The sequence below is a fragment of the Oncorhynchus tshawytscha genome, linkage group LG06 (genome assembly GCF_018296145.1).
Source record: "Oncorhynchus tshawytscha isolate Ot180627B linkage group LG06, Otsh_v2.0, whole genome shotgun sequence".
Lineage (NCBI taxonomy): Eukaryota > Metazoa > Chordata > Actinopteri > Salmoniformes > Salmonidae > Oncorhynchus > Oncorhynchus tshawytscha.
The window spans coordinates 23,732,605-23,804,693 of NC_056434.1; the positions used below are offsets into that span (position 1 = coordinate 23,732,605).

General features: G+C 43.4%; 3 protein-coding genes across 5 annotated transcripts in view; 1 reads left to right on the plus strand and 2 right to left on the minus strand.

The window, feature by feature from the left end:
• Nucleotides 1–1,922, plus strand: part of LOC112252269 (anoctamin-10) — a 7,306-nt gene extending 5,384 nt beyond the window's left edge. For both annotated transcript variants that reach the window (XM_024423359.1, XM_024423360.1), the window contains exons 10-13: nucleotides 1–177; nucleotides 402–539; nucleotides 1,637–1,753; nucleotides 1,841–1,922. The exon at nucleotides 1–177 is cut by the window's left edge and continues 15 nt beyond it. In XM_024423359.1, coding sequence (XP_024279127.1) covers nucleotides 1–177; nucleotides 402–539; nucleotides 1,637–1,753; nucleotides 1,841–1,849 — 441 coding nt within the window. In that variant the 3' untranslated portion in view covers nucleotides 1,850–1,922. The remainder of the gene's footprint in view (nucleotides 178–401; nucleotides 540–1,636; nucleotides 1,754–1,840) is intronic.
• A 9,780-nt stretch (nucleotides 1,923–11,702) lies between these two features.
• On the minus strand, nucleotides 11,703–53,870 carry LOC112252270 (SNF-related serine/threonine-protein kinase). Of its 2 annotated transcripts, none has more exons than XM_024423362.2 (6): nucleotides 53,592–53,870; nucleotides 26,177–26,900; nucleotides 18,251–18,392; nucleotides 14,803–15,015; nucleotides 14,461–14,598; nucleotides 11,703–14,193 (listed from the first exon to the last, which is right to left on the minus strand). In XM_024423362.2, exons 2-6 carry the CDS (start codon nucleotides 26,763–26,765, stop codon nucleotides 12,966–12,968), a joined length of 2,310 nt encoding a protein of 769 aa, XP_024279130.1. In that variant the 5' UTR covers nucleotides 26,766–26,900; nucleotides 53,592–53,870; the 3' UTR covers nucleotides 11,703–12,965. The 2 variants fall into 2 exon arrangements, with proteins under 2 accessions (XP_024279130.1, XP_024279129.1); XM_024423361.2 differs by lacking the exon at nucleotides 53,592–53,870 and adding an exon at nucleotides 49,847–50,285.
• Nucleotides 53,871–62,178: 8,308 nt separating this feature from the next.
• Nucleotides 62,179–72,089, minus strand: part of LOC112252271 (E3 ubiquitin-protein ligase znrf1) — a 50,853-nt gene continuing 40,942 nt past the window's right edge. Inside the window, exons 3-5 of the mRNA XM_024423363.2 lie at nucleotides 64,976–65,081; nucleotides 64,555–64,645; nucleotides 62,179–64,269 (exon numbers count right to left, since the gene is read on the minus strand). Of these exons, the coding sequence (XP_024279131.1) occupies nucleotides 64,588–64,645; nucleotides 64,976–65,081 (164 nt within the window). The 3' untranslated portion in view covers nucleotides 62,179–64,269; nucleotides 64,555–64,587. The remainder of the gene's footprint in view (nucleotides 64,270–64,554; nucleotides 64,646–64,975; nucleotides 65,082–72,089) is intronic.

Here is a 72,089-nt window from a genome sequence, read left to right on the forward strand (position 1 = left end):
TACATTGAGTTGCTGGTGCAGTTTGGGTATTTGAGTCTGTTCTCCTGTGTGTACCCGCTCACCGCCGTCCTCCTGCTCCTCAACAACGTCACAGAGATCAGAGCAGATGCATACAAGATCTGTAAACTGTTCCGAAAACCCTTCTCAGCCCCTGTGTCCAACATAGGAGTGTGGCAGGTCAGGTGGTTTTTAAGAGAGGGAATGTGAAAATGTGAACAAACAGGGAGCGCATTTTACTGCAGATGGAAATGAGCTATGTAGCTAAATCTGGTGAATAAATAGATGTGGTTAATGTCATTTTCAAATTGGTGCCAATCCATGTTGCTGTACACGTGTCTGTCTTTGCTCCTGTCCTTCTATGTGCCTGTAACTATACTTATGTATGCCTTTGTATATTTCAGACAGCGTTTGAGGTTCTGGGGTTTGTTTCAGTTATGTCTAACTGCTGGCTGTTGCTACTGTCTCCTCGGGTCCGGGAGTTCTGTCTGGAGGGAGGGATTAGCGGCAGAAACATCATTCTCTTCGCCATTCTGGTCGAGGTACAGTATGATTATAGTACAGTTCAGTATGTTGCTCATAACAGTTGTCTTATTCATAGCATATTACTCTGTCATTATCTACCCAACTGTTCATATGTTGTATGTACACTGAGTATACCAAACATTAGGAACAGCTTCCTAATATTGAGTTTCTCTGAAGTATAGCCTCAATTGATCTGTGCATGGACTCCACAACGTGCTGAAAGTGTTCCACAGGGATGCTGGGCCCATGTTGACTCCAATGCTTCCCACAGTTGTGTCAAGTTGGCTGGATGTCCTTTGGGTGGTGGACCATTCTTGATACACACAGAAAACTGTTGAGTGTGAAAAACCCAGCAGTGTTGTAGTTTTTGACACAAACCGGTGCGCCTGCCACCTACTAACATACCCTGTTCAAAGGTACTTACATTTTTTGTCTTTCCCAGTCACCCTCTGAATGACACATACACAACCCATGTCTCAATTGTATGAAGGCTTAAAAATACTCTCATCCCCTTCATCTACATCTAAGTGGATTTAACAAGTGACGTCAATTAGGGACCATGGCATTCACCTCGATTCACCTGGTCAAATCAAATTAAATGTTATTTGTCACATGCGCCAAACACAACAGGTGTAGACCTTACAGTGAAATGCTCACTTACAAGTCCTTAACCAACAATGCAGAAAATACCTAAAAAAAGTAAGAGATAAGAAAAACAAATGATTAAATAGCAGCAGTAAATAACAATAGCGGGGCTATATACAGGGGGTACCAGTACAGAGTCAATGTGCTGGTGTACCTGTGTCGAGGTAATTGAGGTAATATGTACATGTAGATAGAGTTATTAAAGTGGCTATGCAAAGATAATAACAGAGGGGGGGGCAATGCAAATAGTCTGGGTAGCCACTTGATTAGCTGTTCAGTAGTCTCATGCCTTGGAGGTAAAAGCAGTTTAGGAGCCTCTTGGACCTCGACTTGGCACTATAAGGTACCGCTTTCCGTGCAGTAGCAGAGAGAACAGTCTGTGACTAGGGTTGTCAGTCATGGAAAGAGCAGGTGTTCTTCATGTATTGTATACTAATACTTAGTGTATATGTGTGTGTTTGTTTGTCAGCATGTCCTGATCCTGGTCAAGATGATTCTTGCTTTTATGATCCCAGACGAACCAGACTGGGTCAGAATCAAGAGGGAACAGATTGAGTTTCACTCCATGCAAGCTCTTGGGCAGCAGGTGAGAGGATTATCATTATAGAAAAGCCCTGACCTTACCATAACAATCAAGTGTCTGACAATCAAACATCTCCCTTTGACTTTACAGAAGCTCTAAAGGTTGTGGAACCCCCCAGTGGTGGAAAAGTACTCAATTGTCATACTTGAGTAAAAGTAAAGATACCTTAACAGAAAATGGCTCAAATAAAAGTGAAAGTTACCCAGTAAAGTACTACTTGAGTAAAAGTCTAAAAGTATCTGGTTTTAAATGTACTTAAGTACAGTAGTAGAAAAAGTACTACAAAGTAAAAGTAAATGCTGTACATAAAATTCCTTGTATTAAGCAAACTAGTTGACACTATTTTCGTGTTATTTTTAATTACGGACAGAAAGGGGCACACTTCAACACTCAGACATAATTTACAAACACAGTAGTTGTGTTTTGTGAGTCCGCCAGATCATAGGCAGTAGGGATGACAAAGTGTTATATTGATAGGTGCCATAATTCTGCTTGAGCATTCTAATTGTAACAAGTACTTTTGTGTGTTAGGGAAAATGTAAGGAGTAAAAAGTACATTATTTTATTTTGGAATGTTGTGGAATAAAAGTAAAAGTAGTCAAAAATATAAATAGTGAAGTACAGATACCCCAAAAAACTACTTAAGTAGTACTTAAAAGTTTGTTTACTTAAGTACTTTACACCACTGGGAACCCCGGAGGGGAAGTCCATAATCTGTCTCCTGTTGCCCTTCAAATGTTGGTCTGGACCTGGGGGCTCATTAGAATCAGCTGCCATGGAGGAGGGAGAGGAGGATCCAAAGAGATGTCTGTCTGACCTCTAAACCTAAATCCTGGAGCCTGCCAGAGTCTGCCCTGAGAAGCTCTGTCAGTCTCAGTATCTCCCCCTGGAGGACTGCTCAAGTCATAACTAGAGAAGTCTCATGTCATGGGAGATGGCATGGGTTTCAAACTAATTTTGGTCCGGGGGCCATTTGGTCTTCATCGAGGTCTGGAGAGCTGCACTGAAAATGTGCTATATTTCCTCACTGTCAAAAAGTGCAAAAAATACTTCTGTATTGTTTTTGAAAATGTTAGTCCTTGTCTGTCTAGCTTTCATTTCGGTGATTGTTAGGATGCTGGACACACTCAAGAAACTGTAAGAATATAGGTCCATTAGCATTTCTACACAGTTTCAATGTTGTTTTAGTCATTTTAAATTATAATGAGTTTGATTCCCCCTTAAAAATGTATAATAATAATTTAAAAAATAATATATATACAGTACCGGTCAAAAGTTTGGACAATAATACTTTAAAGAATAATATATATATATATATATACAGTACCAGTCAAAAGGACACACCTACTCATTCAAGGGTTTTTCTATATTTTTACTATTTTCTACATTGTAGAATAATAGTGAAGACATCAAAACTATGAAATAACACATATGGAATCATGTAGTAACCAAATAAGTGTTAAACAAATCAAAACATATTTTATATTTGAGATTCTTCAAAGTGGCCACCATTTGCCTTGATGACAGCTTTTTTCTACAATGTAGAAAATAGTCAAAATAAAGAAAAACCCTTGAATGAGTAGGTGTGTCCAAACTTTTGACCGGTACTGTATATATATATATATATATATATATATATATATATATATATATATATATATACATACATACATGTATGTATACAGTGCATTTGAACGTATTCAGACCCCCTTTTGTTACGTTACAGCCTTATTATAAAATGGATTACTTATTTTTTTCCTCATCAACCTACACACATTACCCCATAATGACAAAGCTAAAACAGGTGTGTAGAAATCTTAGCACATTTATAAAAAATGTAAAACTGTACTATCACATTTACATAAGTATCCAGACTCTTTACTCAGTACGTTGTTGAAGCATCTTTGGCAGCGATTACAGTCTCGAGTCTTCTTGGGTATGATGCTACAAGCTTGGCACACCTTTATTTGGGGAGTTTCTCCCATTCCACTCTGCAGATCCTCTCAAGCTCTGTCAAGTTGGATGGGGAGCGTCTGACACCAATCAAGTTCTAGAAACCTCTCACGAATGGATGATCAATGGAAACAGGATGCACCTGAGCTCAATTTCAAGTCTCATTTCATTTCTAAAAACCTGTTTTTGCTTTGTCATTATGGGGTATTATTACTGTAGATTGATGAGGAAAAACATGCAATTTAATACATTTTAGAATAAGGCTGTAACGTAACAAAATGTGGAAAAAGTCAAGGTGTCTAAATACTTTCCAAATGCACTGTATATGTCATACCCCCATCTATCTATCTATCTATCTATCTATCTATCTATCTATCTATCTATCTATCTATCTATCTATCTATCTATCTATCTATCTATCTATCTATCTATCTATCTATCTATCTATCTATCTATCTATCTATCTATCTATCTATCTATCTATCTATCTATCTATCTATCTATCTATCTATCTATCTATCTATCTATCTATCTATCTATCTATCTATCTATCTATCTATCTATCTATCTATCTATCTATCTATCTATCTATCTATCTATCTATCTATCTATCTATCTATCTATCTATCTATCTATCTATCTATCTATCTATCTATCTATCTATCTATCACTTAAACCACCCGCAGGCCGGATAGGAACCTTTCGCTGGCCGAATCCAGCCCGTGGGCCATATATTTGACATCCCTGTACTAGAGTAAGAGGCAAGGCACTGATGATGAAGGAAAACCAAAGAGCAAGAGCTAAGAGCTTTTTGCGTTGTGTTAATGCAGCTTCAGCATAAGTGTGTTTGAGACTTCTTGAAATATTGGGTAGCTTTGGACTTTATTGTGTGTGTGAAACATACTATGCAAGTATTTCATTTGCTGTATAATCACACAAGTGCAAATATGCATATCATTTTGTACATTTTTCCCGACAGTGTGTTCCATGTACACTTTTAGGAAGAAAGGTGCTATCTAGCCTAAAAGGGATCTTCGGCTGCCCCCATAGGAGAACCCTTTGAATAACTATTTTTGGTTCCAGGCAAAGGCCTTTTGGGTTCTACCTGGAACCAAAAAGGATTCTCCTAAGGGGACTTCCCGAAGAACCCTTTTTGAACTCTTTTTTTCTAAGCATGTACTTTCACATTATGAGTGTTATGTTATACGCTTCAGGCACATTGCAACACCACTGAAAGCACTTGATATCACATATCTGTGTACTTTTATTTGAAGATGACTATATTTAAACATATGGATTGATGATGAGCTTGATGTTGGAATATGTTATGTTATTACATGTGCATTATCTGTATCTTTTAAAAAGGAAGATTTTTAAAACAGATGCAGTGTTGGATGAATGTAAACAGCTGGGTTGATGGTTGTGTTTGACTAAATAAACTAAACATACCTAATCATCCAAAAAGGTACTGAAATTCCTTTTGATGCATTTGTATCATTTGACTGACTAAAAAAGAAAACCATGACTGCTTCAGAGGAATAATTATTGGTTGATCATCTCTACAGCACATACAGTTGAAGTCGGAAGTTTACATACACCTTAGCCAAATACATTTAAAATAGGTTTTTCACAATTCCTGACATGTAATCCTTGTAAAAATTCCTTGTATTTGGCTAAAGTCAGAAAAGTTTAAATAATAGTAGAGAGTGATTTATTTCAGCTTTTATTTCTTTCATCACATTCCCAGTGGGTCAGCAGTTTACATACACTCAATTAGTATTTGGTAGCATTGTCTTTAAATAGTTTAACTTGGGTCATGTTTTGGGTAGCCTTCTACAAGCTTCCCACAATATGTTGGGTGAATTTTGGCCCATTCCTCCTGACAGAGCTGGTGTAACTGAGTCAGGTTTGAAGGCCTACTTGCTCGCATACACTTTTTCGGTTCTGCCCACAAATTTTCTATAGGTTTGAGGTCAGGGCTTTGTGATGGCCACTCCAATACCTTGACTTTGTTGTCCTTAAGCCATTTTGCCACAACTTTGGAAGTATGCTTGGGGTCATTGTCCATTTAGAAGACCCATTTGCAACCAAGCTTTAACTTCCTGACTGATGTCTTGAGATGTTGCTTCAATATATCCACATAATTTTCCTACCTCATGATGCCATCTATTTTGTGAAGTGCACCAGTCCCTCCTGCAGAAAAGCACCCCCACAACATGATGCTGTCACCCCCATGCTTCACGGTTGACATGGTGTTCTTCGACTTGCAAGCGTTCCCCTTTTTCCTCCAAACATAACGATGGTCATTATGTCCAAACAGCTCTATTTTTGTTCCATCAGAGGACATTTCTCCAAAAAGTATGATCTTTATCCCCATTAGCAGTTGCAAACCGTAGTGTTTTTTAAAATGTCGATATAGGACTCATTTTTACTGTGGATATATACTTTGTACCTGTTTCCTCCAGCATCTTCACAAGGTCCTTTGCTGTTTTTCTGCGATTCATTTGCACTTTTCGCACCAAAGTACGTTCATCTCTAGGAGACAGAACGTGTCTCCTTCCTGAGTGGTATGCCGGCTGAGTGGTCCCATGGTGTTTATACTTGCGAACTATTGCTTGTACAGATGAATGTGGTACCTTCAGTCGTTTGGAAATTGCTCCCAAGGATGAACCAGACTTGTGGAGGTCTACAGTTTTTTTTCCTGAGGTCTTGGCTGATTTCTTTTGATTTTCCCATGATGTCAAGCAAAGAGGCACTGAGTTTGAAGGTAGGCCTTGAAATACATCCATAGGTACACCTCCAACTGACTCAAATTATGTCAATTATCCTAACAGAAGCTTCTTAAAGCCATGACATTATTTTCTGGAATTTTCCAAGCTGTTTAAAGGCACAGTCAATTTAGTGTATGTAAACTTCTGACCCACTGGAATTGTGATACAGTGAATTATAAGTGAAATAATCTGTCTGTAAACAATTGTTGGAAAAATGACTTGTGTCATGCACAAAGCAGATGTCCTTACCGACTTGCCAAAACTATAGTTTGTTAACAAGAGATTTGTGGAGTGGTTGACAAACGAGTTTTAATGACTCCAACCTAAGTGTATATAAACTTCCGACTTCAACTGTACCCCTTAAATCATCCACATCACAACACCGTGACTGGTTTAATCCACTTTAATAAATAAATACAAAAATAAATGAATCTCATCGAGACATAGTCATAGTTTAAATCAGGGTCAATGGGCCGACAGACAGATGGACACACCTCAGTCAGCTGATTTCAGGCCAGGTGTGGAGGTGGACCAGACAGCCGGTTGGTGGAATCTAAGGCCCACCCCCGTCCAATGACAGAAGAGGAAAGAAGACAGGGGAGGTGGAGTTGGCGTGTTCATATCATATATGTGCCAGCTAAGGTTAGTGCTCTGTGTCCATCACTACACTCTTCTCTTCCACAACGAGGGGGCTGAGACTACGCCATTCGTTCTGGTCGCATTCAGTAGCATGGGATTTCCGTGTACCACTGTTCCATGGTTCCTCTGGGCATTCCACTGATGGGAAAGAACACAGCTTTCTGAAGACACTCGTACTGTAACACTCTTCAATAACATTTGTTCCTTGCATAATAGCTAGTTCCCATCTAGACTAGAGTAGGATTTCTGATTTGATCAAGCTGTATCTCTTACAGTAGTAGCAGTATGTTCTCTCAGAAAACACTAGACTGACAAAATGTATACACAAATCACAAGGCAATTCCAACCACATTTTACAGGTATCCTCCCCCATTCGAAAAAATATATACATTTCAATATATTTAACGTAAAATATATTTCAAATACATGTAGATACATTTGCATCTTTACTAAAATGCATGTAATGCCTGACAATATTCCCGGAAACGCATGACTATGACATCTAGTCTAAAGGGTGTCAAAGTGGTTCCTAATTGGGAAAAACTTAGCCAAAACTTAGGCAATTATATAATTTAAATTGTGATGGTGAGTACAAAAAAACCCATTTGATTTCACCTAATTATTTCATTCTGTCATAAAGAGGACATGTTCAACTTCATAAAAAATATGTTTTCCCCATAAAAAAAAAAAAAAAAAAACAGACATTTAGTAAGTGCCTCTCTTCAGCTTAATTAAATAATAAAAACATTGGGCACTAGGCTGTTGTTATTATAATAAAATGTTTTATCAACGATACATAATACAATGCTCCACAATATGTCAAAGTGTAGGTCTAGGTCTTGTGCTTCCAATGAGTGGTGTTATAGAGGCTCTACAGAGGATGGTTAGTGGTGTTATAGCGGCTCTACAGAGGATGGTTAGTGGTGTTATAGCGGCTCTACAGAGGATGGTTAGTGGTGTTATAGCGGCTCTACAGAGGATGGTTAGTGGTGTTATAGTGGCTCTACAGAGGATGGTTAGTGGTGTTATAGCGGCTCTACAGAGGATGGTTAGTGGTGTTATAGCGGCTCTACAGAGGATGGTTAGTGGTGTTATAGTGGCTCTACAGAGGATGGTTAGTGGTGTTATAGCGGCTCTACAGAGGACGGTTAGTGGTGTTATAGCAGCTCTACAGAGGATGGTTAGTGGTGTTAAAGCAGCTCTACAGAGGACGGTTAGTGGTGTTATAGCAGCTCTACAGAGGATGGTTAGTGGTGTTATAGTGGCTCTACAGAGGATGGTTAGTGGTGTTATAGCGGCTCTACAGAGGATGGTTAGTGGTGTTATAGTGGCTCTACAGAGGATGGTTAGTGGTGTTATAGTGGCTCTACAGAGGATGGTTAGTGGTGTTATAGCGGCTCTACAGAGGACGGTTAGTGGTGTTATAGCAGCTCTACAGAGGATGGTTAGTGGTGTTAAAGCAGCTCTACAGAGGACGGTTAGTGGTGTTATAGCAGCTCTACAGAGGATGGTGAGTGGTATTATAGCGGCTCTACAGAGGACGGTTAGTGGTGTTATAGCAGCTCTACAGAGGATGGTTAGTGGTGTTATAGCGGCTCTACAGAGGATGGTTAGTGGCGTTATAGCAGCTCTACAGAGGATGGTCAGTGGTGTTATAGCGCTCTACAGAGGACAGTTAGTGGTGTTATAGCGCTCTACAGAGAATGGTTAGTGGTGTTATAGCAGCTCTACAGAGGATGGTTAGTGGTGTTATGGTGCGTTCGTAACCAATTGGGAATTTACCAAATCTGTGAAAAACACACTTGAATGGCCCTCCAACTGGTAACTACTAGTTAAATCAGCCATAAATCCCCTTGTGACAGGGGGATTGGAAGCTTTATTCATATTGAAAATCAGATTTATTGAATTATCCTTGTGGTCTATATCAAAGGGCACTTAATTTCATATAACAGGCTTTCAAAATTCAATAGTGGTGTATAATTTCTACTTAACATATAAAAGGGACGCAAAAAGGCACTATTTTTGTGGAACGACCCAGCACACGTTAAATTCTGCCCGTTGGACATTGGTTGCAATTGCTCTCATCAACTTTGTTTGTTTATTTGTCATATGCACATTCACTGACCGATAATGTATCATGTTTGTAGTTATTTTTGTAGTCATTTAAATGCATGTATTTTCATGTTAGTGCTTTTGGTATGTGTCAAGTACAATAAATGGATTTTGACAAGATAGATTGTGTAATAGTGGCAGCCTATTAGAAGACTTGGAGGTGTGGCTTGTTGGGGCGTGGCTAAGTCTTTTTAGCCTCTCATGTGACCAATTGACATGACACTTAATGTGTTATGTTGTGTTCTGTGCTTAAATGTTAAGCTTGTAGAATGACAGTTCTGCAGTCTTAATGAGACTCACATAACTGCATGTGATACCAAAGAGCCTACTAAAGCTTCATTGTTAAGACAGTCACCATTTTTGCTGCAATATGATTTGGCTTTTTTTTTTCATGTTTGCCATACATTTTAATAAAAAAATATATTTCTTACAAATACATTTAAATGCATGTTGGAATATATTTAACAAAACACTTCCAAATACATGTCAAAATATATTCTAAAATACATCTTTAATGTATTTCAGAGTGCATTTTAAAATACATTAAATACATTTTCTGATGACCTTAACATATATTGTGATATACATTTTATACACATTGATATAAACCTTTTAAATATATTCTGTAATTTATGTTGGAATGTATTTAAAGTGTATTCAATAAATAAAAATGCATTATTTGGCCATTTAAAAAAAAAAAATTCACATGTTTCCTAAATAATTTATCAAAACATATATTTGAAATGTATTTTTTTCCCCCGTATGGGCACTCATGAGACTCATGATCACTCCGGATGAACTCTGTCACACTTACAACTTACAACACAAAACAAATTGTTATAATCACACACCTCTCTTCTACAAAAAAAAAATGTTATGATAAGAGTTCAATAGCATTTATAAGAATAAAGTACATATACACAAACAATCTGGAAGACCTGCATTTACTTAGTTGATACCATATCATATATATACACTGCTCAAAAAATAAAGGGAACACTAAAATAACACATCCTAGATCTGAATGAATTAAATATTCTTATTAAAAACTTTTTTCTTTACATAGTTGAATGTGCTGACAACAAAATCACACAAAAAATATCAATGGAAATCAAATGTATCAACCCATGGAGGTCTGGATTTGGAGTCACACTCAGAATTAAATTAATTAAATTAAATTAAAGTGGAAAACCACACTACAGGCTGATCCAACTTTGATGTAATTTCCTTAAAACAAGTAAAAATGAGGCTCAGTAGTGTGTGTGGCCTCCACGTGCCTGTATGACCACCCTACAACGCCTGGGCATGCTCCTGATGAGGTGGCGGATGGTCTCCTGAGGGATCTCCTCCCAGACCTGGACTAAAGCATCTGCCAACTCCTGGACAGTCTGTGGTGCAACGTGGCATTGGTGGATGGAGCGAGACATGATGTCCCAGATGTGCTCAATTGGATACAGGTCTGGGGAACGGGCGGGCCAGGCCATAGCATCAATGCCTTCCTCTTGCAGGAACTGCTGACACACTCCAGCCACATGAGGTCTAGCATTGTCTTGCATTAGGAGGAACCCAGGGCCAACCGCACCAGCATATGGTCTCACAAGGGGTCTGAGGATCTCATCTCGGTACCTAATGGCAGTCAGGCTACCTCTGGCGAGCACATGGAGAGCTGTGCGGCCCGCCAAAGAAATGCCACCCAACACCATGACTGACCCACCGCCAAACCGGTCATGCTGGAGGATGTTGCAGGCAGCAGAACGTTCTCCACGGCGTCTCCAGACTCTGTTACGTCTGTCACGTGCTCAGTGTGAACCTGCTTTCATCTGTGAAGAGCACAGGGCGCCAGGGGCGAATTTGCCAATCTTGGTGTTCTCTGGCAAATGCCAAACGTCCTGCACGGTGTTGGGCTGTAAGCACAACCCCCACCTGTGGACGTCGGGCCCTCATACCACCCTCATGGAGTCTGTTTCTGACCGTTTGAGCAGACACATGCACATTTGTGGTCTGCTGGAGGTCATTTTGCAGGGCTCTGGCAGTGCTCCTCCTGCTCCTCCTTGCACAAAGGCGGAGGTAGCGGTCCTGCTGCTGGGTTGTTGCCCTCCTAAGGCCTCCTCCACGTCTCCTGATGTACTGGCCTGTCTCCTGGTAGCGCCTCCATGCTCTGGACACTACGCTGACAGACACAGCAAACCTTCTTGCCACAGCTCGCATTGATGTGCCATCCTGGATGAGCTGCACTACCTGAGCCACTTGTGTGGGTTGTAGAGTCTGTCTCATGCTACCACTAGAGTGAAAGCACCGCCAGCATTCAAAAGTGACCAAAACATCAGCCAGGAAGCATAGGAACTGAGAAGTGGTCTGTGATCATCACCTGCAGAACCACTCCTTTATTGGGGGTGTCTTGCTAATTGCCTATAATTTCCACCTGTTGTCTATTCCATTTGCACAACAGCATGTGACATTTATTGTCAATCAGTGTTGCTTCCTAAGTGGACAGTTTGATTTCACAGAAGTGTGATTGACTTGGAGTTACATTGTGTTTTTTAAGTGTTCCCTTTATTTTTTGAGCAGTGTATATTTTTAATTCTACATTATGAAACTCTGTCCAAAAATGTTTCTCTCCCTGGGTGTTGCTCTTACATTCAGTTTAGATCCCAAGCCTTGCTACTGTAACACACGTGATATGAACCATGGTCTCCCATGGGTCCCAACGCAGACCCTGATCACGTGACCATGAGCAACCAAGTCTGACAAGTCCACTATATTCACCCCCCTTTGACCTCCTCCCCCACGAGAGATCGCCTCACATTGGGCACCAATGTAACATATAGGATATCATTGCGGGTCTCCCTAGGGAGCAACCAGACCAGTAGACCAAGAGGAAATTCCCCCATGGTCCAAGGTCAGACACTGGTTTTGAAGTTCGCAAGCGGGGCTACTTCATCACGTGACCATGAGCAACGCTGCCCGACTCATCTCCTCTGCACTACTGTGTACCACTGAGATTCAACAATGCACCCACATTAGTGCACCAACAATGTCATTGACGTAAGTAACCCCCCGCATTAAATGATACCATGCTTCCAGCTACACTGTCTAGAGCATCATCACACCTTCCATCATGCTGCTAGCTGAGCTAACGAAGGATGGCGCCTGAGGCATGGAGTGTAGCTTTCACCTATACAGCATGCATCATCTTACACATTCCAATTATAGCACTGTACTAGCAGGCCTCAGAGTGACAACATACCATCTGCTAAAATGGGCTCAGTTCTAGATAAGCTAGTACAAAATGAAAAGCTATGATACAAGGGCAAATAAAATAGCAATCAATTCAAAGCTACAGTATATAGTGATAGTCTAAGAAGACCACACAAAAAGCATTTTCTATAGTCCAGTACATAGCAGCACAATGAGGTCCAGTTTTTGTCTCACAAAGAAAGCAGCAGTAGACGGTAAGTATAAAGAGGTCAGGGTGGGGGCTACACAGGTCTAACTACAATTGGCTGGAACGTGTCTGAGGTCACAGTATGATCATTCCGTTTAGGTTGGACGCAGACCGATAGTTCAGATAGGCTACATACTGTCTGCACCAGTGTTTTGTGTTTAAGTTGAAGTAGATGGAACAGTGACAGGGTCTGGGCCTGGTGTGAGGGTGTCTGGAGTGATGCCCATTCCTACCCCTTCGCTAGGGCACAGAGTGAGTAATGTGGGAGGTATAGGGTATCTACAGGTGGCCCTGCCTACAGTACATGGCAGCAGTTGTACTGGGCGAAGGGCAGGATTTTCTCCTTGGAGGTGGGCTGGATGTTGAAAGACAGGGCCTTCTCACAGAGAGGGAACTGCAGCAGGCGGTCTCTCAGGTTCACGTTCTTCCCCTTTCCAGGATCCAGTCTGAACGTAGGGTCGGTCCCCGTCTCCCTGGGCCCAAGGCCACCCTGTGGTGCATTGTGGGATCTCTCTAATTGAAGCTCCTCCGGAGTGTCCCCTTCAGACTCCCCACCAGGCCCTCTCACCTTGCGGGTCGTCTCCACCCCGTCGGGGCCCAGGTCCACACAGTGGTTATGGGGCAGAGAGCGGGGTGAGGCGCATGGGGTGGACCCCCCACTCTGCACCAGGAGCTTAGGCTTGGACTCTGTGGTGTTGTTGTTTTTAAGAATAGCATCTTCCCCTTCTATGATGTCTGGGCTGGGAGTTTCCTGTTGCCCACAACAACACTGCACCCCCCCGAGGCGAGGCAGGTATGGAGGGTGAGCTTTAGGGCTGATCGAACTACCATTGATTGGCTGGTCTGAAGTCAAATGACTACCTAGCCTCAGTTGGTCACATGACATGTCTCCTTCCTCCATGGGCTTCTCCCCTGACTCCATTGTACCCTGTTCTTCTTCCTGTATGGCTGCCAGCTGGTCAGGCTCCATCTCTCTGCTGTGGCTAGAAACCCTGGCCTGCAGCTCCCTGTCCCACTCCCCCCTCTCTGTCTCCAGTGCCTCCTCCACTGAGGTGGCCAACAGGCCTGTTTCCTCTCCCTGAGCTGGGACTACTCTGACTGGGCTCTGTGGAGCCTCTGGAGCTGTGAGCATGGGACTAGACTGTTCTGTAGACACAGATGTTGATGCCAAGCCTATTATATGAGGCAGTGTTTGAATATTATGAAGTCCAACATGTGGTTCGCCTGTCTCTTCCGCCTCATCTTCCTCCTCCTCCTCTTCCTCTTCACAGATGAGCTGCAGGGCTCCCAGGCTCTTGATCTGTGGAGGTTCGTCAGGGGGTGAAGGGCGCAGGGTGAGCCCCAGGCAGGGCTCTGTGCTGTACTCAGGGAAGGGGCTCTCTGTGCGACTTGGCTGTGGCTGAAGCAGCAGGGGCCTGTCGGTCAGGAAGTCCACAGCATCAGACACCCCTCGGCGGGGACAGCCAGCCAGCAGGCCATGGAGCCCCCTCTGCTCCAGATCCAGAGGCTCAGACCGCGGCCTCCTGCAGAAGAGAAAGATATATTAGAAATGAGTAGAGTTCATGATCAGCTAGTTGCATTTTTACTATGACTGACTGACTGCACTGTGTGCCTTTGTGAATCATTGTGACTGACTGACTGACTGCACGGTGTGCCTTTGTGAATCATTGTGACTGACTGACTGACTGCACTGTGTGCCTTTGTGAATCATTGTGACTGACTGACTGACTGCACTGTGTGCCTTTGTGAATCATTGTGACTGACTGTACTAAATGAATGCTGAGTCTTACTGGAGTTGTGATGGCTCGGCCCACGAACTGTCGACTTTCGGGATCTCGCTGGGCTGCTCCTGCTTGTCTCTCAGGATGCGCTCCCCCAGCAGGTAATACGTGGCTGTGATGTGGTTGTATTGATCCGCTTCTAGAGCCCTGGGTGTACCACAATGACACACAATTTTGTTTAAATTTAGAATAGAATATTTTAAAACAACCACATTTCAGAACTGCATCCACAAATGCATTTCACCAAGTTATCTTGCTTGAAAAGCTTTCAGATCTGAGGTAGAGTACAAAGGAAGAGGATTGAGAGAAGGAGAATATGGGGAGAAGAGGAAGACATAGGGAAGTCCTCACTGTTGGATGGCATTGCGGTCAGCGATGTTGCCGCTGGTCATGGCGTGGAGGATGATCTCGTGTTCCTCCTGGGACAGGCTGCGGTGGGAGGTGAGGGGGGCGGCACTGTGCCCTGTGGGGGAGGGGTTGACCCCCTGCAGCCAGGGGTGCTTCTCGATCTCCTCCAGGGAGGCACGACTAGACGGGTCCCTCTGCAGCATACGGGAGATCAAACTGGAAGAAAGAGAGAGAGAGCCAGATAGAAAGAGAGAGAGAGAGAGAGACACAGTTGAGAATTCACCTTCCATAGATCAGATACTATATATACCTCTGTGGCCTCTTGTTTGTAACACCGGGACACGAGTGAAGTTCTCATGCATACTGATTCAGTTATTGACAGTCAAAGCACATAACCCCATTTATCTGCGATACGAGAGTGAATGAGATCAAACTGTCAATCTATTTCATCATCAATATTCATGAGCGCCTGCAGACATCAGACAGTCTTTAGGTGCATCCATGCAGGGCAGGTAATTTGATGAAAGGCATGGCTGAGAGGCATGGCACAGCCTGACTCTGTGCATCATCATGCAGGCTCTGATGCAGGATGGGGACTTTGTATTCCTCTCTATATGTCTGTGTGTGTGTGTGTGTGTGCAGAGAGGTATGCAAAGTCTGTATCAGACTAATCTATTTGTTATTGTGACTGTTTTAATGCACTGCAGTGAGGCTGAGAGCTGGCTCTAGTCTGGTGTAGAGGAACAAGTTCCTGTGAATGACCACCAGGGGATGCCACTGCTCCCTCTGTCTCACTGGTAGGCGTGTGTGTGTATGTGAGTGTGTGTGTGTGTGTGTGTGTGTGTGTCATCTTGCTCTTTTATCCTTGTGGGGACCTAAAATCTCCAAAAGTCCCCACAGGGATAGTAAAACAAGGAAAAATCTCCCTCGTGGGGCCATGGAATATGTTATTTTGAGTTTAGGGGTTAGGTTTAGGGTTACAATTAGGGTTGGAATTAGGGTAAGGGGTTATGTTTAGGGTTAGGGTTAGGGGTTAGGGAAAATATCATTTTGAATGGAAATCAATTTTAGGTCCCCACGAGGATAGAAAAACAATTGTGTGTGTGTGTGTGTGTGTGTGTATGTTTGCACACGCCTTTAAGTGGTTTAACCATGCAAGGCCAGGATCACCATTCAGCCTAAAGGCTCTATCCTCCTTTAATAATGCCCTATTTTCCCTTATGTCCATTTACACTGTGCAAGTACCCATACTTCTCTGAACCTCCAATAATGCTCTTGTTGTTTGGTATATCCTATTCATACTACTGAAATATTAATACAAACGAATGATTTACACACTGTCTTCCTAACTGACCCATGCACATCTCACAACACTACTACGCAGTAAAGCAAAGCACTTAATACAAAGTAAGAGTAGGTAGGGAGAGAGAGAGAGAAAAAGAGCAACAGAGGGACAGCACGAGAGAAAGAGAGAGCGATAGCAGGAGAGAGAGATAGCAGGAGAAAGAGAGATAGCAGGAGAAAGAGAGCAACAGAGGGGAGAGAGATAGCAGGAGAAAGAGAGATAGCAGGAGAGAGGGAGAGAGAGATAGCAGGAGAAAGAGAGCAACAGAGGGGAGAGATAGCAGGAGAGAGGGAGAGAGAGAGAGGGTGAGAGAGAGAGCAACAGGGGAGAGAGAGAGAGCAACAGGGGGGAGAGAGAGATATCAGGAGAGAGAGGGAAAGAGAGAGGGGAGTGAGAGGGAGATAGTGAGAGAGAGATTGTAGGAGAGAGAGGTCTGCTTTCGCTCTGTTGATTGTGCCCACAGGACTGTTCTGTTTTGCAAGGAATCATCTTCCCATGAAAAGAGCTTTCGTCAGGGCCTTGGTCATATGACCCAGGTTTTATGTTTGAAACTGTTCCTGAGCCAGTCAGTTAGATGTCTGAGGCTCAATCATCTGACTCAGAACCACAAGGTCTGGGAGGTCTGGACTGCGGTTCAGTGGCCGCAGGGGTGTTCTTGAGTCTCAAACACAAATAGCATTGGTACCAAGGGGCTTAGCTAATTCATCCCCTTTTAACACAAAGACAGTTATGTTCAGATTGAACTTTAATAGATACCAGAGCTGGGGTGAGATCTGGGGTGAGATGTAGAATGGAGTGACTAGGTATCCAGGGATTGATCCTAACCACGCAATGAATTACAGACAAGTGGCAGTCCAATACAGCACGGATCTGAACCAACTCACTCAGCAACTCTCAGTTTCCTAGAACTCTCATCATTTTTGGAAATCCTGAGATAAACTTTCATTTCAGCCATCTCTTTATTCTACCCACTGGTTGGCTGGCCACCTCAAATCAACTTTCAATATTGTATTCCCTATTCAGTGATTGGCTTGCGCCCTCTGACAAAAACAGCCAAAGAGCACAGGGTAGACTGTGTCCAGAAGGCTGTTTGCACGAGGTTCTCAGTCAGGCGTGAGGTTCAGAGTTTGGGCGATAGGAGACATGGGTTTAATAAAATCTCACCCACCTCTTTGAAGTCATGTAGATCACATCAATAAGCTCCACAAATGTCTGCCTTGCCTAACATCCCTGTTAAGATTTGAAATGACAGATGATCAAGCCCGCTGGTGTCTAGAGAGTTAGGTAAATCAACCTTTCATTTTCTTGCACCTTACTTGTGGAATGATCAACAATTACAACTGGTGCCTCTAGGGCATTTCAGCCGTTTGTCAGGGGTCCTTTTTACTGACGAATGTGTCCGTTTTTTAGGATTGTTTTGCTTTTCATGTATTGTTGTGTATAATAATGTGTATTTTATTGTGCATATGAATGTGTAGTTTGATGTGTATTGTGGTGCTATACAGGGCTCATCTGGAAAACAGACCTTGGTCTCAGCACTGACTCCTTGTCAAAATAAAGGTTGGCTGGGGCTGACTGGGGTAGGGCAGGTTAGGGCCAGACATTCAGAAACACACAGAGAGCCGACAACTGGCATCGTTTTTATTATGTGTCTGTATGTATCACTGTTGCATAACCACAGTCTATTTCTAGTGCATCTGAGAGAATTATAAAAACCATATGACATATTTAAACTGCATTGTGTGACACCGTGTTGAGGTTACTGCATGGTGTGTGTGAGAGCTGGAGGCTGCCTTATTATTATTCGACCATGCTGGTCATTTATGAACATTTGAACATCTTGGCCATGTTCTGTTATAATCTCCACCCGGCACAGCCAGAAGAGGACTGGCCACCCCACATAGCCTGGTTCCTCTCTAGGTTTCTTCCTAGGTTTTGGCCTTTCTAGGGAGTTTTTCCTAGCCACCGTGCTTCTACACCTGCATTGCTTGCTGTTTGGGGTTTTAGGCTGGGTTTCTGTACAGCACTTTGCGATATCAGCTGATGTACGAAGGGCTATATAAATAAATGTGATTTGATTTGATTTGAGAGGGTGATGCTACTCACTCTTTACAGTCTGCGGAGACATGGGCGGGGACGGTGTAGCGACAGTCCATAATCATGGTGAGCGTCTCACTGTCATTGGTCTCCTGGAATGGCGGCTGTCCACACACCAGCATGAAGAGGATCACCCCCAGTGACCAAATATCTGTAACACAAAAACCATGCATACAGTCACCATAGATACATAAACACATTGTCAAACTTCGTAATGTGAGTATGCAGACACATACTATTTGATCACTAGGGCCCAGATATTTGTATGGTCAGGACTCCTTGCCCTAATAATCACTGAAACAAACCAACCAACAAACATCTACAGTATAACCGTCCCTCAGTAGTCTGGTTCCAGTGGCTGAAATGAATGTTGTTTACAGATCCAGGCCTTTGTCCCAGACAGCTGGTGAGTACATACAGTATGTAACTCTCCCTCCCCCAGTCAGTGTGTCATTGGCAGGGTCTGGAGCCTGGAGCAAACACACAGGCCTTGAGACACTCCGGTCAAACCTCTCACCCACACTGTGAGTGGCCCTATGAGACAGAGAGAGCCAACCTCTCACCCACACTGACACTCCGTGTTCCTATGGCCCTGCCCAGAGCCTTCTATATATCCGGCTCTGGCTGTGCTCTTACTGACTGACATTCTGTTTTAGCATGCTAGCAGATACCCATAGACTTCCAGTCATTGAGCTAGCGCTAGTTAGCAACGGCTCGCAGAACTACTTCTAACTTCTATCATACTGGATAGAGACATAACAATGCTATCCACTGACTCTGGGGAAAGTATCCCTTCAAGGTTCAGTTAATGATGTGGGGCGGCAGGTAGCCTAGTGGTTAGAGCGTTGGACTAGTAACCAAAAGGTTGAATTGAAAGATTGAATCCCCGAGCTGACAAGGTAAATATCTGTTGTTCTGCCCCTGAACAAGGCAGTTAACCCACTGTTCCTAGGCCGTCATTGTAAATAAGAATTTGTTCTTAACTGACTTGCCTAGTTAAATAAAAGTGAAATGTATGTGAGAAAGCCCTGTATGAGGATAGATTTTACCCATGTGGAATCCCAGTGATTATTCTCCTGTTCTGTCTCTGTGATCTCTCTCTATATACTGTATATACACTGAACAAAATATATAAACGCAACATGCGTTTTACTGAGTTACAGTTCCTATTATAAAATCAGTCAATTTAAATAAATAAATTAGGCCCAATGTAACGAGTGCCAATGTAACGAGTGCGCTGAGTCGGGAAGCAAGTTCAGGGAGTGAGTGTTTTAATAAATAAACGAAACAATAAACACGTAACACAAACAACGCACCAACATGAAAACAGTCAATAACGCCTGAGGAAAGAACCAAGGGGAGTGACAGATGTAGGGACGATAATCAAGGAGGTGATGGAGTGCAGGTGAGTGTCATGAGGCGCAGGTGCGCGAGACGATGGTGACAAGTGTGCGGGATAAACAGCAGCATGAGGTGAATGAATGGCATGACAATGGGCTTCAGGATCTCATCATGGTACCTCGTTGCATTCAAATTGCCATCAATAAAATGCAATTGTGTTTGTTGTCCATAGCTTATTCCTGCCCGTACCATAACCCCACCGCCACCATGGGGCACTCATGGTGGCAAACAAACTCACCCACACAATGCCATACTCGCTGTCTGCCATCTGCCCAGTACAGTTGAAACCGGGATTCATCCGTGAAGAGCACACTTCTCCAGCATACTAGTGGTCATCGAAGGTGAGAATTTGCCCAATGAAGTTGGTTACAATGCCGAAGTACAATCAGGTCAAGACCCTGTTGAGGATGATGAGCACACAGATGTGCTTCCCTGAGACGGTTTCTGACAGTTTATGCAGAAATTCTTCAGTTGCGCAAACCCACAGTTTCATCAGCTGTGACTGGTCTCAGATGATCCCGCAGGTGAAGAAGCTGGATGTGGAGGTCCTGGGCTGGCGTGGTTAAACGTGGTCTGTGAGGCCGGTTGGACGTATTGCCAAATTCTCTAAAATGACGTTGGAGGCGGCTTATGGTAAAGAAATAAACATTACATTATCTGGAAACAGCTCTGGTGGACATTCCTGCAGTCAGCACGCCAATTACACACTCCCTCAAAACTTGAGGGATCTGTGGCCTATTGTTTGAAATTTTAGTGGCCATTTATTGTCCCCAGCACAAGGTGCACCCGTGTAATGATGATTTCATGACGTCCCTAGGAGGGGTGCGTCACTTGAGAGGGTTGAGTCACTGATGTGATCTTCCTGTCTGGGTTGGCCCTCTCTCTACCTGTGCCCTCCACCTCTCTCTCTCTGTGCCCCCCCCTCTCTCTACCTGTGCCCTCCCCCCTCTCTCCCTCTCCCTGTGCCCTCTCTCTACCTGCGCCCTTCTCCCCTCTCTCTCTCCCCTCCCTCTCCCTGCGCCCTCTCTCTGCACCCCTCTCTCTCCCCCTTCTGTCCCTGCATCCTCTCCTTGTGCCCTATCTTACTCTCCCCCTTCTACTTCTCCCTGTTATCCCCCCTCCTCCTCTCCCTGCGCCTCCTCTCCGCCCTCTCTCTCTAAATATCCCAGCAGATGGTGTTTGTCTCCAGAGGAAATCCGCTCCCTCACTCAGAGGAAATACTTTGTTCTAGAGTACATACTGAGAGCTCTCCCTCCCTCTAAACCTCACCCCATCTGTTCACAACTCTTAGTACAAAACTCAAAACAGATCATCAAAAAGGCAGTGGTTTCAAAACTCTAAGCACATTTTCAATTGACAAAGTACAACACAAAATCATAGTCACCTTTTCACCAAACTTAGTGTTTCATCTAGAAATACATGTATACAAATACATCAAATGTACTTGCTCTTTTGTTCAAATATATGACTTAATCCTACTGCTCTTAATCGACGATCACTTAAACCTAGAGGTTTGACATGTCAACTGGTTTGTCTACAAGAGATTTAGAGAAATACTGTCACATGAATGACGCTGGAGAGACGAAGCAGGTACGGGGAGTAAAACATTTCATAAATAACGGACATGGAACGAGACAGGAACAGCATCAGCAAACAGGTAACACAAAAAAAGACAATTAATGCATCAGCAGCAAACAGAGCTGGGAACTGACAAATATAGGGGAGGTAATAAACAGATGATGAGTGAGTCCAGGTGAGTCCAATATCGCTGATGCGCGTGACGTGGGAAGGCAGGTGTGCGTAATAGATGATAGGAGTGAGTGATGCAGGGCAGCCTGGCGCTTGGGGGGGAAGAGCGGGAGCAGACGTGACAAATACATAATGAAAATGTCTGCCTGTGAAGTAGACTTGAATGTTAAGGCAGAACAGAGCTAGACAGACAAGTTCTAATGAAATAGCCCAGGACACAAGACAAGACAGAGGGCCTGAGATGGTATCTGACTATCTGTTCTTCCCCACTCTGCTTGGTTTGGCTTATGTAACGGTAACAGCCATGTGTTAGACACAAAAAACAGACTCCCTCTCCGATCGCCCTGGGTCTGGGACGTACCCTGTGTGACTCTGCGCACACAGGCCTCTGATTGTCTCTGTCTCATCATATAACCACTGTGTTCAGACAGTCACACTGCTCTCATAATAACTAGGAGACAGACACTCAGTTCAATGACCCTGGAGGTCCATTCATAGCCGTATGCAGTACCCACCTATACAATATTCCATACAATATACAGTACACACTGTACAAATAGTCAATACATGATTCTACATGTGTGTGGGTGCATGTGTTCGTGTATATGTGTGTGTATGTGTGTGTATGTGTGTGTCTCTACAGCTCTTCTTCACCTGGAAGTTTGCTGCAGGGCCACGTTCTGCCCATTCAGCAGATGAAAGTCCAATCTTCCAGGTGTCATTTACCTTCAGAGTGGTTGGAAATTCAATTCACTTTCTGAATTGCCTGAATTGAAATGGAGTTGACCTCAACCCTGTGCTGTGTTTTGTTATGCTTTGCACTGTTGCGTTATCATTAGCAGGGCTGTATGGCAGTGTAGAGGCAGCAGGCCTCAGTGAGCGAGCTGCCTCTCTCAGCCGTCACTCTGTCACCGAGGCCTAATGTGTGGATTAAACCAGCACCTGATCAGTGGACCAAAATAATAGCATGCTGAGCTAAAGAATATTCATTCAGAGTCAGTCATACTGTAACTGTACACCACCAGCCAGGGAACCTGTGGAAATACTACACCACTCTGACTCAGTCTCCATCCATGGAGTTTTCAGGCGTCATCTGAAGACTACTGAGTCACAGAGACTAGACCATATAATGACATATATAATCCTGTAGTAATAGGATTCCCCCCCCCCCACACCCACACTCGTCAGGCCTTGTCCCAGCTTGACTTCAACACAGCCTGTCAGATAACATCAGAGACAAGTTGACACTAGACAAAGGTATCTTCTGCCACATTGCTATGTGTGTGTTTCCCAGGTTCTGTTTAGACAGGGCGCTAATCCCTGGGTCATCATGACCGGGCTCAAACCAGGTTAATGCCAGAAACATGTCCCGTGTTGTGTGTTGGTTGGGGAATGGGACCTTTCTCTGGTCAGTTCACACAGTCTCACACACAACGCTAAGGCCACCCACGTGCAATAGGCCCAAAAATGTGGGATTTTATTTTATAGCAGTGCCACTGCCGTGCAAGCCAATAAACATGTTTTGATTTTTGTGTGTGTCTGTCGCAGATGTGTTTGTGGATTAGCTGGTACATCAAGCGGATATATTAACCAGAGGGAATGAAAGCATCCACTACAAATGTAGGTGAACACTGCCCAAACACACATTGACACACACAGGACTGATCAGAGAATATAGATCTAGGGATTCTGTCACAAATCTCCTGGGCTGGCTCATGTAGTCTTTATTTTGGGGGCATGTTTAAGGTGTGTAGGTGCTCACGCCAGGTCCTGATTCTGCAGGTGAATAAGGTGGTTGTGGTTTTGGTTTCAGTGCACGTGCCTAAACCCCCTGCGGTCCCTCTGCAGTGGGCGGCCCCCTTGGGTCTGGTCACCTCGTAGGCTGGTCTGGGTCTGTGTCTCAGAGGAATCTGACCCAGTTAGGGGCTTTCAATCTGGCACACTCCCAGCACAGCACCACATACAGCCCTGTACTGTAGTATTACCAGTCCTGCTTGGGTCACACTGTGCTGAAATATCGACATCAAACCGTCTCAACTAGATTTTCTAGAGTATGTACCCATAGGGGATATACTTTACTTAGTGTAGTGCTGATCTTCATTATTTCACATGGCCAATCCCATCAGCAGTTATGACTAAGGAATGTATAGAACCACACTGTGGACTAGTAGTGTGTCGTGCTGAGATGAGGTGTGAGTCTAATTAGATTCCCTCTAAGCTGTAATCCTGTCCTCCTGTATATGTGTCTGTCTGTGTCATTGAACACTCAGCTGTTCCCTGGCCGGTGGCCATTACCTAGCAGATATAATAGGTTTACTGGATTCCACACTGCTAGGAACAGAAGGAATTACTCTACCTTCACTCACCTCTTTTACTGTCTCTCAGTGTTCTGTTAGGGTGATAATGGCACAGCACCATAACACGTTCCACGTGTGTGTGAGGACGTCATGGCGTTTTCACAATAACAGTCCATTTTCTTAGCAACAAGGTCAGGTGAATACGGTGCAGCCAGGTGTTCATATATCTGGGGCAGGATAGAAGTGTGTACTTGGGGAATGTTAAGGTCAGGAATTACTGCAGGTCTGGAGACCTAGTACATATCTTCATAGTTCATTCATTCTCCCTGCACTACTCTCCATTTGATTTAATTCGATTTAAATTGAAGAAAAAGCCCATATTACAACCATGTCTGTCTGCGGTAAACAGACCAGATTAAAAACAACATCAGTGTGCGGACACACTGAACTGTAAGTGGCAACCCACAATTCTCCTATTCTGACACAGAGACAACTATCCCCCTGACTGTGGGCTTTAAGCCCAGCATCGGCACAGCTTCAACGTCCCTGGCCTAGATTAAAGCCGTGCGAGGATTGCTATGCCGCCTATCCATGCGCAAATTACATTTCCATTCCAGATTCTCTGCAGCCCAGAGACCATCTGTTCACGTTTGTGTGTTTGTATGTGTGTGTGTGTAGAAAGTCTACATCCCCTTGAATTTCTTTTCACATTTTGCTGCTTTAAAATCTAAATAGGGATTCAATGAATATACACTTGTGTTGGGTGAGCTAGAGTAATGATTGCATCATGGACAGACCGACAGACAGTACCACAGATAAACCCATGTTCATTTCTCCAGCTTTATCATGGTCTCAGAGGATTTGTGGAAATTCTGTGGAGCTCCCAGGGTGCACGTTTTGTTTTCTGCCCTAGCTCTACACAGCTGATTCAAATGACCAACTCATCACCAAGCTTTGATTATTTCAATCAGCTTTGTAGTGCTAGGGCAAAAAACAAAATGTGCACCCAGGGGGGACCGAGTTTGGAAAACCCTGGCGTAGAGGGACCAGAATGTGGTCTGGACAGAATACATTTAAAAATCTGTGAATCGTTTGTCTGTAAAATGGATCATACGCTGACTTTGTTTTCTATGGAGAATTATATAGAACTGTCTTTTCACATACAGTACCCCTTGACTTTTTCCACATTCTGTTACGTTACAGCTTACTTATTTTTGTTAGTTTTTAATACTACTACATTTGAAGCACCTTTGGCTGTGACTACAGCATAGAGTCTTCTTGGGTATGACATTACAAGCTTGGCACAGCTGCATATGGGGAGTTTCTCCCATTCTTCTCTGCAGATCCTCTCAAGCTCTGTCAGGTTGGATGGGGAGCACTGCTGCACAGCTATTTCCAGGTCTCCCCAGAGTTGTTTGATCAGGTTCAAGTCGGGGCTCTGGCTGGGACACTCAAGGACATTCAGAGACTTTTCCCGAATCCACTCCTGCATAGTCTTGGCTGTGTGCGTTGGGTCGCTGTCCTGTTGGAAGGTGAACCCTCGCCCCAGTCTGAGGTCCTGAGCGCTCTGGAGCAGGTTTTCATCAAGGATCTCTCTGTACTTTGCGCCGTTCATCTTTCCCTCGATCCTGACTAGTCTACCAGTCCCTGCCTCTGAAAAACATCCCCACAGCATGATGCTGCCACCACCATGCTTCACCATAGGGATGGTGCCAGGTTTCCTCCAGATGTGATGCTTGGCATTCAGGCCAAAAAATTCCATCTTGGTTTCGTCAGACCAGACAATCTTGTTTCTCATGGTCTGAGAGTCCCCGATTGTGCAATCTCCCCCGATTGCGCAGTTTGGCCTGGTGGGCCGCTCTAGGAAGAGTCTTGGTGGTTTCAAATTTCTTCCATTTAAGAATGATGGAGGCCACTGTGCTCTTGGGGACCTTCAATGCTGCAGAAATGTTTTGGTACCCATCCCCAGATCTGTGCCTCGACACAATCATGTCTCGGAGCTCTACTGACAATTCCTTTGACCTCATGGCTTGGTTTTTGCTCTGACATGCACTGCCAACTGTGGGATCTTATACAGACATGTGTGTGCCTTTCCAAATCATGTCCAATCAATTTAATTGGACTCCAATCAAGCTGAAGAAACATCTCAAGGATGATCAATGGAAACAGGATGCACCTGAGCACAATTTTGAGTCTCATAGCAAAGGGTCTGAATACTTATGTAAATAAGGTACTTCTGTAATTCAATTTTTAATAAATGTACAAACATTTTTAAAAAGTGTCTGAATATTTTCTGAAGACACTGTATATCTTTCTCTCATCTCTTGAGCCTTATGATAGAAAAATCCATCCAGCCAGCCAGCAAGTCATCCATCCATCCAGAAAGCCAGACAGACAGAGAGAAAGTTAACCAGCCAGACATCCAGATGGACAGACAGACCCCCTGCTCATCCAGACACCCACTGTCCAGGTCCCCCATGTGTCTTACCTACAGCCGGAGCGTCATACTCATCCCCCAGCAGGATCTCTGGGGCGGAGTAAGCCAGCGAACCACAGCTGGTCATCAGCATGGTCCCGGGCTTGAAGAGGTTGCTGAAGCCGAAGTCGGTCAGCTTGACTGTACCCTGCTGCCTGAAGAACACCACATTCTCTGGCTTGAGGTCTCGGTGCACCACATGGAGCCGGTGGCAGTAGGAGATGGACTGGACAATCTGGGCGAAGTGAACTTTAGCCGTGTCCTCGGCCACGCCACCCTCGTGGCGCAGGATATAGTCATACATGTCCCCTCCATCGCCCAGCTCCAGGATGAGGTAGAGCTTGGTGGCGGTGTCGATGACCTCATAGAGCCGCACCACGTTGGGGTGCTGCACCAGCTTCATACAGCGCACCTCCTGCAGCAGGTGGCCCGTTGCCATGGTGTCCAACTTGGTCTTGTCAATCACCTTGACCGCCACCAGCTGGCCTGTGAAGACGTGGCGGGCCAGCTTGACCACGGCGAAGTGGCCTTTCCCCAGCGTGCGATCCAGGTCGTAGAGGCCGGCGATCTTGCCCTCGTAGCCACCCTTAGAAGCAGCCATGTCTGGGTGGGGCGGGGCAAGGGCGGGGTGAGGGGAGTGGTGTGTTGGTGCTGGAGACAGTCTCAGTCTGGATGAGGGGTCTCGGTATGAAGAGAGGGAGGGTTGGGCTGGAGGCTCTCTCTACTGATGCATTACCTGGACAAATTAAGCAATGGGAAACACAGTCAATACTTCATATCAAACAAGATGGAGGAGGGTTTTTATTATCCAGATTGTTATGGGAGATGTGGTGTTTGAAATACTATAAAAAAAACACTTCGATCCTAACAACATTGAAATGCACTGCAATTTCTTCAGCCCTGCAGTCTTTTGCAGGCAGCTATGTTCCTTATTAGAGTTTGATTGCTCAGATTTTTTATTTTACCAGGCAAGTCAGTTAAGAACAAATCCTTATTTTCAATGACGGCCTACCCGAGACATTGCTGGGCCAATAGTGCACCACCCTATGGGACTCTCAATCACAGCCGGTTGTGATACAGTCTGGAATTGAACCAGGGTCTGTAGTAACACCTCTTGCACTGAGATGCAGTGCCTTAAACCACTGCGCCACTCAGGAGCCCCCAAGTGGTTCAGACAGAGTACTCAGTGGGTGGTCTGCCAAAAATAAAGGCTCCACGGACAGATTTACCATTACAGGGCTGCTATGGTGACAACACACATTACACAACACACATTACACAACTTTAATGAAGCAATTCATTGTATCGGCCTTATGCCTATAGAACCCAAATACGGGTGATTCCAAGCCAGCTAAAAATATTTTGGGTATCTCAGATTGTTCTGGCAATTCTGAAATAGAAACTGAATTTACATCATATGCTCTTATCCAGAGTGACTTACAGTATTGAGTCCATACATTTTCATACTGGTCCCCCATGGGAATCAAACCCACAAACCTGGTGTTGCAAGTGCCATGCTCTACCAACTGAGCTACACATGAAGAAGGATGTTTGAAATGCTATTTACATTTGTATCACAAACCATTTTTTAACCTACTGTATACTGTATATACAGTGCCTTGCGAAAGTATTCGGCACCCTTGAACTTTGCGACCTTTTGCCACATTTCAGGCTTCAAACATAAAGATATAAAACTGTATTTTTTTGTGAAGAATCAACAACAAGTGGGACACAATCATGAAGTGGAAAGACATTTATTGGATATTTCAAACTTTTTTAACAAATCAAAAACTGAAAAATTGGGCATGCAAAATTATTCAGCCCCTTTACTTTCAGTGCAGCAAACTCTCTCCAGAAGTTCAGTGAGCATCTCTGAATGATCCAATGTTGACCTAAATGACTAATGATGATAAATACAATCCACCTGTGTGTAATCAAGTCTCCGTATAAATGCACCTGCACTGTGATAGTCTCAGAGGTCCGTTAAAAGCGCAGAGAGCATCATGAAGAACAAGGAACACACCAGGCAGGTCCGAGATACTGTTGTGAAGAAGTTTAAAGCCGGATTTGGATACAAAAAGATTTCCCAAGCTTTAAACATCCCAAGGAGCACTGTGCAAACGATAATATTGAAAAGGAAGGAGTATCAGACCACTACAAATCTACCAAGACCTGGCCGTCCCTCTAAACTTTCAGCTCATACAAGGAGAAGACTGATCAGAGATGCAGCCAAGAGGCCCATGATCACTCTGGATGAACTGCAGAGATCTACAGCTGAGGTGGGAGACTCTGTCCATAGGACAACAATCAGTCATATATTGCACAAATCTGGCCTTTATGGAAGAGTGGCAAGAAGAAAGCCATTTCTTAAAGATATCCATAAAAAGTGTAGTTTAAAGTTTGCCACAAGCCACCTGGGAGACACACCAAACATGTGGAAGAAGGTGCTCTGGTCAGATGAAACCAAAATTGAACTTTTTGGCAACAATGCAAAACGTTATGTTTGGCGTAAAAGCAACACAGCTAATCACCCTGAAGACAACATCCCCACTGTCAAACATGGTGGTGGCAGCATCATGGTTTGGGCCTGCTTTTCTTCAGCAGGGACAGGGAAGATGGTTAAAATTGATGGGAAGATGGATGGAGCCAAATACAGGACCATTCTGGAAGAAAACCTGATGGAGTCTGCAAAAGACCTGAGACTGTGACGGAGATTTGTCTTCCAACAAGACAATGATCCAAAACATAAAGCAAAATCTACAATGGAATGGTTCAAAATAAACATATCCATGTGTTAGAATGGCCAAGTCAAAGTCCAGACCTGAATCCAATCGAGAATCTGTGGAAAGAACTGAAAACTGCTGTTCACAAATGCTCTCCATCCAACCTCACTGAGCTCAAGCTGTTTTGCAAGGAGGAATGGGAAAAAATTTCAGTCTCTCGATGTGCAAAACTGATAGAGACATACCCCAAGCGACTTACAGCTGTAATCGCAGCAAAAGGTGGCGCTACAAAGTATTAACTTAAGGGGGCTGAATAATTTTGCAAAAAGCAAAATGTTGGTATAGGGACAAAGTGGAGTCGCAATTCAATGGCTCAAACACGAGACGTATGTGGCAGGGTCTACAGACAATCACGGATTACAAAAAGAAAACCAGCCACGTCACGGACATCGACGTCTTGCTTCCAAGCAAACCAAACTCCTTCTTTGCCGCTTTGAGGATAATACAGTTTCACCAACGCGGCCCGCTCCCAAGGACTGCGGGTCCCCCTCTCCTTCTCCGTGGCTGACATGATTAAGACATTTAAACGTGTTAACCCTCGCAAGGCTGCTGACCCAGACGGCATCCCTAGCCGCGTCCTCAGAGCATGCGCAGAGCAGCTGGCTGGTGTGTTTACGGACATGCTCAATTGCTCCCTATCCCAGTCTGCTGTCCACACATGCTTCAAGATGGCCACCACTGTTCCTGTACCAAAGAAGGAAAAGATAACTGAACTAAATGACTATCGCCCCGTAGCACTCACTTCTGTCATCATGAAGGGCTTTGAGAGACTAGTCAAGGAACATATCACCACCACCTTACCTGCCACCCTGCCATCATCGACTCAGTGGGTTTTGTCTCTGGACCTACACATTGTCACGGTCATACCCTGGATCATACCTTTGTCCCGTGGAATAAATATTGTGAATCTTAATGTTTTTCCTCATAATCCTGGACTATCGGACTGAGTACGGAGACTGCACTCGTGAAGGTGGTAAATTACCTTACTGGCGTCGGACCAAAGCATCTGTCCTTGTGCTTCTAGACCGCATTTGACACCATCGATCACCATATTCTTTTGGAGAGATTGGAAACCCTAATTGGTCTACGCGGACAAGTTCTTGCCTGGTTTAGATCTTATCGCTCGGAAAGATAACAGTTCATCTCTGAGGATGGTTTGTCCTCTGTCAAATCAATTGTAAGTTTCGGTGTTCCTCAAGGTTCCGTTTTAGGACCACCACTATTGTTTTCACTATATATACTAACTCTTGCTGATGGCATTCGGAAACACAATGTCAACATTCACTGCTATGCAGATGAAACACAGCTGTACATTTCGATGAAACATGGTGAAGCCCCAAAATTGCCTACCCTGGAAGCCTGTGTTTTACACATAAGGAAGCGAATGGGGGCAAATTTACTTTTAAACTCAGACAAAACAGAGATGCTTGTTCTAGGTCCCAAGAAACAAAGAGATCTTCTGTTGAATCTGACAATTAATCTTGATGGTTGTACAGTCGTCTCAAATAAAACTGTGAAGGACCTTGGTGTTACTCTGGACCCGTATCTCTTTTGATGAACATAGCAATAATATTTCATGGGCAGCTTTTTTCCATCTTCGTAACATTTTAAAAAATCAGAAACTTTTGTCCAAAAATAATGCAGAAAATCTAATCCGTGCTTTTGTCACTTCTAGAGTAGACTACTGCAATGCTCTACTCTCCGGCTATCTTAGGACCATCAATAGTCTTGGTCCTAAATAAACTTCAGTTAGTGCTAAATACGGCTGCTAGAATCTTGACTAGAACCAAAGAATCATATTACACCAGTACTAGCCTCTCGACACTGGCTTTCTGTTAAGGCTAGGGCTGATTTCAAGGTTGACGCTAACCTACAAATAATTACATGGACTTGCTCCTACCTGCCGTACATACCTACACATAGGCTATGGTCACAGGACACAGGCCTCCTAATTCTCCCTAGAATTTCTAAGAAAACAGCTGAAGGCAGGGCTTTCTCCCATTGAGCTCAATTTTATGCCTCTGACCCTATTACGGGGGCTGAGTCACTGTCTTACTAGTGTTCTTCAATGCCGTCCCTAGGAGGGATGCGTCATGTCATGCCAGGCGTTTTTGCTCTATACGCAACTTGAGTGTGTTGAGTCACTGACGTGATCTTCCTGTCTGTTCTTGTGCTTGTGTGGTGGAGGAGATCTTTGTGGGCTATACTCAGCTTTGTCTCAGGGTAGTAAGTTGGTGGTCTGTTGATATCCCTCTAGTGGTGTGGGGGCTGTGCTTTGGCAAAGTGGTGTCATACGGGGCCAGTGTCCCCCGACCCCGCCTTTCTTAGCCTCCAGTATATATGCTGCAATGGTCTATGTTTTCGGGGGTTAGGGTCAGTCTGTTTAATCTGGTGTAATTCTCCTGTTTTATCTGGTGTCCTGTGTGAATTTAAGTATGCTCCCTCTAATTCTCTCTCTCCCTCCCCTCCCAGAGGACCTGAGCCCTGGGACCATGCCTCCAGATTACCTAGACCGATGCCTCCTGGCTGTCCACCTGGTCGTGCTGCTCCAGTTTCAACTGTTCTGCCTGCAGCTATGGAACCCTGACCTGTTCACCAGACATGCTACCTTGTCACGGACTTGCTGTTTTTGACTCTCCCTCCCTCCCTCTCCCTCGCTCTACCGCACCTACTGTCTCGACCGCTGAATGCCCAGCTATGAAAAGCCAACTGACACTCAAAAGAGTACCCAAATGAGAACCAAAAAGGGGTTCATGAAAGGGTTTTCCTTTGGGGACAGCCAAAGAACCCTTTTATACTGAACAAAAAATATAAACGCAACATGTAAAATGTTTCAGGAGCTGAAATAAAAGATCCCAGAAATGTTCAATACGCACAAAAAGCTTATTTCTCTAAAATGTTGTCCACGCTGGCGTGGAATCGCCCATATAATACTAGCAGAATCACCCTTTACAATCTTTAAACTCATTTTAGTAGTCATAGTGGCCATAGTCACCATATATGCAATAGAGACATTTAGCTTCAGAACTGTTGCCAAAATTTCCTGGCTGCATTTCATTCTCATTTCCAGTTTCTCACACAGACACAGGCTGACATTGAACCCACGCAGAGGGAGTGTGTGTGTGTGCATTCTTGCACAGTACATAGTGACCTGACAGACAGGTTAGGGAAGTGTTCCTTCCTATAAACATAAGGGACTGGAAGCAGGAGCCAGGTGGCCTCATCGACTTCTGTCTAACAAACACAGCCAGTTAAACAACATAAACGTGAAAAAACTACAACAAAAAAGGCTTTTTTTTTGGTAATACATGACATAAAACAATCTCAAATCCCTTAATGGCATCATAAACATTCCAGCATAAACAGTAGAGGTACACCTCTGTGCCTCACAAGTTACAACCCACTGGGAAAAAACTGGTTGAATCAATGTTGTTTCCACGTCAATACAAACAAAACATGTGATGACATTGAATCAATGTGAAAAACTGATTGGATTTGAAAAAGTCATCACCATAAGGGCATTTAGTATTTTTTTCACCCAACTTTGAACCTCAATCCAATGACATAGTGACATTTTTTGTTGATGTCATGTTGAATTCCCCTTAGTTACCAAGTCAACTACATGTAAATCAAAACTAGATGTTGAACTGACTACTGTGACCAGTGTGAACTGTCCAAGAATCCCAGAGGACTATCGAAGGAAACAGGAAGGGAGGCAGAAAGAACAACAGAACAGGCGTCACCATAGGTGTGGATACACGTAACTGTGAGAGGATAATGGACAGGAGAGAGGAAGGGCTAGAATAAACGGAGGTAGGTGGGGAAGGACTACATGGAGAAGGGTGGCAGATACAGACAGGGTTGGTAGGAATAAAGGCTATGGATGTTGTGTGCGTTCAAGCAAAAATGGTATGGATCGATATCTGTAATGGGATATTATCATTTGTTTGTGTGTGTATCAGTGTGTGTGTGTGTGTGTGTGTGTGTGTGTGTGTGCTGCTGCCATGCAAGTGTGTCTGTGTCTGCGCTCAAGTGTGTGTTTGTGCGAGTGCTGTAACTGAATGGTTAATGTGCCAAAGAAGCAGAAGGGATGGGGAGAGAGCAGGCCCTCTCACATGTGTCTGAGTGCTGAGTCCTATGAGGAGCATGTGCTGACAGACAGACATAGAGCTCTGTTTATCTGCAGGAATCAATTCTGTGAATTATTGACCTGCCCACAGTCTGATGTGTGCAGGTCAAAGGAGTGGGCATCTGACAGCCAAGTCTCTGTACTCTCTCTGTGCTCTCTTTCTCTCTGCACACTCTTTCTGAGCTCAAGTAGAATGTTTACAAAACACTGTTATGCTGGACAACCAAGGTTATAGCTAATTAAAAAACAAAAAACAATGTTTTAAGTGAAGCTGAAAAAGAAAGGAAATTCAAGAGCACCACAATGCCTACTCAATCCATGCTCTACCAAGGCTTTCCAGCACACAGCTTTGACCTACTACAGTAGCTATGTTGTTATATTGTATTTCAAACAATGCGTATGCAGGTTGCTTAGGATTCAAACCTTCTCAAACAGCCTAGTTCATACTCTTAGAGGTGCTCCCACAATAATGGGCTTCGTACCGCATACAAGTTAAATCGTTCTTCACACACCACACTAATCCCATTCCTCTACCAATTCAAGCTTTTTTTTATTATATGAAAGCAAGCTTTGCTTTTATAATTACAAGACCATAATGCTTGATTGAGCCAGCTGTTTTGTCTGGTAGAAATGTGGTGCCTGCCTGTATTTCCTTAAATCTTTATTTTAGCTATACATGTCATTGAGAATTTTACAAATATTTAATAACATATTTTTTTGTTCAGTATGTCACCATCATAACAACAGGTGGTGGTCTGTTGGACACAGTTTCTCATATACAGTAGAGGTCTATAGGACCTGTCTCTATTCCTGATTTCTGTAATTGTGTAATACTGACATAAGCTCAGAAACACTTGTTTTTTTAAACATGGTCCTGTTTTATCAATGGCTGTGCTGATCAATGGGCAGTTCATTACCTCTATCAAATTAATATGCAGCTTAAAGTTATTTGTGTATTTGTGTTTATTTTTGCAATGAAGAAGGTGACGCCACAATAATACACATTTACAATAGGCCTACAGTACCTTCGGAAAGTATTCAGACCGCTTGACATTTTCTACATTTTCTTACGTTACAGCCTTATTCTAAAAAAAAAAATCAGCAATCGAATACCTTGTATTGTCCATAGAAATTGTCCATAGAGCTCCGAAGCAGGATTGTGTTGAGGCACAGATCTGGGGAAGGGTACCAAAAGATTTCTGCAGCATTGAAGTTCCCCAAGAGAACAGTGGCCTCCATCATTCTTAAATGGAAGAAGTTTGAAAAGTCACATGACAACTCACTTGGAGTTTGCCAAAAGGCACGCAAAGACTCTCAGACCACGAGAAACAAGATTCTCTGGTCTGATGAAACCAATATTCAACTATTTGGCCTGAATGCAAAGCGTCACGTCTGGAGGAAACCTGGCACTATCCTTATGTTGAAACATGGTGTTGGCAGCATCATGCTGTGGGGATGTTTTTCAGCGGCAGGGACTGGGAGACTTGTCAGGATCGAGGCAAAGATGAATGGAGCAAAGTACAGAGAGATCCTTGATGAAAACCTGCTCCAGAGTGCACAGGACCACAGACTGGGGTGAAGGTTCACCTTCCAACAGGCCAATGACCCTAAGCACACAGCCAAGTCAATGCAGGAGTGGATTCGGGACAAGTCTCTGAATGTCCTTGAGTGTCCCAGCCAGAGCCCGGACTTGGACCCAGTTGACCATCTCTGGAAAGACCTGAAAATAGCTGTGCAGCGACGCTCCCCATCCAACCTGACAGAGTTTGAGATAATCTGCAGAGAAGAATGGGAGAAACTCCCCAAATACAGCTGTGCCAAGCTTGTAGTGTCATACCCAAGAAGACTCAAGGCCGTAACGCCTGCCTAAGGTGATTCAACAAAGTACTGAGTAAAGGGTCTGAATATTTATGCACAGTAAATGTAATATATATATTTTTTAATATAAATTAGCTAATACAATTTCTCATAAAACTGTTTTTGGGGTATTGTCTGTAGATTGATGAGGGAAAAAACAATTGAATCCATTTTAGAATAAGGCTGTAACCTAAAAAAAAAATGTAAAAAATTCAAGGGATCTGAATACTTTCCGAAGGCACTGTACATCAAAAATGACATACAGCCTAATGATAGATATATAAACTGACTATACCAAACATTAGTAACACTTTCGCCCTCGGAACAGACTCCAGTGATCGGGGCATGGACACAAGGTGTCCAAAGCGTTTCACAGGGATGCCAGCCCATGTTTACTCCAATGCTTCCCACAAGCTGGTGGTGGACCTTGATACACATTGATACACCTTCTTGATACACATTGGAAACTGTTGAGTGTATACCCCGTTCAAAGACACTCCTGACACCTACTACCATACCCCGTTCAAAGACACTCCTGACACCTACTACCATACCCCGTTCAAAGACACTCCTGACACCTACTACCATATCCCGTTCAAAGACACTCCTGACACCTACTACCATACCCCGTTCAAAGACACTCCTGACACCTACTACCACCGTTCAAAGACACTGACACCTACTACCATACCCCGTTCAAAGACACTCCTGACACCTACTACCATACCCCGTTCAAAGACACTCCTGACACCTACTACCATACCCCATTCAAAGACACTCCTGACACCTACTACCATACCCCATTCAAAGACACTCCTGACACCTACTACCATACCCCATTCAAAGACACTCCTGACACCTACTACCATACCCCATTCAAAGACACTCCTGACACCTACTACCATACCCCATTCAAAGACACTCCTGACACCTACTACCATATCCCGTTCAAAGGCACTTAAATATTTAGTCTTGCTCATTCACCCTCTGAACGGCACACACACACAATCCATGTCTCAATTGTCTCAAAGCTTAAAAATCCTTATTCAACCTGTCTCCTCCCCTTCCTCTACTCTGAGACAACCATTTTCAAGTCTTGCCATAGATGTTCAAGCAAATTGAAAATTCAAGCAAATTGAAGTCAACTCTGTAACTCGGCCACTCAGGAACATTCACTGTCTTCTTAGTAGGCAACTACAGTGTAGATCTGGCCTTGTGTTTTCGGTTATTGTCCTGCTGAAAGCTGAATTAGTCTCCCAGCGTCTTCATTTAGCCTAGGCCTATATCTCAGCAGTCTCTATATCTTCCCCTTACAACTTTTCTTGTGAATTTATATGATAGACTACATTGATTTAGCATTATCCTATAATGTAGACTAATTTTTGATATCGTACAGAAAGGATTTGAAGCTAAGGCAAGGTTTTTAATACGTTTTTGGGGAAAGGAGAAATATGATTTGCTTGTGTGTCTGAGTGAGATTTACAGCAGGCGGCTTTGACTGATAGGTCCTTTTCGGTGGGTTGGTGTATGAGTTTGCTAATTCTCTATGTCCATTCAGAAAGTTTCCTAAAATATGCGTAGCCTGTCTGGACTTCATCTCTTTAATCAGAAACTGTAGGCAGCAAGCGTCATGATGGTCCGCATGTGCAATCAAGGAATGACGACAGGTGCTTGCTTTGCATTTCCTCTCTTATTAAATAGGTGTAAAGAATGAAACGTAGACAAGCTCTTTTCATGATTCAATCCTGTAGGATGATAATACTAATATTTTCAGGAGCTTATTATTTTTCCAGTAGGCCTATATGATTTTTTTCTCATTACTGTGTCATCTCTAGCCACTTTGAACAACATCGCCTATTGCCAGTGGGAATGGCCGCAGCAGCCTATAGCCTACTTTGCGAGAGCCTGACAGCTGACAGATTAGATTTTTAAAAACATTTTATTTTATCACACGATTTAGGGCAACTTGCAAAGAAAAGACTAATAGTAATAAACCAATAGTGTCATTATAGAACGCTAGTGGATTTATATTAAGAAGCAAAGTGAAAACAGCATTGTTGTCATCAACATTGTTTTTTAAATTTAAAATTTTATTTCACCTTTATTTAACCAGGTAGGCTAGTTGAGAACAAGTTCTCATTTGCAACTGCGACCTGGCCAAGATAAAGCAAAGCAGTTCGACACATACAACAACAGAGTTACACATGGAATAAACAAACATACAGTCAATAATACAGTAGAAAAAGTCTATATACAGTGTGTGCAAATGAGGTAGGATAAGGGAGGTAAGGCAATAAATAGGCCATGGTGGCGAAGTAATTACAATATAGCAATTAAACACTGGAATGGTAGATGTGCAGAAGATGAATGTGCAAGTAGAGATACTGGGGTGCAAAGGAGCAAGATAAATAAATACAGTATGGGGATGAGGTAGTTGGAAGGGCTATTTACAGGTGCAGTGATCTGTGAGCTGCTCTGACAGCTGGTGTTTAAAGCTAATGAGGGAGATATGAGTCTCCAGATTCAGTGATTTTTGCAGTTCATTCCAGACATTGGCAGCAGAGAACTGTAAGGAAAGGCGGCCAAAGGAAGAATTGGCTCTGGGGGTGACCAGTGAGAGATACCTGCTGGAGCGCGTGCTACGGGTGGGTGCTGCTATGGTGACCAGTGAGCTGAGATAAGGCAGGGCTTTACCTAGCAGAGACTTGTAGATGACCTGGAGCCAGTGGGTTTGGCGGCGAGTATGAAGCGAGGGCCAGCCAACGAGAGCGTACAGGTCGCAGTGGTGGGTAGTATATGGGGCTTTGGTGACAAAACGGATGGCACTGTGATAGACTGCATCCAATTTGCTGAGTAGAGTGTTGGAGGCTAATTTCTAAATGACATCGCCGAAGTCGAAGATCGGTAGGATGGTCAGTTTTACGAGGGTATGTTTGGCAGCATGAGTGAAGGATGCTTTGTTGCGAAATAGGAAGCTGATTCTAGATTTAATTTTGGATTGGAGATGCTTAATGAGAGTCTGGAAGGAGAGTTTACAGTCTAGCCAGACACCTAGGTATTTGTAGTTGTCCACATATTCTAAGTCAGAACCATCCAGAATAGTGATGCTGGACAGGCGGGCAGGTTTGGGCAGCGATCGGTTAAAGAGCATGCATTTAGTTCTACTTGCATTTTAGAGCAGTTGGAGGCCACGGAAAGAGTTGTATGGCATTGAAGCTTGTCTGGAGGTTAGTTAACACAGTGTCCAATGAAGGGCCAGAGAATGGTGTCGTCTGCATAGAGGTGAATCAGAGAATCACCAGCAGCAAGAGCAACATCATTGATGTATACAGAGAAGAGAGTCGGCCTGAGAATTGAACCCTGTGGCACCCCCGTAGAGACTGCCTGAGGTCCGGACAACAGGCCCTCCTATTTGACACACTGAACTCTATCAGAGAAGTAGTTGGTGACCAGGCGAGGCAATCATTTGAGAAACCAAGACTATTGAGTATGCCGATAAGAATGTGGTGATTGACAGAGTCGAAAGCCTTGGCCAGGTTGATGAACACGGCTGCACAGTAATATCTCTTATCGTTGGCGGTTATGATATAGTTTAGGACCTTGAGTGTGGCTGAGGTGCACCCATGACCAGCTCTGAAACCAGATTGCATAGCGGAGAAGGTACGGTGGGATTCAAAATGGTCAGTAATATGTTTGTTCACTTGGCATTCGAAGACCTTAGAAAGGCAGGGTAGGATAGATATAGGTCTGTAGCAGTTTGGTCTAGGGTGTCTCCCCCTTTGAAGAGGGGGACGACCGTGGCAGCTTTCCAATCTTCGAGAATCTCAGACGATACGAAAGAGAGATTAAACAGGCTAAAAATAGGTGTTGCAACAATTTGGCAGATCATTTTAGAAAGAGAGGGTCCAGATTGTCTAGTCCGGCTGATTTGTTGGGTTCCAGATTTTGCAGCTCTTTCAGAACATCAGCTATATGGATTTGGGTGAAGGAGAAATGGGGTAGGCTTGGGCGAGTTGCTGTGGGGGGTGCAGGGCTGTCGATCCGGGTAGGGGTAGCCAGGTGGAAAGCATGGCCAGCCGTAGAGAAATGCTTAATTCTCAATTATAGTCAATCAGTGGTGACAGTGTTTCCTAGCCTCAGTGCAGTGGGCAGCTGGGAGTAGGTGCTCTTATTCTCCATGGACTTTACAGTGTCCCAGACCTTTTTTGAGTTTGTGCTACAGGATGCAAACTTTTGCTTGAAAAAGCTAGCCTTAGCTTACTTAACTGCCTGTGTATATTTTTTCCTAACTTCCCTGAAAAGTTGCATATCACGGGGGCTATTCGATGCTAATGTAGAACGCCACAGGATGTTTTTGTGCTGGTCAAGTGCAGTCAGGTCTGGAGAGAACCAAGGGCTATATCTGTTCCAGGTTCTAGATTTTTTGAATGGGGCATGCTTATTTAAGATGGTGAGGAAGGCACTTTTAAAGAATAACCAGGCATCCTCTACTGACAGGATGAGGTCAATATCCTTCCAGGATAACCGTGCCAGGTCGATTAGAAAGGACTGCTCGCTGAAGTGTTTTAGGGAGCGTTTGACAGTGATGAGGGCTGCTCGTATGACCGCAGACCCATTACGGATGAAGGCAAGGAGGCAGTCATCGCTGAGATCTTGGTTGAAAACAGCAGAGGTGTATTTGGAGGGCAAGTTGGTTAGGATGATATCTATGAAGGTGCCCGTGTTTACAGATTTGGGGTTGTACCTGGAAGTTAATTGATAATCTCTGTGAGATTGAGGGCATCAAGCTTAGATTGTTGGATGGCCTGGATGTTAAGCATGTCCCAGTTTAGGTCAGCTAGCAGCACAAGCTCTGAAGATAAATGGGGGTGCAATCAATTCACATATAGTGTCCAGGGCACAGCTGGGGGCAGAGGGTGGTCTATAACAAGCGGTAACGGTGAGAGACTTGTTTCTGGAAAGGTGGATTTTTAAAAGTAGAAGCTCGAATTGTTTGGGCACAGTCCTGGATAGTAAGACAGAACTCTGCAGACTATCTCTGCAGTAGATTGCAACACCGCCCCCTTTGGCAGTTCTATCTTGTCGGAAGATGTTATAGTTCGGGATGGAAATTTCAGGGTTTTTGGTGGTCTTCCTAAGCCAGGAGTCAGACACGGCTAGGACATCCGGATTGGCAGAGTGTGCTAAAGCAGTGAATAAAACAAACTTAGGGAGGAAGCTTCTAATGTTAACATGCATGAAACCAAGGCTTTACAGTTACAGAAGTCAACAAATGAGAGCATCTGGGGAGTAGGAGTGGAGCTAGGCACTTCAGGCCCTGGATTAACCTCTATATCACCAGAGGGACAGAGGACGAGTAGGATAAGGGTAAGGCTAAAGGCTATCAGAACTGGTCATCTAGTACGTTCGGAACAGAGAGTAAAAGGACCAGGTTTCTGGGCATGAGAGAATAAATTCAAGGCATAATGTACAGACAAAGGTATGGTAGGATGTGAGTACATTGGAGGTAAACCTAGGCATTGAGTAATGATGAGAGAGATATTGTCTCTAGAGACGTTTAAACCAGGTGATGTCACCGCATACTGTATGTGGGAGGTGGAACTAAATGGTTGGTTAAGGCATATTGAGCAGGGCTAGGGGCTCTACAGTGAAATAAGACAATAATAACTAACCAGGACAGTAATGGACAAGGCAGATTGATATTAGGGAGAGGCATGCGTAGCAGAGTCATCATGCGGTGACTTCGATAGACCAGTCATGATGTATTAATAGGGTTCAGAGTAGCAGAGGGGTCCAAGTCCAATTGGCAAAATAGGTATAGTGGCCCAAGAAATTGGCCGATGGATCTGTTCAGCTAACAGTCCAATATGCTCTAGACAGCTAGCGGGCCGCGGCTAGCAGATGGGCATTCAGGGGACGTCGCGGCGTAGGGACCAGTTGAGTGTTCTCTCGAGCAGGTTACGTTGGTAGTCCAGTCGTGAAGGATCGGCCGGGTTCCGTGCCGGGTACCGGCAGTAGAAGGGGTCCGGGTATTGTAGCCCAGGAGTGGCTGATGGGCCTCTTCAGCTAGCCGGGAGAATGGGCCTAGCATGGGCTAGCTCCAGGCTAATTGGTGCTTGCTTCAGGACAGATGTTAGCCAGGAGTAGTCACTTGGATTGCAGCTAGCTAGCTGCAATGATCCAGGTGAAAAGGTTCAGAGCTTGCATTAGGAATCCGGGGATATGGAGAGAAAATAGGTCCGGTATGCTCTGGTTTGAGTCGCGTTGTACAAACTGGCGAGAGCTTTCCGAGCTAAAAGGTTAGCTGATGGCCGCTAGCAGTGGTTAGCTGACTACTAGCTAGTAGCTAGTGAGCTGGCTAGCTTCTGTTAGGGATTCCGGTTCCGAGGTAAATAAAAGTACTTTAGAAAAAACAGATCCACACCATTTTGATTTTGAAGTTGAGGTTTAGAAAAATATGAAAAAGATATGCGAAGAAAAAGGTATAAAAAGATATATACATGGAACACGACAAGAGGAAGGACAAAGACGTCTGACTTCTACGCCATCTTGGATATTGAATTGCATGTGCTGCATAGACCATGCAGACTGAACGCAAATGTCTCGTGGTTGAGGAACATCAAATGCGTTCCTTGAGTGAAAGGGGCGTGGCTAGGTCTGTGTGGAAAGTGGCACGGAGAGAAAGAGCGGAGAGAGATGAATCAAGTAAAAATTGACATTACACATGGCGTATCACATTCAACAAACCAAAACATTCAAAAACTGGTATAGAAGGTAAAGTAAAAACCCAAACCAGTCCCTGCATCAATACCGGTATATCATAAAATACAGTATACCATGCAGCCCTAATAAGACGTAGGCGTCAGGCAGACGTTATGCAGGCGGTGGTATCACGACATGTCAGTCAATTGTAGGTGACAGACAGTAGCTAATTTGGCTCATGATTGGCTCTTTTCACCAGCGATAATTGAGTTTAAACCAATTCATACTGGCATGACTACTTACTGACTGTATTGTCCCCATGGAGAAATTTTGTTGCAGTATCATGTACAGGTTTAAAGTGGTGTTTAAATACAGTAGAAAACAAATTGACAATACAACATTCATAACAGTTACATACCAATAAAAAGAGCCTAGCCTGCTGGCCTTACTGGGTTGATAGGAACATTAGACCGAGCTGTTAAGGAGGGATATCACACCTGGCACAAATTAGTTCAAAGTCCAGGTACAGGGGTTGGCTTGGGTCCAAAATAATTTTGTGAGCCTTGCTGAGGGCCCTGACTTTAAAGATCTCATCCAGGCCTGTCTGTTTGACTCCAAGTACCTTGCTTGCTGTGGTGATAATCCTTCTCAGCATATTTTTCTGTCTGACAGTGGTTTTGCCAAACCAACAAACAATACAAAAAGTTAAAATACTCTAATGAAAGATTTGTAAACAGAATCAGTATAGTACAGTCAACATTAAAAGATCCCAGCTTTTTGAGAAAATGCAGTCTCTATTGACTCTTTTTGTAGATCAGGTCTATACTCCACTGAAGCTTATTGTCCACACACAGATATTTGTATTCCTTTACAATCTCTATGTTCTGACGTAGATGATAGGTGGATATTGCAGAGGTAGGTGTTGTTCGCACCTATGCACATCTCTTTGGTCTTGTTGCTATTGAGGACCAAGTGTGATTCATCACACCACTCTACAAAGTCATTTAGGACCGGGCCACGGTGTTCCTCATCATATAACACAAATACATTTAGGACCGGGCCACGGTGTTCCTCATCATATAACAGAAATACATTTAGGACCGGGCCACGGTGTTCCTCATCATATAACACAAAGTCATTTAGGACCGGGCCACGGTGTTCCTCATCATATAACACAAATACATTTAGGACCGGGCCACGGTGTTCCTCATCATATAACACAAATACATTTAGGACCGGGCCACGGTGTTCCTCATCATATAACACAAATACATTTAGGACCGGGCCACGGTGTTCCTCATCATATAACACAAAGTCATTTAGGACCGGGCCACGGTGTTCCTCATCATATAACACAAATACATTTAGGACCGGGCCACGGTGTTCCTCATCATATAACACAAATACATTTAGGACCGGGCCACGGTGTTCCTCATCATATAACACAAATACATTTAGGACCGGGCCACGGTGTTCCTCATCATATAACACAAAGTCATTTAGGACCGGGCCACGGTGTTCCTCATCATATAACACAAATACATTTAGGACCGGGCCACGGTGTTCCTCATCATATAACACAAATACATTTAGGACCGGGCCACGGTGTTCCTCATCATATAACACAAAGTCATTTAGGACCGGGCCACGGTGTTCCTCATCATATAACACACATACATTTAGGACCGGGCCACGGTGTTCCTCATCATATAACACAAATACATTTAGGACCGGGCCACGGTGTTCCTCATCATATAACACAAATACATTTAGGACCGGGCCACGGTGTTCCTCATCATATAACACAAATACATTTAGGACCGGGCCACGGTGTTCCTCATCATATAACACAAATACATTTAGGACCGGGCCACGGTGTTCCTCATCATATAACACAAATACATTTAGGACCGGGCCACGGTGTTCCTCATCATATAACACAAATACATTTAGGACCGGGCCACGGTGTTCCTCATCATATAACACAAATACATTTAGGACCGGGCCACGGTGTTCCTCATCATATAACACAAATACATTTAGGACCGGGCCACGGTGTTCCTCATCATATAACACAAATACATTTAGGACCGGGCCACGGTGTTCCTCATCATATAACACAAATACATTTAGGACCGGGCCACGGTGTTCCTCATCATATAACACAAATACATTTAGGACCGGGCCACGGTGTTCCTCATCATATAACACAAATACAAATAGAAAGAATCACACTGCAGTGAATCCGAAAAAGAAGACAGGGAAAAAAGCCTTGAACTGTACATCAAGGCTGTACAGGAGAGGGGACAAAACACATCCCTGTGGGGAGCCTGTGTTGGTGGTGCATATGTCCGACACGTGGGGACCCACCTTGACCCGCTGTGACCTGTGGCTCAGGAAGTCCAACAGCTACAAAACCAGCCCCCCATCTAAGGAGAAGTTCATTATGAGTCTCTGTGCTTTAATGTAAGGCTGGATTATGTTGAAGGCAGAAGAATAGTCAACAAACAGAAACCTCACATGGGATTTAGCGGCCTCTAGATGTCTATAGACCATGTTGAGGAGCATAAGAATGGCATCATCAACTCCTCTGCTGGGCTGATAGGCAAGCTGAAATGGGTCGAGGAGCTTCTGGGTGGCGCTGACTTTTCACAATTTTCATTACTAAGGATGTCAAGGCAACAGGGCAGTTGTCATTCAGCACAGAGGGATTAGACGCTTTAGTAATGGGTATAATTATTGCGTTTTTCCACAATACTGGCACGTTTTGCTGGTCTGGCAAGGATTGTAAAATGTCTGTAAAAACACCAGCTAATTGTTCAGCACAGTGAGTCAACTCATGTCCACTTATTTTGTCTGGGCCTGGGCTTTGTCTGGGCCTCAGCCTATTAACAAGTTGTTCAGGTGATGTAATGCACACAATCTACCTGAAACATTCTGGGAATCAATCATTGTTAGTTGAACTATGTATACATACCCTAGTAGTATATACACAGAAAGTCTAACTCACACTTGTGCATTCAAATGCACACAGTCACACACACATGTTTTGTGTATAGGACTTTCCTCAGGATCTGTTCTTGGGATAGAGCTTTTATGTTTCCATTTGAGAGAAACAGCAGTTATGCTAAACAAGGTTCAGTGCACAAGCTGTGCTGTGGTAGACTGTAAAATAGAAGGGAGATGTGAGAAAGAGATAGACAGTGGGGAGAGATGAGAAAGGGAAAGAGAACAGAGACTGAGAGACTGAAAGAGAATGCCACCCTCCTATTCACTGTGGCTTTCACTGCCTCTCTTGTCAGCTACCAAAGCAGAACAGGCCTAAAACAGCACAGTGTGAGACCGCTGCGTCCTACAGGGAGCAGGGAGGAAACAACCCTGTTTCCTTCTGATAGTGTTCAAACAGGGACCAGGCTTCCGCTGGGGAGATGACTTTCACTGTTATAAACACACAGACACACACAACTGACAACTAACACATACTGTATATTTCTCTCATGCACATACACACACTCACAGGCACATGCACACAAACATTAATAAACAATGCTAAAGCATCAGGATTTCAGCAAACTTAGCATGTTTGTTTGCAAACATCTTGAGAAAATGAGTGAGAATATCTATTCTTATGGTGCCTGGTGCTAGCTGAGCAGAAAGGCTGAGAACACATTGTACCTAGGTGAACATACCAGACAAACAAGCAATAGAGGTACTGCACTTAACACAAGGACCAGAGTGGATATGGACAAATCCACTGCCACACACGCGCGCGCAAACATGCACACACAAGACATGGCGCTTGATTGGATAGCGGTTGTTTTACATGCTCCTTATCAATTCTGCTATTTTGGGTGTTTCTTTTGCATTGATCGTAACTATTTTTCTACATATTGTTTCCACCATCATTTCTTATGACCGAATAGAGCTTCTGGACATTCTAACAACGATCTTTGGATAAAGATTTCTACATCAATGAGTCGGAAGTGCAGGACATACTGCTCACCCCGGACTAGGTCCTAATCCCCAAAACTCAGAGAGGAAAGAACCAGCGTACAGTAAGTGAAGCCAAAGTGCGTGCACTCTGGAGAAACTACGTTGGCGAGGGAATAAACCGCCTCTACCCTGCATTCTATTGGCGTACATACAACCACTGGAGAATAAACTGGACAGGCTCCGTTCAAGACTATCCTATCAATGGGACCGGAAGAACTGTAATAATATCCTATGTTACTCGGAATCGTGGCTGAACAAGGACATGGATGATATACAGTGCCTTCAGGAAGTCTTCACACCCATCATTTTCTTCTTCACATTTTGTTACAAAGTGGGATTGAAATGGATGTAATTGTCATTCTTTGTCAACGATCTACACAACATTAACTGCAATGTCAAAGTGGGAGAAAAAAATCTAACATCTGTACAAAAAAAAATGCCATGAAAAAGAAAACACTAATATGTCTTGACCTTTGGCAGAAATTGCAGCTGTGATTCTTTCTGGGAAAGTCTCTAAGAGCTTTGCATGCCTGGATTGTACAAAATTTGCACATTATTCTTAAAACATTCTTAAAGTTGGCTGTTGATCATTGCTAGACAGACATTTTCAATTCTTGCCATAGATTTTCAAGCCGACCAACTCAAGTGTGTATTTGGCTTTGTGTTTTAGGTTATTGTCCTGCTGAAAGGTGAATTTGTCTCCCAGTGTCTGTTGGAAAGGAGACAGAACTAGGTTTTCCTCAAGGATTGTGCCTGTGCTTAGTTCTATTCCTTTTCTTTTTATTATAAAAAAACTCCCAAGTCCTTGCCAAGCATACCCATAACATGATGCAGCCACCACCATGCTTGAACGTGGTCTGCGGTTGTGAGGTCAGAGGACGTACTACCAAATTCTCTAAAACAACGTTGGAGGCGGCTTATGGTAGAGAAATTAACATTAAATTATCTGGCAACAGCTCTGGTGTACATTCCTCTAGTCAGAATGGCAATTGCACACTCTCTCAAAACTTGAAACAATTGTGGCATTGCGTTGTGTGACAAAACTGCACATTGTAGAGTGTGAGAGCCACAGACGGAAGTGTGTACGGCCAGGACCTCTCTACCAGGTGGTGTCAGAGGAAGGCTCACGCCCAATTTTTCAGTTTTTGATTTGTTAAAAAAGTTTGAAATATCCAATAAATGTCGTTCCACTTCATGATTGTGTCCCACTTGTTATTGATTCTTCACAAAAAAATACAGTTTTATATCTTTATGTTTGAAGCCTGAAATGTGGCAAAAGGTCGCAAAGTTCAAGGGGGCCGAATACTTTCGCAAGGCACTGTACTACCCACCACTGCGACCTGTACGCTCTCGTTGCCTGGCCCTCACTACATATTCGTCGCCAAACCCACTGGCTTCAGGTCATCTATAAGTCTTTGCAAGGTAAAGTCCCACCTTATCTCAGCTCACTGGTCACCATAGCAACACCCACCCGTAGCACGTGCTCCAGCAGGTATATTTCACTGGTCATCCCCAAAGCCAACACTTCCTTTGGCCGCCTTTCCTTCCAGTTCTCTGCTGCCAACGAATGGAACGAATTGCAAAAATCACTGAAGTTGGAGTCTTATATCTCCCTCTCTAACTTTAAGTATCAGCTGTCAGAGCACCTTACCGATCACTATCCCTGTACACAGCCAATCTATAAATAGCACACCCAACTACCTCATCCCCATATTGTTACTTATCCTCTTGCTATTTTGCACCACAGTATCTCTACTTGCCTATCTTCATCTGCACATCTATCACTCCAGTGTTAATGCTAAATTGTAATTATTTCACCTCTATGGCCTATTTATTGTCTTACCTCCCTACTCTTCTACATTTGCACACACTGTACATAGATTTTTCTATTGTGCTATTGACTGTACATTTGTTTATGTGTAACTCTGTGTTGTTGTTTTTGTCGCACTGCTTTGCTTTATCTTGGACAGGTCGCAGTTGTAAATGAGAACTTGCTCTCAACTGGCCTACCTGGTTAAATAAAGGTGAAATAAATACATTTCTTTAAAAAAATGACTCCAAGCTGAATCACATCCGGCCGTGATTGGGAGTCCCATAGGGCGGCACACAATTGGCCCAGCGTCGTCCGGGTTTGGCCGTGGTAGGCCGTCATTGTAAATAAGAATTCGTTCTTAACTGACTTGCCTAGTTAAATAGAGGTTAAATAAAATATATAAAATAAAATAAATAAATAAATAACAATTCTGTCTCTTATCAAAGGAGAGTAGATCGGGATGGAAGGAGGAAAGGGGAGGGAGGAGGGTAATGGAATGAGGATAGTGATGGGGAAAGAGGAGGGAGGGGTTATGGGTGATGGAGGAACGGAGTGGGGTTTCCATATGTAGGATCTCATCTCACTTGTTCCCATCATGCAATATTCAAAATGGTGAGGTCACCGTGAGAATAGGGGAGCAGAGAGACTTGAGAGAGCACTCTCTCTTCTGAATTCTTAATTCAGTCATTATCACACAGAGAATTCAATTCCACACTCATTTCCAGCATTTAAACTCTTATCACATCACAACTCCTCTATTTCTTCTGTCTCTCTTTGTATGGAACAGCATGTTAATATTAATAGGAATTGAAATAGAATTGTAATTCTATTGGAGGAGAAGTACAGGGTTGAGTGAGTTGTGTCTGTAGCTGCATGCTTCTCCTGTGACCTGCCTGCTCTCTCCTCTCTGAACCAGGGGACACTGTCCCGTTCTGCTCAGAATAAAGTATGGAGAGTTACAAGCAGTCACATGTACACACGTATGCATTGTCTCACACACACTCACATGCACGCTGGCTATATATACACACGCACTCTGTTAGTTCACTTGGACTTTTCTCTGCTATTCAATCACCCCATCTGTATTCTCCTCCACCCTTTCCATCTCTCTCCCTCTCTCCTCTCCCCCTTGCTCTCTATCTTCCTATCTGGTTGGCAGTCCTGTGATGACTCAGAGTTGGCCCGTGCTCCCTGGGGATGGCAAGGCAATAGAAAGACAAGGTGCAGGCCAGGAACCAGCTCTTTTGTTACAGTAACGAACAATAGCCTACAGAGTTATGAGAGATGGGGAGTGATCACACACTGCACTGTGAGATGCCACCAAACGTGCTACTCCCTAACAAAGGGCAACACACACATAACAAATGGGTAAACTTAGACTTGGTCTCACAATCATTTTACTCATCATCCCCTGTACTACAATCATTATCATCATGTCCCATTCATGGCCCAGTGCAGTCAAAAACGTGATTTTGTGTGTTGTATATATATTGTAATGAAACGGGCAGGGAGCAGGTCTTGAATTCTCAACCTTCTAATCCAAAGTCCAGAGCGCTATCGACTGTGCCCAAAAAGCATGCTCGAGCTGCAGAGTCGATATCCGCGCTTATAAACCCAGGGTCGTTACAATATATATATTTCCACACTACAAGGTTGGAGTTATCCTGTGAAATTGTGAAAATTGTGAAATGTCTGTTTTGGTGGGATGGAGTATTGGCTAGCCCGGTGACATCACCAGGCGGTATATGAATGAATAGAATAATAAGAAAGCTATTTTTGTGTCTTTTCGATCATTTTAATTGAAAAGAATCACAGTAAGGTACTTAACTGTTAACCATAAATGTTATAATATTGCAATGAAAACGGCTGCATTGGACCTTTAATGAATTAAGATATCCTTACCAAACAGTTACACAAATATATATCATTAACATAAACATCATTAACATAAACATATCTTTAAATGTAGTTTAAAGCATTGTGAAAGTTTTGTATGACAGAGGTATTGGAGAGGATGGATCATAAGTTAGTCGGTATAATTTTATGTAAAAGCTGCCAGCACATATATCTTGTTATCAAAGTACAAATTATGATCATTCTAGTCTCCACATGGACATGAATACCAGCAGTAGGCTATAACAGCCCATCGTAAACACTTGCTTTAATTTCGACTGGTAACGTTAAACTTCCACTCCGCAATCAGTCCTGAGTTCGCAGTCCCGAGTTCGTAAAATACACATACACTGACTAGCCTACGCATCTGATGAAATGCATAAACATAGACTTATCGTTCACATCTGGCACCGAAATCTGACAATAACATTATAGCCAAAATAGATCATTCTTAAATTGCTAAGAGTGGGAATATAGTTAGCTTAAAGATTTTTAAAAAAAGAAATACTTACCATTGTTAGGAAAATGCGTTTATCCTTGAGGCTAGTGGAGCGACACACCACTGTAAACAGCAATGCACTTCTTTCTATACCAAGAATACTAGCCTACTTGATGTGTTAAAATCTTAATAACGCTATTACACAATATTTTCCCCTCGCCCTGTTGTATTGACTGTGCCAGGTGCGTAGTGGTTGCGTGCCCCGATGTCTCCGCAAATGACGAGGCAACAGGGATGCTCGATGTGAGTGCGTCTCTCTCTGCAGTAGGCTAGCCTATTCGTGCATTCACCTCCGTCTGATCGGCTCTGAGCGCTGGCCTGGGTTGGCCTGCTACTGACGTCAAAGCATTCCAGCTAACTCCGGTCTTATTCGGAGGATGTTCTCTCCTATGGCGCGCTAGGGCTGAAGCAGGCGGAAAGGCCTAGAGGAAAATGTCTGTTCTGAAGTCGAGAGAGCAGAAAACTATTATGGCCTATGCAATTGAACAGCCAGCGTGTCTATAATTAGGTATGCGGAGGAGATGAAGGAGCATAATGGGGAGAATACATTCTTCACATATTTATATATGGGTGAGGCATAGCGAGGCATAGCGGTCTATAGGGGAGGCCTTTCCAACCACATCACATTAGGTCAATTGTAGCGTTGACTATGATTCACAACTCCAAAGACAATGCTTTTTACAAATGTGAATTATTTAGAATGCCTTTGGAGGGAAATAGTCAAACACATTCTCTTTAGTCAGTATGGACACAGAGTTCAACCGTGCTTACGTACAAAATACACCCCAAAAGCAGGCATTTATAAAAATGTAACTTGACGTGAGAATGTGCTGACCTCCCCGCAAACTTTAGACCATGCCTACGCACATTTTCTAGTGCTTGAAAATTGTATTGCAAGCTGGCAAGTAAGTCTTTTGTGCAAATGGGACATATGATGAAAAGCTTATTCACAAGAATGCAACCATTTGCCATTAGTGAGAAGAGCGAAAATCTATGTGTTTTATTTTTAGAATCTAAAATAATTAGACATCGGAATCGTATCATTAGAAATAGGAATAGTTTTACTATTTTATTTTCATAACCATTCCAGAATATATTCCTCCTCTTTTCTGGCTGTGATGGTTTCATATTCCCGAAGGAGCCATACAACAAATTACCATGCGAATCTCTCATTTAATTGGACCTAATAGCCTAGTAAATACACTGAACAAAAATATAAACACAACATGCAACAGTTTTAAAAAATGTACAGTTCATATAAGGAAATCAGTCAATAAAAAAATAATATTATGCCATTATCTATGGAGTTCACGTGACTGGGAATACAGATATGTATCTGCTGGTCACAGATACCTTTAAAAGGTAGGTGTGTGGATCAGAAAATTAGTCAGTATCTGGTGTGGCCACCATTTGCCTCATGCAGCGCAACACATCTCCTTCTCATAGAGTTGATCAGGCTGTTCATTGTGTCCTGTGAAATTACGTCCCACTCCTCATCAATGACTGTGTGATGTTGGATATTGGAGGGAACTGGATCCAGAGCATCCAAAACATGCTCAAGGGGTGACATGTTGGATGAGTGTGCAGGCAATGGAAGAACTGGGACATTTTCAGCTTCCAGGAATTGTGTACAGATCCTGTAACATGGGGCTGTGCATTATCATGCTGAAACATGAGATGATGGTGGCGGATGAATGGCACGAGAATGGGCCTTAGGACCTTGTCACTGTATCTCTGTGCATTCAAATGGTCCATGCCTGCCTGCCCATACCATAACCCCGCCGCCACCGCCACCCTGTTCACAACATTGATATCAGCAAACCGCTCGCTCACACAACGCCATACACATGGTCTGCGGTTGTGAGGCCAGTTCGACGTACTACCAAATTCTCTAAAACAACATTGGAGGTGGCTTATGGTGGACAAATTAACATTCAATTCTCTGGCACCTGCTTTGGTGGACATTCCTGCAGTCAGCAGTCAGCATGTCAATTGCATGCTCCCTCAAAACATGAGACATCTGTGGCATTATGTTGGGTGACCTGCGTGATTTTGGTACTGGTTTCAACCCACATATTTGCTTATAATTTGATCTGTGGACACCGTAGATCGAAGTGGCTTGCATTGAGCAATAGCCCAGGTGTCCAGCGACACAGTTGTATATTTTCTGAGTCTGTGTGATGTAGGATGTGAAATCTGAAATGACGTGAAGCTGGAATGTCCCTCCTACCATTTAATTTGCTCTTACGACTGTCCATCCATTCCTGGCTGAACCCTACATCACAGCCACTGACAAAGCACATGCCTGCAATCTTTACCCTGTAGCACAGCAGTTAGCACATTCAGAAATCAATTTATAGCCATTCATCTAAAACAATTCATAGAATTGAAACAAAAAACACTTTCTGTTTGTCATAGACACCCAAGTCTAAGGCACTGCATCTCAGTGCTAGAGGCGTCACTACAGACCCTGGTTTGATCCCAGGCTGTATCAGAACCGGCCCTGATCATGAGTCCCATAGGGAGGCACACATTTGGCCTAGCATTGTCCGAGTTATTACAGGAGGGTTTGGCTGGGGTAGGCCGTCATTGTAAAATAAGAATTTGTTCATAACTGACTTGCGTAGTTAAATAACAAAAAAATAGCCGGACAAGAGTAATATGAGATGAAAGAAGAGTTCAGGAAGCCAAGCTAGAGCTCTGTGAGACGTTCACAGCAATGGGGGCAGACGTTTTGATCAGAAAATATGCACATTTTCTCTAACACTAAACATACAGATATGTATTTTACAGTTATATATAAGATGAAATCTTCTAGTTAGTCATTGTATAAATTGATTATTCTATCTTTAGATAGCATACAAGTAATTTCAAGCCTTATTCATACAGTGTTGTTGAATAGGAAATAAATCATATGCAGTATAATATTTCATATTTTCATATATGTATCATGTTTTTACTGTGCACTTGAGCTTGTGTCCTCAAAAGTGACTACACCTCAGCAATGTATTACACTTTCTTACCATAAAGATGAGATTTGAACCTTTCTTGGAGTATACAGCATTACTAGTTATTGTTTATGGCCATCTCATGATTAACATTTTTTTTTTTTTAATAAAGCAATTAAAACAATTACTTTTGGGGATGAAGTAGATTACATTTTCGATTACATGTAGGCACATTTAACTGCTACTGATATAGCCAATCTTGACTTTGTAGTTGTGGTAACTCGTAGAAACTGAGGTTTGGGGTTTAGAAGTCAATGAGATAAGTGAAAAATTATTCCTGAACTTTCTTGAAATCTAAAGGCACAACCGAATTTCTAGCCAATGTCTTAAGTAGTTGAACATCTTATTACTCCAACCTCGTGAAACTGACACGTTTTCATTTTAGTCAAAAGCAATTTTATATAGGGTGTCCAATCAAAAACGCATATTTTCTTTTTCTTCGGTAGCATGGCGTTCGCACATTTTGTTTGTGCATGCCGCCACCTACTGTGCGGTAGTGTGTAGTCAATTACGTTCTATTTCGTGATACAAAAATGTTAAAGGACGGGGGGAAAACATTGCAACACCAACTAACCATACGCCTATATACCACTATTTAATTCAAATTAATATCACCAGTACTTTTCTGCAGCTGAGCTAGCTTCACCGTTTAAACAGTACCCGACTTCTTTTCTACCCTGGCCCGAGACTGCATATGGATCAGCCAAAAGGCAGGGATCTACTTTCTCCCAAAATCTCACTCCCACTCACCCCTTTGCATGACCGTCAGGCTCGGACTTGGAGGTCGTCACAACACTTGCCACCACAGGTAATTCATCCTCACTCTTGTCAGGTTCAATTTCTGAGCCATCAGCGACAGCAGAATACGGTTTTTACTTGGCGCCATTCTTCCTCAACACACATCTTCCCACTGCACTCGGCTCTTCTCCTTCTTCCTTGTTTTCCATGACCACGTTTATGCGTTCACCACTATTTTGCGGTGCCTTCTTCCTCTGTATTGCTTGCACACACTGATGCCGTTTCTCCAAAACCCAACTTCGGTTTCTTAACCCAATTTTTAAGTCTGGCTATTTCTGGCCTCTCTGTGCTTCTCTTATATCGTAAGCCTCAACCAGCAACCAAACGCATCTTTTGACGAATGGGTAAAATAATGAATGAATTGTGTAGATAATAAAGTTATTGGAGTGTTTATGCGTGTATGATGGTCAGATGGTATATTTAAAAGGACATATACAGTGCATTCGGAACGTATTCAGACTTTTTCCACATTTTTTTACATTACAGCCTTATTTTAAAATGGATTAAATTGTTTTTTCCCCTCATCAATTTACACACAACACCCCATAATGGGAAAAAAAAAACATTTTTTTGCTTTGTTTTTGCTTGGTGAAATAGCTGTGTGTCACTGCACAGCTATTTTCAGTTCTCTCCAGAGATGTTTGATTGGGTTCAAGTTCGAGCTCTGGCAGGGCCACTCAAGGAAATTCAATGACTTATCCCGAAGCCACTCCTGCCTTGTCTTGGCTGTGTGCATAGAGTTGTTGTCCTGTTGGGGGGTGAACCTTCGTCCCAGACGGAGGTCCTGAGCGCTCTGGAGCAGGTTTTCATCAAGGATCTCTCTATACTTTGCTCCATTCGTCTTCCCCTCAACCCTGACTAGACTCTCAGTCCTGACCACTGAAAAAATCAAATCAAATCAAATTTTATTTGTCACATACACATGGTTAGCAGATGTTAATGCGAGTGTAGCGAAATGCTTGTGCTTCTAGTTCCGACAATGCAGTAATAACGAGCAAGTAATCTAACTAACAATTCCAAAAAAACTACTGTCTTATACACAGTGTAAGGGGATAAAGAATATGTACATAAGGATATATGAATGAGTGATGGTACAGAGCAGCATAGGCAAGATACAGTAGATGATATCGAGTACAGTATATACATATGAGATAAGTATGTAAACCAAGTGGCATAGTTAAAGTGGCTAGTGATACATGTATTACATAAGGATGCAGTCGATGATATAGAGTACAGTATCAACGTATGCATATGAGATGAACAATGTAGGGTAAGTAACATTATATAAGGTAGCATTGTTTAAAGTGGCTAGTGATATATTTACATCATTTCCCATCAATTCCCATGATTAAGTGGCTGGAGTAGAGTCAGAGTCATTGACAGTGTGTTGGCAGTAGCCACTCAATGTTAGTGGTGGCTGTTTAACAGTCTGATGGCCTTGAGATAAAAGCTGTTTTTCAGTCTCTCGGTCCCAGCTTTGATGCACCTGTACTGACCTCGCCTTCTGGATGACAGCGGGGTGAACAGGCAGTGGCTCGGGTGGTTGATGTCCTTGATGATCTTTATGGCCTTCCTGTAGCATCGGGTGGTGTAGGTGTCCTGGAGGGCAGGTAGTTTGCCCCGGTGATGCGTTGTGCAGACCTCACTACCCTCTGGAGAGCCTTACGGTTGAGGGCGGTGCAGTTGCCATACCAGGCGGTGATACAGCCCGCCAGGATGCTCTCGATTGTGCATCTGTAGAAGTTTGTGAGTGCTTTTGGTGACAAGCCGAATTTCTTCAGCCTCCTGAGGTTGAAGAGGCGCTGCTGCGCCTTCCTCACGATGCTGTCTGTGTGAGTGGACCAATTCAGTTTGTCTGTGATGTGTATGCCGAGGAACTTAAAACTTGCTACCCTCTCCACTACTGTTCCATCGATGTGGATGGGGGGGTGTTCCCTCTGCTGTTTCCTGAGTCCACAATCATCTCCTTAGTTTTGTTGACGTTGAGTGTGAGGTTATTTTCCTGACTCCACACTCCGAGGGCCCTCACCTCCTCCCTCTAGGCCGTCTCGTCGTTGTTGGTAATCAAGCCTACCACTGTTGTGTCGTCCGCAAACTTGATGATTGAGTTGGAGGCGTGCATGGCCACGCAGTCGTGGGTGAACAGGGAGTACAGGAGAGGGCTCAGAACGCACCCTTGTGGGGCCCCAGTGTTGAGGATCAGCGGGGAGGAGATGTTGTTGCCTACCCTCACCACCTGGGGGCGGCCCGTCAGGAAGTCCAGTACCCAGTTGCACAGGGCGGAGTCGAGACCCAGGGTCTCGAGCTTGATGACGAGCTTGGAGGGTACTATGGTGTTGAATGCCGAGCTGTAGTCGATGAACAGCATTCTCACATAGGTATTCCTCTTGTCCAGATGGGTTAGGGCAGTGTGGTTGAGATTGCATCGTCTGTGGACCTATTTGGGCGGTAAGCAAATTGGAGTGGGTCAAGGGTGTCAGGTAGGGTGGAGGTGATATGGTCCTTGACTAGTCTCTCAAAGCACTTCATGATGACGGATGTGAGTGCTACGGGCGGTAGTCGTTTAGCTCAGTTACCTTAGCTTTCTTGGGAACAGGAACAATGGTGGCCCTCTTGAAGCATGTGGGAACAGCAGACTGGTATAGGGATTGATTGAATATGTCCGTAAACACACCGGCCAGCTGGTCTGTGCATGCTCTGAGGGCGCGGCTGGGGATGCCGTCTGGGCCTGCAGCCTTGCGAGGGTTAACACGTTGTGTCTTACTCACTTCGGCTGCAGTGAAGGAGAGACCGCATGTTTCCGTTGCAGGCCGTGTCAGTGGCACTGTATTGTCCTCAAAGCGGGCAAAAAGTTATTTAGTCTGCCTGGGAGCAAGACATCCTGGTCCGTGACTGGGCTGGGTTTCTTCCTGTAGTCCGTGATTGACTGTAGACCCTGCCACATGCCTCTTGTGTCTGAGCCGTTGAATTGAGATTCTACTTTGTGTCTGTACTGGCGCTTAGCTTGTTTGATAGCCTTGCGGAGGGAATAGCTGCACTGTTTGTATTCAGTCATGTTACCAGACACCTTGCCCTGATTAAAAGCAGTGGTTCGTGCCTTCAGTTTCACACGAATGCTGCCATCAATCCACGGTTTCTGGTTAGGGAATGTTTTAATCGTTGCTATGGGAACGACATCTTCAACGCACGTTCTAATGAACTCGCACACCGTATCAGCGTATTCGTCAATGTCAATGTTGTTGTCTGACGCAATACGAAACATCTCCCAGTCCACGTGATGGAAGCAGTCTTGGAGTGTGGAGTCAGCTTGGTCGGACCAGCGTTGGACAGACCTCAGCGTGGGAGCTTCTTGTTTTAGTTTCTGTCTGTAGGCAGGGATCAACAAAATGGAGTCGTGGTCAGCTTTTCGAAAAGGGGGCGGGGCAGGGCCTTATATGCGTCGCAGAAGTTAGAGTAACAATGATCCAGGGTCTTTCCACCCCTGGTTGCGCAATCGATATGCTGATAAAATTTAGGGAGTCTTGTTTTCAGATTAGCCTTGTTAAAATCCCCAGCTACAATGAATGCAGCCTCCGGATAAATCGTTTCCAGTTTGCAGAGAGTTAAATAAAGTTCGTTCAGAGCCATCGATGTGTCTGCTTGGGGGGGGATATATACGGCTGTGATTATAATCGAAGAGAATTCTCTTGGTAGATAATGCGGTCTACATTTGATTGTGAGGAATTCTAAATCAGGTGAACAGAAGGATTTGAGTTCCTGTATGTTTCTTTCATCACACCATGTCACGTTGGCCATAAGGCATACGCCCCCACAGCATGATACTGCCACCACTAGGCTTCACCGTAGGGATGGTATTGGCCAGGTGCTGAGCGGTGCCAGGTTTCCTCCAGGTGTAACACTTGGCATTCAGGCCAAAGCCAGAGAACCTTGTTTCTTGTGATCTGAGAGTCTTTAAGTTCCTTCTAGCAAACTCCAAGCGGGCTGTCATGTGCCTTTTACTGAGTAGTGGCTTCCGCCTGGCCACTCGACCATAAGGCCTGAATGGTGGAGTGCTGCAGAGATGTTTTTCCTTCTGGAAGGTTCTCCCATCTCCACAGAGGAACTCTGGAGCTCTGTCAGAGTGACCATCGGGTTCTTGGTCACCTCCCTGACCAAGGCCCTTCCCCCCGATTACTCAGTTTGGCCGGCCGGAGCTCTACACACAATACATTCCAATTAATGGCTTGGTTTTTGCTCTGACATGCACTGTCAACTGTGGGACCTTATACAGACATTCTGTGCCTTCCAAATCATGTTCAATCAATTAAATTTACCACAGGTGGACTCCAATCAAGTTGTAGAAACATCTCAAGGATGATCAATGGAAACAGGATGCACCTAAGCTCAATTTCAAGTCTCATTGCAAAGGGTCTGAATACTTATGTAAGGCTTATAATAATATGAATATAATGTTTGTCTATGCTGTTTTTTCACCTTTCAACCTATAATGTCTATAGATGCAGGGTATACACTTAAACAATTAAGTGCAGTAAGCCTATGTGGTTCTTGTGTAGTCCCTTTGTTCAATTACGGATTAAATATTATTATGCTATTATTAGCCTAATAGAGTGGTGAGTAGGAGCAGTGATCCCTGCATTCCGCTCTGTGTGTGGTGAAGATGGAGTGTCCTTGAGTGAAGCAGTCAGGCAGCAACATGGCAGAGACGAGTCTGTGCACGTGAGCTCAGCCTTCTGGCACTGAGCAGGTGTGTCCTGTCTCTCACACACACACACACACACTTTATTTGAATCCACCAATCAAATGTACATTTAAAAAAGATTCAAACATGCATGGTCACTCAAGGGTTCAGAAAGCACCTCCTTTTCCAAACAGCCAGGCTGTCCACGACAGCTGAAATAGAGCAATACCTAGCCAACTGCCTTGTCCTAGTCTTGGTAGGCCTGCAATCTGGAGGCCTTGCACTGCAAGACTGTGTATGTGTCCAAGACTGTAAAATATCAGCGTTGCCAGCCTGCACCTACACCCGATGCTGTCCAAGCGTGCAACGAGGGGCTGTTGTGGGCAAAGGCCTTCTCCATGTAGCCATCAAATGAGCAGCCCACTTCCAAAATGAGCACCTCCCTCTGGCCTCCCCCCACAACAACAACAACATCTGGTGTATTTGGCACACAGGAAAACACATCATTATCAACATCAAACCAGCTTCCTGTTACACATGAATGTTTATTGATGTGTGCTGTTGGTGACCAAGACTATTCCTAGAGCTGGCAGCCCAGTCAAACTGAGCAATCGGGGGAGAAGGGCCTTGGTCAGGGAGGTGAATAAGAACCTGATGATCACTCTGACAGAGCTCCAGAGTTCATCTGTGGAGATGTGAGAACTTAAAGACTCTCAGACCATGAGAAACAAGATTCTCTGGTCTGACGAAACCAAGATTGAACTCTTTGGACTGAATGCCAAGCGTCATGTCTGGAGGAAACCTGGCACCATCCCTATGGTGAAGCATGGTTGTGGCAGCATCATGCGGTGGAGATGTAATTCAGCGGCAGGGACTGGGAGACTAGTCAGGATCCAGGAAAAGATGAACGGAGCAAAGTACAGAGAGATCCTTGATGAAAACCTGCTCGAGAGCGCTCAGGACCTCAGACTGGGGCGAAGGTTCACCTTCCAACAGGACTACAGCCCAAAGCACACAGCCAAGACAACGCAGGAGTGGATTCGGGACAAGTCTCTGAATGTCCTTGAATGGCCCAGCCAGAGCCCGGACTTGATCGAACATCTCTGGAGGGACCAGAAAATCACTTGGTGCTGATTTCCTAGTGTTTTTACAGTCTTTTATGTCCAACAATGAACATAAAAAATATATATATAAGTTTAATAACAATAATAATAATATTTTGCTCAGGAAACTGGATGGGCCAAATAAAACTGCCTTCGGGCCGCTAGTTGGGGAACTGATGTCCATGTATATGTTTGTGTGCACAGTAGTGTCTTACGGCTTCTTTCTCTCTTGAGGTCTGATTGTGGGTTATGTTGGAAATGGAAACGTCCCCTGTATAATGGTCATGTACCCCTAATGACCAGGATGAGGTCACTAGAGAGACTGGCCAGGTACTGTAGGTCTCTCTTTCCTCTATATTTTCTCCCTAGTTTTTCCTACCTCGTCATTGATCGGCCCCTTGTACCTCACCATGGAACTCATTCTCTCTTATCCCTGTCTTCATATTTCTCTGTTTCTCTCTCACTCTATAGAAAAGCAGTGGCACTGGACGGGACATGCACATGGAAGCACGGGGTGGGCCTGGGAAACGAGTGTTGCTTCGTGAGGAGATGGGACCCCTTGCCATGGAGGTCATGCAGGGCCTCAAGGCCACTTTGGACCCCAATAACCTAATGAATCCTGGGAAGGTACTGTAACTGAAGGTACTGAAGCTATCACCTTATCACAGAGCACTGAATAAATGAATGAAGTGTACAGTACTACTTAGGGATGCAATACCTCTGTCTGCCACCGGGTGTCAGACGTTTGGTATACTTGTTTTTGTAGCGTGAGTGACTGACTAGTCCCAAGGGCAAATTGTGTATTATTGTCTGTCCTCTGTTTATCCTCTTAAGTTCCTCAGAATTAAATGCTTCTTTAGATTTTACTACAATATAACTGTATGGCTTGAAATTATTTATTGACTACTTGTAATTAACTAAATCCATCGGTTTCATTTGGTTTCTGCTCTGTTTTGTGCCGTTGATATGTGCATACTGTACTTAAACTGTAAATGGCCCCTTCTGATAGAGTTAAGTATTTATTTATATTGCAATGGTGAAGTTGCTCATGTCTCTAAAGATTTCTTCTTACATTCTTATTTGCTCAGTGGTGACATGTGTTGAGACAAGCCAATGAGACTAGAGAAAAACAACCCAGGCTTTATGCAACAGAGCAATAACGCCTGTAAGTAGTCACAGGAGTGATCCCAGTTTTCTCCTCAAGAGAATCCATCAATCTATTCAGGACAGAAGAGAACACAGCTTTTGCCTTTTAACATTACCTGATGGGTCAACAAAGTAGCTTAATGACAAGCATTAGCACACCATTATTTATTGAGTAGATTTGTTAAACTTAACATTTAAGCCTGAATCTAGTTAAGGAAAGAAATTACATGAAAAAGCATGTTTATTTTGTCATTTATTTATTATATATATATATTTATATACAGTACCAGTCAAACGTTTGGACACACCTACTCATTCCAGCATTTTTCTTTATTTTACACATTTTCTACATTGTAGAATAATAGTGAAGACATCAAAACTATGAAATAACATATGGAATCATGTAGTAACCAAAAAAGTAGCCACCCTTTTCCTTGATGGTAGTATTGCACGCTCGTGGCATTCTCTCAACCAGCTTTTCTTAATGTTTTTTTTAATTGAACCTTTATTTAACTAGGCAAGTCAGTTACAAACAAACTCTTATTTACAATGACGCCTTAACCCGGCCTAACCCGGACGACGCTGGGCCAATTGTGCGCCGCCCTATGGGACTCCCAATCATGGCCAGATGTGATACAGCCTAGAATCGAACCAGGGACTGTAGTAACACCTCTTGCACTGAGATGAATTGCCTTAGACAGCTGGGCTGGAGCCCGAGCTTCATGAGGTAGTCACCTGGAATGCATTTCAATTAACAGCTGTGGAATTTCATTCCTTCTTAATGAGTTTGAGCCAATCAGTTGTGTTGTGACAAGGTAGGGGTGGTGTACAGAAGATGGCCCTATTTGGTAAAATACCAAGTTCATATTATGCTAAGAACAGCTCAAATAAGCAAAGAGAAACTACAGTCCATCATTACTTTAAGACATGAAGGTCAGTCAATACGGAACATTTCAAGAACTTCAAGTGTAAAAACCATCAAGCATGAAATGCTTCACAGAGTTCAAGTAACAGACACATCTCAACATGAACTGTTCAGAGGAGACTGTGTGAATCAGGCCTTCATTGTCAAATTGCTGCAAAGAAACCACTACTTAAGGACACAAATAATAAGAAGAGACTTGCTTGGGCCAAGAAATATGAGCAATGGACATTAGACCAGTGGAAATCTGTCCTTTGGTTTGATGAGTCCAAATGTTTGATTTTTGGTTCCAACCGCCGTGTCTTTGTGAGATGCAGAGTAGGTGAACGGATGATCTCTGCAGGTGTGGTTCCCACTGTGAAGCATGGAGGTGTGATGGTGTGGGGGGGCTTTGCTGGTGACACTATCCGTGATATATTTAGAATTCAAGGCACACTTAACCAGCATGGTTTACACAGCATTCTGCAGCGATAAGCCATCCCATCTGGTTTGTGCTTAGTGGGACTATCATTTGTTTTTCAGCTGGACAATGACCCAACACACGTGCAGCCTGTAAGGGCTATTTGATCAAGAACAAGAGTGATGGAGTGCAAAGCTGTCATCAAGGCAATGGGTGGCTATTTTGAAGAATCTAAAATATAAAACATATATTGATTTATTTAACACTTTTTTGGTTACTGCACGATTCCATATGTGGTATTTGAAGGTTTTGACGTCTTCACTATTATTCTACAGTGTAGAAAATAGTACAAATAAAGAAAAACCCTTGAAGGAGTTGCTGTGTCCAAACTTTTGACTGATACTGTGTATATATCATTATCAGTATTCATCCCACAGATTGCACATCAAAATCATCAAACAATTAGTTGGTACCTCCAAAACAGGCACCCATTCACATCCTTGGAAAAAAAGTCATCTCAAAACATTAAATGAAATCAAGGTATATGGCCCTTTAGCAGAGTCGGGCAGGGATACAGTTAGTAAGAGACATGAATATGTATAGTATACTCTATCATAACTGACTAGTAGTCTGTCTTCCCTGTGTTCCTTGTTCAGTTGAAGCTTGGTGGTTGTCTGCTTGCTAATGAATTGTTTATAGTGGCCTCACAGGTACTATATTCTCTACATTTTCACCCTACAGAAATTGAAAAAATATTCACCCATTTGTTGAGCTATGTTAGTTTTTTTCTTCCAGAATCATCATTCTGTTATTCTTTATACACTAGAGGCATTCTGAAGGGTAATGTATGTTTTCTGACAGTTTTGCGAAAACAAATCTTGTTAAATGTGAATAAATAAGTTATAACCCCGGAATAGCTCCACGATGTGACTGTCATTTTTGGGTTGATAGGTCTTTAATACGTCCATTACATTAAGTCACATCAGCCAACACAACCAGAGAGGACCTGACCTATTTCATTAGAAAACATGTGGGGCACAGACAGTAGCTTCGACCAAGAGGCATCAAACATACACACACATGAACACACTCAAGGCCCTTATAGGGAAATGACTAATTCTGGTCAGCGTTTCCCCATTGCAGCAAAAACCTGGTGGACAAAAGCAAGGAGAAAGAGTGTGTATGTCATGTCGATTTTATGTAACTGTAAACATTAGCAAAATAAAGGGAGCGATACCACATTCACACAGGGAAAATGGACATCTAAATTGTAAACATTTCAAACACAGACCAACACTTAGTATTGTCTCAGACTTCTATTTGACCCTTTAGCAAATCAGGCTCTCACACTACAGAGATGGCTGCATCATCACCCCAACCTCAACCACACCACATGTATGCTTACGGACGTCATCCTCACAGCCCCAGAACATAGAAAAACATAAACCAACGACCCCCAACAGTCCCCCACGACACATAAGCACACTCACACACTTTCACCCACCACCAAGCATAAACGACGTACCCCTCCACACACTAACGCACACAGAACAAGTGTAGTCTGACTGATATTTTCACTGCCCCGACACATATAGAAGCATTATCTACACCCCTCCACACACACACACACACACACATACACACACATAACCCAAACAGAAACCTACATAGACAGACCCTGCCTGCCACACCAATGCTGCACTTCACATATCGCTGCTCCACCTCAAAGTAAAGACTAAGACAAGCGCATGTCTCTTCAACTAATGATTGGGTGGGTGGGTGTTGTAACTCTGGGGATTGGGGGAAAGCATTTTGTTGCATTACCAGACAAAGTCCTGGGAGTCGACCCTGCCCTGGCACATAGGGTTCATCCAGCCCTATTCTTCATCTTTTTCTTAATCTTCATTATCCTCCTCTGTTTCTTCCTGAAGAAGGCCATGAGATGGCTGGATCCAGATGAGTGATATGGAGCCAGGCAGGGCCAAACTCAGGAGGCAAAATGGAAGGCAGAGCAGAGCAAGGGCCAGACCCCCGGAGGAGCCCAGAGAGGACCAGTCCATGTGGCTTGGTGACTGGCTGGCTGGGGGGCCAAGCAGCCTGGTGAGGCAGTTGGGATGGTCAGCCTAGTTGGGCCAACATAGGGACCGGCAGTTAGCAGCCTTTAGGGCTAGGGGGGAGGTGGCAGGGAGGAGGGGCACTCTTTTATGCATGTGGAAGTGAAAGTATAAGCTTAATGTTTTTTCTTTTGGTTCCGTTTGCTAGGAATTCTCTTGATAGATTGATAGATCAATTGATAGATGTTTTGATAGATGTTGTTTTGATTGTTTAGTTTTTTTGGTTACTTCAGTGTCCAGATATCCATGATAGGAACATAAAGTGTCCTGATAGATAAAGAGAGAAATGGAGGGGAGATGTTAACCATACATTAAAGTGGATACACAAAGACAGTTCAGAAGGTTATTTCGAGTGCATAAGTTACGCTTACAGTATGCTCTAGCTTCCAACTGATTAAGAATGTGAGTTTAATTGAGGGTGGTCATATGTGTGCGTACTGCGTATGCATTATGCAGCGAGTGAGTGAGCTATGTGGATCATAATGTTCTTTGAAACACCTCGTGTCACCAGTCTCCTGTGTGGAAGAGAAGGAGGTGAGGAGATGCTCTCACCTTGAACAGTAGGAGTAGGAGCACAGAGGTCAGTCAGTCTGAAGGATGCTCAGGGCAGGAACGATTGATCTCAAACCAGGAGTCTATACAGCTGAACAGAAAGAGGAGAAAACCCACCATCATCACATGAATGCACATATCTCTCTGGCCTTAGCTACAGTACATCGCTAGGGCCTAAATGTATTGCCCCACTGAGTATAATTAATCTAGAGGTCATTTCAGGCTGTGTGTAATCCTGTGAGCCTGCGTGCGTATTGTACAGTCAGGATCAGGAACTGAGCTCAGTCTGAAGGTGTGTCCTAAAATGGCACCCTATTTCCTGTGGCAACCTACTTTTGGCCAGAGCCCCCAATTGACCCTAATCAAAAGTAGTTCACTATATAAGGGACATGGTGCCATTTGAGTAGTCCCACCGTCTCACCTTTTGTGATAGATGCAGAGGCACGGCAGTCTGGCAATGGTGTTTCCTTGCTGCAGCTCCTCCAGACAGATTACACACTCCCCGGCATCCCTGGCCAGCACGTCATCTGGAACACACACACAAACACACAAGCAGACGCACAGACAGGCAAGCAGGTACACATACACACAAACACACAAAAGAAAACACAAGACAACCGTGAGCGGCAATGACACATCATCAAATTGTACCTAATATGAAATAGCAAAGGCAGTGAGGCAGTGGCACATCAAGATCAACAACAAATCTGTAAATTACTATAGGCTTTACAACTACAGCAGCAATAGAACAGAAATACCAGAATAGAACAGAGCAAAAGACACACAGCTGGGGACTAGTCAGATGGAAGAGCATCTAGTCGGTGCGTCAGAAAGAGGTCTAGGCCTGATCTGGTTGCTGCTATGTAAATAAACAGCAGGGGGCAGCATTGAACACAGTCTAGTCTGGACCAACAAATCAAAATCAAATCACATTTTGTCACATGCACCGAATACAACAGTGAAATGCTTACTTACAAGCCCTTAACCAACAATACAGTTTAAAAAAACATATTTTAAAAATGCATGAAAAAAATAATAAAAGAAAAGAAAAATTACTAAAGAGCAGCAGTAACATAACAATAGTGAGGCTATGTACAGGGGGTACCGGTACAGAGTCAATGTGCGGGGGCATCGACTACGCAAGACAATTGAGGTAATATGTACATCTAGGTAGAGTTATTAAAGTGACTATGCATAGATAATAACAGAGAGTAGCAGCAGCGTAAAAGAAAGGGGGGGCAATGCAAATAGTCTGGGTAGCCATTTGATTAGATGTTCAGGAGTCTTAGGGCTTGGGGAAAGAAGCTGTTTAGAAGCCTCTTGTACCTAGACTTGGCACTCCGGTACCACTTGCTATGCGGTAGCAGAGAGAACAGTCTATGACTAGGGTGGCTGGAGTCTTTGACAATTTTTAGGGCCTTCCTCTGACACCGCCTGGTATAGAGGTCCTGGATGGTCCGTTCACACTACCCTCTGTAGTGCCTTGCAGTCGGATGCCGAGCAGTTGCCATACCAGGCAGTGATGCAACCAGTCAAGATGCACTCGATGGTGCAGCTGTAGACACCAAGGGACTTTAAGCTCTCAACCTGCTCCCCTACAGCCCCATCTATGAGAATGGGGGCGGGCTCGGTCCTCCTTTTCCTGTAGTCCACAAACATCTCCTTTGTCTTGATCATGTTGGGGTAGAGGTTGTTGTCCTGGCACCACATGGCCAGGTCTCTGACCTCCTCTCTATAGGCTGTCTCGTCGTTGTCGGTGATCAGGCCTACCACTGTTGTGTCATCGGGAAACTTACTGATGGTGTTGGAGTCATGCCTGGTCGTGCAGTCATGAGTGAACAGGGAGTACAGAAGGGGACTGAGCACGCACCCCTGAGGGGCCCCAGTGTTGAGGATCAGAGTGGTGGATGTGTTGTTACCTACCCTTACCACCTGTGGGCAGCCCATCAGGAAGTCCAGGATCCAGTTGCAGAGGGAGGTGTTTTAGTCCCAGGGTCCTTAGCTTAGTGATGAGCTTTGAGGGCACTATGGTGTTGAACGCTGAGCTGTAGTAAATGAAAAGCATTCTCACATAGGTGTTCCTTTTGTCCAGGTGGGAAAGGGTAGTGTGGAGTGCAATAGAGATTGCATCATCTGTGGATCTGGAGTGGATCTAGGATTTCTGGTGTAATGGTGTTGATGTGAGCCATGACCAGCCTTTCAAAGCATGGTTCAGTAGTCATTTAGGCAGGGTACCTTAGTGTTCTTGGGCACAGGGACAATGGTAGTATGCATGAAACATGTTGGTATTACAGATTCAGACAGGAAGAGGTTGGAAATGTCAGTGAAGACACTTGCCAGTTGGTCAGCGCACATTAAGTGTGTGCCCTCAGGCCACTACACTTCATTATGACAGACCTCTCCCCATCTTAGCTACTGTTGCATCAAAATGTTTTGACCATGACAGTTTACAATTCAGGGTTACTCCAAGCAGTTTCGTCTCCTTATTAACTTTCTCAATTCCCACATTATTCATAACAAGATTTAGTTGAGGTTTAGGGTTTAGTGAATGATTTGTCCCAAATAAAACACTTTTTGTTTTGGAAATATTTAGGACTAACTTATTTCTTGCCACCCAATCTGAAACTAACAGCAGCTCTTTGTTAAGTGTTGCAGTGATTCTACTTGCTGTGGTAGCTGATGTGTATAGTGTTGAGTCATCAGGATACAGTACATAGACACACAGGCTATACTCAGAGCCCTTGGCAGGTCATTAGTAAAGATTGAAAAAAGTGAGGGGCCTCAGACAGCTGCCCAGGGGAATGCCTGTCTCTACCCGGATTATGTTGGAGAGGTTTCCATTAAAAACACCCTCTGTGTTTTGTTAGACAGGTAACTCTCAATCCACAATATATCAGGGCATGTAAAGCCATAACACAAGTTTTTCCAACAGCAGATTATGATTGATAATGTCAAAAGTTGCACTGATGTCAAACAAAACAGCTCCAACAATATTTGTATTATCAATTTCGCTCAGCCAATCATCAGTAATTTGTGTAAGTGCAGTACATGTTGAGTTCCCTTCCATGTAAGTGCTGAAAATCTGTTGTTAATTTGTTTACTGTGAAATAGCATTGTATCTGGTCAAACACTATTTTTTCCAAAAGTTTACTAAGTGTTGGTAACAAGCTGATTGGCCGGCTGTTTGAGCCAGTAAAGGGTGACTTTTGCTTCCCTCCAGGCCTGAGGGAAGATACTTTCCTGTAGGCTTAGATTGAAGAGATGGCATATAGGAGTGGCAATATCATCTGCTATCATCCTCAGTAATTTTCCATCCATGTTGTCAGACCCAGGTGGCTTGTCATTGTTGATACAACAATCATTTTTTCACCTCTTCTACACTCACTTTACTGAATTCTAAATTACAATGCTTGTCTTTAAAAATTTGGTCAGTTATGCATAGATGTTTAGAATTTGTTGTTGGAATGTCATGCCTACGTTTGCTAACCTTGCCAATTAAAAAATCATTAAAGTAGTTGGCAATATCAAGGACAACAACCACCCAAGCCACGGCCTGTTCACCCCGCTATCATCCAGAAGGCGAGGTCAGTACAGGTGCATCAAAGCAGGGAGCGAGAGACTGAAAAAAAGCTTCTATCTCAAGGCCATCAAACTGTTAAACAGCCACCACTAACATTGAGTGGCTGCTGCCAACATACTGACTCAACTCCAGCTCACTTTAATAATGGAAATGAATGGAAATTGATGGAAAAACTGTATCACTAGCCACTTTAAACAATGTCACTTAATATAATGTTTACATACCCTACATTACTCATCTCATATATATATGTATATATTGTACTCTATATCATCTACTGCATCTTGACATCTTTATGTAATACATGTATCACTAGCCACTTTAAACTATGCCACTTTGTTTACATACCCTACATTACTCATCTCATATATATATATATATATATATATATATATATATATATATATATATATACTGTACTCGATACCATCTACTGCATCTTGCCTATGCCGTTCTGTACCATCACACATTCCACACATTCATATATGTTTATGTACATATTCTTATCCCTTTACACTTGTGTGTATAAGGTAGTTGTGGTGGAATTGTTAGGTTAGATTACTCGTTGGTTATTACTGTATTGTCGGAACTAGAAGCACAAGCATTTCGCTACACTCGCATTAACATCTGCTAACCATGTGTATGTGACAAATCAAATTTGATTTTATTTTATTTGACTTATCAGTACATTTTGTGATGAATGAGCCATCAGATTCATTGAATGATGGAGCGGAGTTAGTCTTTTTGCCCAAAACTTCATTTAAGGTGCTCCAAAGCTTTTTCTATCATTCTTTATATAATTTATCTCTGTTTCATAGTACAGTTTCTTCTTCTTTTTATTCAGTTTAGTCACATGATTTCTCAATTTACAGTATGTTTGCCAATACAGTATGTTTGCCAGACTTATTTGCCATTCCTTTTGCCTCAACCCTCTCAACCATACAAGTTTTATTCCTCATCAATCCACGGGGATTTAACAGTTTACATTTTCTCAATGGGTGCATGTTTATTAGTAATTGGAATAAGCAATTTCATAAATGTGTCAAGTGCAGCGTCTGATTGCTCTTCATTACACACCACAAACCAGCAAATTTTATTTACACCTTCAACATAGGAATCACTAAAAAACGTATTGTATGACCTCTTATACACTATATGTGACCTGTTTCAGGAAACTAGGCGTATGTCGCGAGTCACTACTTCACATGAGCCATTTGAATGTAATATACTGTTTTTTAATCAAAATTCATTTTTTGGCAGAAATGGCTTCTGGAACATGTGAACTTTCATGTGCCTTAATAACAAACGTGTATGCCATCTGTAAATATGAATACAATTGTTAAATTACCAGCCTAGTTGGTTTAGCCACAGAAAAAGAGGGCAACCTTCCTGCTAGCCATGATTGGCTGAGATAATGAGTGGGCTGGACATGCCGAGAGATGAATTCGGATTGGTCTGCCATATAGCACACTTCTGTCTATTTGAGCTGTTTAGTATGTGTAGGTAATCCTGTCTAACACTGCTTTAAAAATATATATATTGCTTAGTAGATCTGCATAAGTGTTGCTCTCCACTTTCTGGAGAACTGAGCTTTGAAATCAGTGGAATTAGAGTAATTAGCTAATGAGATGGAGAAAACACCTGTCTCCGGATTATATCTTCAAAGTAAGGGCAACCATGGCATCCCTGACAGGGAGAAGTGTCCAACCATGATGTATACGAGAAAAATAGTCTAGCTAGCTACATTTTCAGATATTACACGTTTCTAATTTTGACAAAGTCGTTTTCATTTCGAGTTAAAGTGAACTGTTAGCTAGCCAGCTAACGTTAGCTGGCTGGCTCGCTAGCTAACATTATATGTATGATCTTATTATTTGTATCTCAGTGCTATTTGCTTGGCTAGTTATAGTCTAATGTTAGCTAGCTAACATTGAACCTGGTTGGTTAGCTACCTGCAGATTCATGCAGGGTAGTAACGTCATGAATTGAGATTATGGTTTATTGTTTACCTAGCTAGCTAGCTACATGTCTTAACAAAAGACTCCACTATGCAAGTAAACATTTTGGGTGTGTTCGTAAAGTCAGTCTGGCCATCTACTCCGATTACAGAGCACTCTCGTCTGAATGTGCCAGAGTGCAGAATATGGCCATACGGACAATCTGACAGCACAGTTGCAGTCACCAATGCTCAGGATAACATAAAAACAGCCTAACCAGCTCTGCTATGGAAAGTAATGTTCAGTGAGCTATTCTCTCATTTGTGTCTGGAAGTAGCTAGCAAGTTAGCCAGTTAGCTTGGGTGCTTGTACAGAAAGCCCTGATCAACCCTTAAAGCCATGGGCCGGCTAAAGCTTAAGAGGGTGTGAACGATGCTGAATGGGTGTAGACAGAAGAGCTCTCCAATTGGTACCAAAACATTCAAAGGCCATTTTCTTAAAAGTGAGATTACTAGTTTATCAACTTTCAAAGCAGAATTACTTTCCCATTGATTGTCAAATGCAGTGTATGATATAACATTTTGTAGCTCTATGTTTCTGTTTTATAAAACAAAACACAATTTCACATTTTTCTACATAAGACTGAATCAATGCAGTCGGTCACACATTATGCCCATCCTTTGGAACTTTGGTTTTCCTAGATATGGCTACTGTATTATGATCACTACATCTGATGGATTTGGATACTGCTTTAGAGAGGATTTCTGCAGCATTAGTAAAGATTTTATTAATACATGTGGATGATTTAATTTCTGTACTGTTTGTAAATACCCTAGTAGGTTGACTGATAACCTGAACCAGGTTGCAGGCACTGGTTACAGTTTGATGAAAGCCAGTCAATATTTAGGTCACCCAGAAAATATACCTCTCTGTTGATATCACATATATTATCAAGTATTTCACAGATCTCATCCAGATACTGACTATTAGCACTTGGTGATCTATAGCAGCTTCCCACAAGAATGAGCTTCAGGTGAGACAGGTGAACCTCTAGCCATATTACTTCAACAGCATTTGACATGAGATCCTCTCTAAGCTTTACAGGAACATGACATAAACATACACAGCAACACCTCCACTATTGGCATTCCTGTCGCTTCTGCAGATATTATAACCATGTATTCCTACCATTGTATCATCAAAGGAATTATCTAAATGGGTTTCAGAGATAGTATATGAATGTTATCGGTTACTAGCAAGTTATCGATTTCATGAATGAGGCTCCACATGTTAATTTTAGGAATGACAGGGGCAATCAGGGGAGTTAGAGGGACATAAATTAGATTACTTACATTATGACTGCCAACGCCCCTCGGACAATGTACATTTGCAGCAGCACTATGACAACTCAGCAACGCAATGGTAGGGATTATCTGAGCAGGTCTTGGGTCACAGATAAGTCATTTGCTGCATTCCAAACACTTAAAAGACACACCCTCTCCCCTAAGCCCTCAAATTAAGTAGGCACTTCTGATGACGTACCATGACGTCTGACGAGTTTACACTTGCAGGGCAAGGGGTGAGGGAGGGAGGACGGAATTTTAAATGGACCACCCTTGCCCGGAAGTTCGTCCCTCGTTCGTCCCGCGACGATTGTGTTTTCAGTCACCGGTAGCTTGTGGGTGCTTTATATGTGCTACAGTCAATTATGATTGCATCTCTACTAATATTAACTATATAATTATTCATATACGCCTACTGTATGATACAGTGCCTTGCAAAAGTATTCGGCCCCCTTGAACTTTGCGACCTTTTGGCACATTTCAGGCTTCAAACATAAAGATATAAAACTGTATTTTTTTGTGAAGAATCAACAACAAGTGGGACACAATCATGAAGTGGAACGACATTTATTGGATATTTCAAACTTTTTTAACAAATCAAAAACTGAAAAATTGGGCGTGCAAAATTATTCAGCCCTCTTAAGTTAATACTGACTCAATGCAGCCTTGAAATGC

Bases quoted from the DNA above. Each gene is read 5' to 3' on its own strand.
- LOC112252270 (XM_024423362.2), bottom strand. From the start codon at position 26,765: ATGGCTGCTTCTAAGGGTGGCTACGAGGGCAAGATCGCCGGCCTCTAC. The intron at 15,016-18,250 runs GTGAGTAGCATC...TCTTTCTTCCAG, and splicing joins GTCTCCGCAGACTGTAAAGA to TTTGATCTCCCGTATGCTGC. The intron at 14,599-14,802 runs GTGAGGACTTCC...TGGTACACCCAG, and splicing joins GACCGCAATGCCATCCAACA to GGCTCTAGAAGCGGATCAAT.